The sequence below is a fragment of the Bombina bombina genome, chromosome 6, assembly GCF_027579735.1.
Source record: "Bombina bombina isolate aBomBom1 chromosome 6, aBomBom1.pri, whole genome shotgun sequence".
Lineage (NCBI taxonomy): Eukaryota > Metazoa > Chordata > Amphibia > Anura > Bombinatoridae > Bombina > Bombina bombina.
In genome coordinates, this window is record NC_069504.1 from 1,057,684,957 (window position 1) to 1,057,757,045 (window position 72,089).

Below are 72,089 nucleotides of genomic sequence, written 5' to 3' on the forward strand. Positions count from 1 at the left end.
CCAAAACTCGTGAGATGCTTTTAGTGGGGCCCAAAATAAATTCTTGCACCGGGACCCTGTAGACATCAGGGGCCCGATCCGATATGCAGCGTCGCCCACAAAAGCCAGCGACGCTAAATTTTGCGCTTGTTTGGTATCCTATATACGACGTAACCTAGAAGTTACGCTCGTATATTTCTGCCTTCGCCCATAGTTTTTTTGGCCATAGGCAGGTATACCAAACCAGCGCAGTTTGGTATCCAATATACAGCGTAAGGAGTTACACGGCGAAAATGGAGAAATCTTACTCCATTTTCACCTCGCCACAAAATGCAGCCGTTGTAAGCCTTACGCTGTCTATTGGAGCCCCGTAACTCCCTAAACTACCTGCTTAATAAAACCTAACACCTAATGCATGCGCAATGTCTATCTACCTGTCAACCGCGATCTGCTAAATAAAACCTAACACCTAACACATGCGCAATGTCTATCTACCTGTCAACTGCGATCCCCCGCCGCAATCCCTAATAAAGTGTTTAACCCCTAAACCCCCGCTCCCGGACCCCGCCGCCACCTACAATAAAAGTATAACCCCCTAATGTGATACCCCTACACCATCGCCAGCTACATTACCTACCCCCTAATGTGAGCTCCTACCCCGCCGCCAGCTACATTAAACTACCCCCTAATGTGAGCCCCTTACACCGCCGCCAGCTACATTAAACTACCCCCTAAAGTGAGCTCCTTACACCACCGCCATCTACCTTACCAACCCCCTAAAGTGAGCTCCTACCCCGCCGCCATCTATTTTAAAAATATTAACCCCTAATTTAATCCCCCTACACCGCCGCCACCTATATTAAACACATTGACCCCTAATCTAATCCCCCTACACCGCCGCCACCTATATTTAACACATTAACCCCTAATCTAATCCCCCTACACCGCCGCCAGCTATATTAACTATATTAACCCTAATGTTGGTGGGTTTTAATGTTGGGGGGTGGTATTGTGTTTTTTTACAGGCAAAAGAGCTGTTTTCTTTGGGGCATGCCCCGCAAAAGGCCCTTTTAAGGGCTGGTAAGGTAAAAGAGCTGTTAACTTTTTTTTAATTTAGAATAGGGTAGGGACATTTTTTTATTTTGGGGGGCTTTATTATTTTATTAGGGGGCTTAGAAAAGGTGTAATTAGCTTAAAAATCTTGTAATCTTTTTTTATTTTTTGTAATTTAGTGGGGGGGGGGGTTTGTAATTTAGTTTAGTTTATTTAATTGTATTTTAGTTTAGATATTTGTAATTTATTTAATTTATTGATAGTGTAGGTGTATTTGTAACTTAGGTTAGGATTTATTTTACAGGTAAATTGGTAATTATTTTAATTAGGTAGCTATTAAATAGTTATTAACTATTTAATAGCTATTGTACCTAGTTAAAATAAATACCAAGTTACCTGTAAAATAAATATAAACCCTAAAATAGCTACAATGTAATTATTAATTACATTGTAGCTATCTTAGGGTTTATTTTATAGGTAAGTATTTAGATTTAAATAGGAATATTTTAATTAATAATATTAATATTAATTAGAATTTAGTTAGGGATGTTAGAGTTAGATAGGGTTATTATACTTAATATATATATAATATAATAACGATATTAACTATATTAACCCTAATATAATTAGGGTTAATATAGTTAATATAGCTGGCGGCGGTGTAGGGGGATTAGATTAGGGGTTAATGTGTTTAATATAGGTGGCGGCGGTGTAGGGGGATTAAATTAGGGGTTAATATTTTTAAAATAGATGGCGGCGGGTGAGGAGCTCACGTTAGGGGGTAGGTAAGGTAGATGGCGGCGGTGTAAGGGGCTCACTTTAGGGGGTAGGTAAGGTAGATGGCAGCGGGGTAGGGGCTCACTTTAGGGGGTAGCGGAATCTGTTGGCACTCTACAAATAAGGGGGTAGGTAAGGTAGATGGCGGCGGTGTAAGGGGCTCACTTTAGGGGATAGGTAACGTAGATAGCGGCGGTGTAAGGGGCTCACTTTAGGGGGTAGGTAAGGTCGATGGCGGCGGGGTAGGGGCTCACATTAGGGGGTTATATATTTAATATACAGTGGGGCAAAAAAGTATTTAGTCAGTCACCAATTGAGCAAGTTCCCCCACTTAAGAAGATGAGAGAGACCTGTAATTTTCATCATAGTTATACCTCAACTAAGAGAGACAAAATGTGGAAACAAATCCAGACAATCACATTGTCTGATTTGAAAAGAATTTATTTGCAAATTATGGTGGAAAATAAGTATTTGGTCAATATCAAAAGTTAATCTCAATACTTTTTTTATATATCCTTTGTTGGCAATGACAGAGGTCAAACATTTTCTGTAAGTCTTCACAAGGTTGTCACACACTGTTGCTGGTATGTTGGCCCATTCCTGCATGCAGATCTCCTCTAGAGCAGTGATGTTTTGGGGCTGTCACTGGGCAACACGGACTTTCAACTCCCTCCAAGGGTTTTCTATGGGGTTGAGACCTGGAGACTGGCTAGGCCACCTTTAAATGTTTCTTATGAAGCCACTCCTTCATTGCCCGGGTGGTGTGTTTGGGATCATTGTCATGCTGAAAGACCCAGCCACGTTTCATCTTCAATGCCCTTGCTGATGGAAGGAGGTTTGCATTCAAAATCTCACGATACATGGCCCCATTAATTTTTTTATGTACAGGGATCAGTCGTCCTGATCCCTTTGTGGAGAAACAGCCCTAAAGCATGATATTGCCACCCCCATGCTTCACAGTAGGTATGGTGTTCTTTGGTTGCAACTCAGCATTCTCTATCCTCCAAACACGATGAGTTGTGTTTCTACCAAACAGTTCTACTTTGGTTTCATCTGACCATATGACATTCTCCCAATTCCCTTCTGGATCATCCAAATGCTCTCTAGCATACTTCAGACGGGCCCGGACATGTACTGGCTTAAGCAGGGCACACATCTGGCACTGCAGGATCTGAGTCCCTGGCGGCGTAGTGTGTTACTGATGGTAGCCTTTGTTACGTTGGTTCCAGCTCTCTGCAGGTCATTCACTAGGTCCCCCCGTGTGGTTCTGGGATGTTTGCTTACCGTTCTTGTGATCATTTTGACCCCACAGGGTGAGATCTTACGTGGAGCCCCAGATCGAAGGAGATTATTAGTGGTCTTATATGTCTTCCATTTTCTAATTATGTCTCCCACAGTTGATTTCTTCACACCAAGCTGCTTGCCTATTGCAGATTTAGTCTTCACAGTCTGGTGCAGGTCTACGATTTTGTTTCTGGTGTCCTTCGACAGCTCTTTGGTCTTCACCATAGTAAAGTTTGGAGTGTGACTGTTTGAGGTTGTGGACAGGTGTCTTTTATACTGATAACAAGTTCAAACAGGTGCCATTATTACAGGTAATGATTGGAGGACAGATGAGCCTCTTAAAGAAGAAGATACAGGTCTGTGAGAGCCAAAAATCTTGCTTGTTTGTAAGTGACCAAATACTTATTTTCCACCATAATATGCAAATAAATTATTTCCAAATCAGACAATGTGATTGTCTGAATTTGTTTCCACATTTTGTCTCTCATAGTTGAGGTATAGCTATGATGAAAATTATAGGCCTCTCTCATCTTCTTAAGTGGGAGAACTTGCGCAATTGGTGGCTGACTAAATACTTTTTTGCCCCACTGTAGCTGGAGACGGGGTCCGGGAGCGGCGGTTTAGGGGTTAATAACCTTATTAGGTGGCGGCGGGGTCCAGGAGCGGCGGTTTAGGGGTTAATACATTTTTTTATTGTTAGGATAGTGAGGGGGGATAGCGGATTGAGGGTTAGACGTGTCGGGCTATGTTTGGGAGGCTTGTTAGACAGTATGGGAGATTTAATAATTTAGTCAGGTTTTGTAGGCGCCGGCAGTTTCTAAAGTGCCGTAAGTCACTGGCGACTCCAGAAATTTGTACTTACGCAGATTTCTGGACATCGCTAGTTTTTCAGACTTACGGCACTTTAGCCTCTGACGGCGCCGTATATAGGATAGCTCGAGTTGTGAGCTGAAACTACGGGCGGCGGGGGTTCCCTCGCTTGCGCCGCAAACTACGATCTATATCGGATCGCGCCCCAGGTCCGCAACTGATTTTTACCATGCGATGCCGTGCATTGCATTAAATTTTATGTACTTAAAAAAATATATACTGTATAATATATAAATAAATTAAAAACCAACATTTAATTAATTAGTAAATAAATATATTAAATTAAACCACAGTGGAGGAATTTATATATTTATTTACGTATTAGTACTGCTTAGGTCCAGTTTCACATATTGCAATTTATTTAATTATTTTTTTTTTTTAAATGATGATCCACTGCTGGGCTAATCATTAAAAAAAATATATAACATAAATTGATTTAGTTGTTTTTTGGGATGTTGGGGATGAGAGTAAAATTGCATGGGGGGGGAGAAGAAAATGTTTGCCCAGGGTCCAGTCAATATTAAAGACGGCCCTGTCTGCAACCCTTTCATAATGGGGAATCTTGCTGTGTTTATAGTTAAAAAATCACATTCTAAATCATTCCTGTAGGTAAATAGCAGACACCTGTTATTAATGAAAGTGATTCTTATTAAACGCAGATTAAAGTCAGCTGTTGCGGGGGGCGGAGCAAGTCAGGCACCTGAGCGGTCGCAAGCTAAGAGAGCTCTGTTGCTATAAGATATTAAATTCCTAATAAGATCGCTCAGGATTGCCCTAGACCGTGCCAAATTCTAACTGATAATCGGAAGATTAGTGCTGAGGGGTTCAGTAGCTGCGAGAGGACCTGGAGTGATAAATTTGAAGAGCTTAAGTCTGCCTAAGGAACAGCCATATTGCTGACCACGTGGAGATAGGAGCAAGACCTGACTCAGGCATCGCTGTGACTTTCCATAAGCTGTGATCATGTCTCTAACACTGCTATCCACATACAGCACCTTGGGTACTGATATACTATTGCCCAATTCGGAGAACACCATGAGCCAGGGCCCCACTATAATAGCCACCATAGAGCAATGGGAAGGGAGGACACTGCTCTCCTTGGATCAGCACTATCAAGATCTCAGGCTACATTTTGATCGCCTCTTCTCTGCGCTACTAGTGAATCTATCTAACCCAGAGGAGGACTCTTGTGCACAACATGACAAGCGCTGGGACCCTGGTATGCAAGTAATTACAGAATGGGTCACGCAGAGGAACACTAATGAGGACTTTTTTCAGAATACCGATGGCGTCTTTGTAGCTTCTGAGAATAGCGCTCATTTGAACAGGCTGCCATCTCTGACTCTGAGGAACACAGGCCGAGATCAGAGCACTTTACGATCTAACTTTCACACATTACCTGCCTCAAGTAGTATGGTCATGCCTCTGAGAAATGTAAGTGACTATGTAAGCAAACCCGTAGCCCTCAAACAAGAGATTAGTGACAGCTGTCTAAAGAAACAGTTACCGGAGTATTTCTCTGTACCTAAGGAAAAAGAGAGACCGCTTAGCTTCCACCCGGCACAGCAGATAACCAGGCAGTATACCGGACTTGTGAACATTACCCCTCTCCTTACTCTAGAGTTATATAAGTCCGGCATAGGTTAAATATGCAGCTGGAGGACAGCTCTCATAGGAGTTCAGAACAGATCGGCTTGAGATAAGAATTATGAGAGATAGGCTTCTTTGGTTTATGGCTCAGGTTGTCTCAGGACACTCTGTTTTTGGAACAAAATGATGATGTCTGCATACCAAATGATTTGTATTATAGTTCATGTTTTCATTATTATGTTTGTCTAAGGCAGACAGGCCCCTAGCAGATACCTATAAGCTCCGGAAGATACTTATGAAGACTGTAATATCAGAGGATACATTAGTCTCCCTAGTTAGATTGGGACTCTTATATTGACTTAAACGGTTCATCTGTTTGTTTGTTTTTTCCTTTTTCTTTGCTGGTCACCTGTATCACTTGTGATATTGGCTATATGGTACCTCTAAATATAGCAAAAAGCTCAGATTTTAAGATGTACATATCGCAAATGAATACTATACAGTTTAAACCTCCCTATAACTAATATCAGGGTCTAGCAAATACTTATCCATATTTTCTGTAGTGAAAGGGTCTTTGTACTAATATTATAGTTAAATGGGTATTCATTTATGTGACTTATACTTTAACAACTCACTTTGCCATTATACCTGGCGCCTTAGCCTTGTAAAGACCTGAAGACCAGACCTCCCAATTAGTATTCTTAGCAGGTTACATGTTTGTCTCATTACTGTTATTATTAGGTTTGTATTCTGGGGTAAAATGTTCTAATGATGTACAAGATATATGTTGTTTGCAACTACTCACTGGTGAGAGGGGTTCAGTAATAAGCTACAGTTGCTTCCACAGTTAACCCTACTAACATAGGAAATACTATTGCTATTATCATACATTTTCACAGCCATAGTCACTACTGTGTACTAGGGTTTAGTAACTCTGCTCCAGGTAGGTCTCTTTTTGAGTATGAGGTCCACAGCATATATATACACTTTGGTATACTGTAGGACAAGAAAGTAGTACAAGTCACCTTTATGATAGTATAGATTGTATATATTTTATTCTTCTCTAGAGCAGGTCCGGTTATGTTCATCAGTTCTGTTATCAGAACCATAGCTGTATACATTACACATAGAGAGACACATTAAGCCCAAACCCTGCTTTGACTAAGTATCACGACATAGCAATACATAATGCAGCACTGAACTGAATAATAATTAGTTTTCCCACCTTTATATAAATACCTACTACTGAAAACCCTCATTTCCTTATTCATTATATCTATCCTCCACCCGTTTACATGCCTAACCTATTAGCCTATTGCAACTAGCCTGTTGCATAAAGTTCTAACTCTTCTACCTCCGCCCCCCCTTCCTCTTTCTTTTCCCCCTATACACCGATCGGCTCTTGCCCGCTGTTTTCTTTCTATCTTACCCTTATTACTATAACCCAAATCACATAAGCTTACTCCTTATATCTTCCTAGCCCTAGAACTGACAGTTACAAAATATTCACAAATGGATGTAAGGAGACCATTTAAACTCATATAATATAAAATGAAGTTCCATTTACCGCAACCCATACCTTTCACTCTAGCCACATTAAAACATGAAGACTGATCCCTTTTTTGCATATTCATCACACTTTGGTGATCCCTTCTCTTTTTCACATGACATTATCATAACCTGACACCCTATCATATCACACCTGTATGCTGGTTTTTCTATTATTTCTCATATTACTTTATTGGGGTGTCCGAAATTAGAACATAAACCTGATGAAGTAACGCTGTAATTCTTTACTAATCTTGTTGGATAGTTTTCATGTAACAGCATTGTATGTCATACTGTGATGTAATTTTGCTCTATGGGTGAAACATGTTTGTTAGTTCTCATTGAAACTTCAATAAAAAATTGTTTAAAAAAAAAAAAAAAAAGTCAGCTGTTGCTGTAGGATTTGCTTGAATGTTTGGGGTTGTAGACTTTTTTGTCCACTGTATTGTATGCTTGATGTTGCATTAGGAATAATACACAATCTGGTGTTAGAAGCGGTTGGTTCAAAATTTTAACCAAAGCATCTTAACGTGGTAGACATTTTTTAGCGCACCCTATACTTTTAATACAAGTGGTGAGGTAACTGTTGCACTTTAGCGCAGTCTCATACCACTGCAAAATGTTGAGCTTTTTGAGACCCGAAGTAAACCATTATTATTAATAATGTAGCACATAAATACATGAAGAACCTAACTGCTTGTGCATCATTTGTTTAGCGCATCCTCTTCTTAGTGCACCATCAGCTAAGTGCCCTAGACTATGGGGCCAATTTATTAATGTGCGGACAGACATGATCCGCTGTAGTGCATCATTTCCATCCCACATCAATACTTACAGACAGCATACGTTGTCGGCATTTATCATTGCACAAGCATTTCGTGTGAAATGCTTGTGCAATGCCACCCCCTGCGCATTCGCGGCCAATCGGCCGCTAGCAGAGTGTGTCAATTATCCCAATCGTATCCGATTGGGATGATTGCTGTCTGCTACCCCAGAGGTGGCAGACGAGTTAGGGAGCAGTGGTCTTAAGACTGCTGCTTCTTAACTTAGGTTTCCGGCAAGCCAGAAAGGCTCTCGCGGAAACAGCAGCATATGCTGCTTTTTAAATCGGCCCAAAACTTTGGGCTTGTAATATAAGCACAAAAATAGTTTGTGCTCAACACTAGCAGACCTACTGAACAGAGGGCCCTTGTGCAATTTTTTTTGTTCGGCCCCCAAAGGTAATTCAGTAGTAAGTAATAGTAATAATATACATGCTGCTCTGCGTAATCATTTTGAGGATATGTAGAGATAGAATGAACCTGCACTAATATAAGGCTGCCTTGCATTAGGATTGTACACATTCTGCACATGCCTATGTATAGACTGACTCCTATGCACCCCCCAGCATTTGGGCCTTGGTGCCACTGCACCTGCTGCACCAATGGTAGTCCCCCTCTGGTGGTCAAGCAATGTTAATGCACAATAGTGCTAATATTTGTTTGCAATCCACTTAATCTAGGCCTATGTTGGCAAGGGTTTTCAAGTTTTTTGCTCCTTTAGAATTGGATGTTCATACACTTAAAATATCAACTTATTTTTGTCTCTACAGACATATCTCAGTCTCCCAATATTGCTTTGGGAATTGGTCTTTTCAGTGAATGAGTAACTGATCCTTGAGTATCAGTTCTGCACAAACGTATGTTAGATTAAATAAAGGATTAAACTACATTAGTTTAATTTTTTATTTTAAGAGCTTTATTCAAACTTATAACGGTACATTAACAAAGAGGGCAATACACTTCTTGGACATTGTAAAAACGATTGTTAAACTGATCAATGATGATAAAATCCATATTTAGAAATATTCAGTAAACGCAGACACCTCCTCTATAAAGGGAGCATCCAAGATATCCAAATAGAGGATTAGAGGAACTCTGAAAAGTACATTTTTGAAAAGCTCAATGTTTTTGTTTTAGAAAGAGATAAACAACAATCGACATGAAATAAATAGTGATATAGATAAGAGGTATTAACTATTACAACTTATCATTTATAACAATCTAGAATAAACTATAACCAAGGTGCAGGAGACACTCAGTAATGAGGGAGAGGGCAAAAGAGCAAGGGGGTAGGGGGTAAACCATAGAGATTTCTGGGGGGAAATTACTCATTGTGCAGGCTTACTCCAGAGAGGGAGGAACTGAGACCTTGCTGTATGTCTGACTGTATAGCTGACAGAAACAAGAGACTGTATTATTTCATATGGACAGGAGACATGTATGATGATGTACAGCGGCATCTCCAGGAAAAAGGAGTTTTAACTGTTAACTCCTTCCTCTACCATTAAGGACTTTGTGAACGACACCTGGGAAAAACAGGTCGACTTTACATTGGGCATTGGATATTAGCCCTCTCTTGGTGACTATATCATCAAATACCTTTTTATCAATATTTATATATATGTTACGATATCCATTGTGATACAATTGTTTGAAGTGTTGGTGCTATTAGTTATTTCTCTTGTATTGTATCTTTGTAAAATTATCACTTCCTTTATATAAGGGCCAAAGGGGAATATGGTGTACTGATCAGTTGAAATTCTTTGAGGTCTTCTTGGAATATTGACTGGGCTATGTATGATTCCACAGATCCAGCATTAGCTCATGGACTTCCAATTCGCTTAATTTAAGACAGGAGAACCTTTTTAACTGCAAGATAGTTTCCACTTGTGTTTTCCATTTTCTGAGAGTTGGCAACAGTGGGGCTTTCCACTTCAACATTATACGAGCCTTCACTTAATTCAGCATTATTTATAGTAGGGATTGCTTCTTCATATTTCAGCTTTAGTAGAGAATGGAAAAGAAGACTATTATGTTAGTCAAGGGCAGCTCCACCATACATAGAGATAGAGGATGGATGGTAGCTTCCTCTCCATACCACCCACAACATGTATCCCCAGCATTTTGAAATATACATTTGATTCCTGCAGGAGTCAAGTACCAACGTGACAAAAATTTGTAATTCAGTTCCTGAACTTTAGCAGAAAGGGAGGATCTCTTGTGAATGCTAAATATTTGTTCCCAGAATTTAGAATCTATTTGTGTATCTAGGTCATATTGCCATTTGTGTGTATATAAGGGGAGGGAATTTGCACCCTCAATAAGAAGTTTATAAATTCTGAGCCGGTGTGCCTGGGCAAAAAATGCATCAGCATAATTTTTCAAAGGGCTTGGTTGTGCAACTTAAAGATTTTTTCCCAGGATGAGCTTTAAAAAAATGTGAAAGTTGGGCGTATACAAACCAAGACATCAAGGCCGGTCTTCATCAAAGGTCTTCTGTTTGCTGGTAACTAAGCTAACGTACAAACATTGACTAAAGAGAGAATGTCCCCATCTAAGTCTTCCTTCAAGGTCTGTGATCTTGATCACCAGATAGTTGTAATAGGATCTGAGCTCTTTCTGTTGCTTTGTTTTGTATTTAATAAATTCACCTCGAATAACGCACTTATGCACTTCGTATATTGTTGTTCTGGGTAAAGATTCAATGGGGTTCTGCGTAAAGTATCCCTTCTAAGGACCTATCAATATTTTTTCTAATAAGAGCGTCATCCAGCGTAAGCTCATCTAGTTTCTATTGAAAAGGAGTAATCAGTGCCTCCAGCCAGGTCAAAGTACAAGATATTAGGGGGTGGTCCAACCATGTGTTAGGTAGTATTTTTACTGATTCCAAAGATAGACCTAATCAGTCCAGGTAAATGTAGTCATTGCAGGAGTACAGCTGGTGGGGATGCAAATAAAAAGTAAAATCCCTTAAAGTAGGGGGGTGGGGGGAATGTCTCACTTGTCATGCACGCATAAGTCCTGGAGTTGAGATTGAGAACAGATGCTTTTAAGGACTTTTTTAGGAACATGGGTAATTCATTAAAGTCCCCTCCTACAACTAAGAGTCCTTTCAGGTACTGAAGAATGTTACTAATTACCTTCCTGAGGAAAGTATGTTGTGATGAGTTAGGGGAATAAATGTTAGCCAATGTCACTAGGCGACCATACATAAGACCTAATGTAATGATAAACCTGCCATAAGGATCCTTCTCCAGTAATCCATTGAGGTGGAGGCTAATCTGCCTCCAAGAAAGCCTTATGGAACAGAAGTCTCAACCAAGAAGACAAAGAAATAGCAAAAGCTTACTGCCCTTTTCTGAAACCAGAAAAATACAGAGACAAACTAGAAGTTTGTCTGAAAACTATAGTAGTGTCAATATAATATTAAAAGTAAACTCCACACCCGAAGCCTGGTTAGCGCTCAGCTGAGTAAGAGGGCAAGCATGAAACTATACTGAATATAAGGAAATTAGCGTTCCAAAGCCCAATGTGAATATACTAAAGGGCATACATGCGCTAACCTACCTGAAAGCCCAAGTGAGGAAAAAATTAATTCCCCTGTGTGTGCAAAAAAACCCGACATGCGAAATCCAGAAGGCTTACGTGCACTATCCTAATGCTTGCAGACCCGAAGGCCGACACGCAGTAAAAGATTTCAAACTAAACCCTGCGTTCCAAAAATCGGACGCACGCATATATTTTACTGGGTATAATGATAATTATAAAGATTCTTTCCAAAGGTTATATAAATTATAAAAACCCAAAATGTGAAATGTGAGTCGGTGGTGGAGCCATAGCCTCCTGACGTTACAAAGAGGAGTTGCACACAATCTGGTAACAGAACGCTCAGTGACGGTAGCTTAAGCTATACACAAGAAGCTACTTTGAGTTAATACATAGTAGCTGATTTGTATGTTTGCTACTTGGAGCATGTAAATGTACAAGGGACAGTGCATTCAAACATACCCCAGATTGACTATATGAGGACCAGTTAATATGCTTAACATGCTATGACCATATTTTTTTATTTTTTTAATTCTCTTTATTAAACATATCAAAGCATAACGTAATTTACATCTGACACATCATTTCAGTTTTACATAGTATAAGGATTGTATATTGATACATGATAAAAGAATTATCGCAAACATCAAATGTAGGATTAAATCACATTACTGGTCATAGATAATATCACAAAATAACTTGTCAAATTAGTGTATCTATAAAAGCATTAATTTCAAGAAAATATGACATAAGATATATGTTTGTTCATTTCCTGTAAACAATAAACCATAATCATTATCAACAATATATCAACAATATAGGGGATGAAACAAGCTAATTTATGTGTTGTGGTTACAATATTTTTCCCATATAAAATTCATAGCAAGAATATCTTCCAATTTTGGATTATTATTATATTGGTATTTCTCAAATACCAAAGTGCTAGTAACTAATGATTTCCATTCATTAAGAGAAGGGACATTAAAGGGACACTGAACCCAGATTTTTTTCTTTCGTGATTCAGATAGAGCATGCAATTTTAAGCAACTTTCTAATTTACTCCTATTATCAATTTTTCTTCGTTCTCTTGCTATCTTTATTTGAAAAAGAAGGCATCTAAGCTTTTTTTTGGTTCAGGGCTCTGGACAGCACGTTTTTATTGGTGGATGAATTTATCCACCAATCAGCAAGGACAACCCAGGTTGTTCACTAAAACATCTAAACTTACATTCTTGCATTTCAAATAAAGATACCAAGAGAATAAAGAACATTTGATAATAGGAGTAAATTAGAAAGTTGCTTAAAATTTCATGCTCTATCTGAATCATGAAAGAAAAAATTTGGGTTCAGTGTCCCTTTAACTGATTTCCAATATCTGGGTATCAACCTTCTTGTGCAATTGAGCATAAATATAAGCAGCCTAGATCTTAGTTTTTTTATTTTTGGGATATTATTCATTAAAAATTTCAGCCGCTTTTTTTATCTCTTGCCAATATTGCTTAAGATTGGGGCATGTCCACCAAACATGTTAAAAATTTGCCCACTCCTCTGCATGTTCTCCAACATGTGGCATTTGCATTTTTGAATATAACTGCCAGTCTGGAAGGTGTGTAATACCATTGGTATAAAAGTTTAAGGTTTGTCTCTAGCTGTATTTGTAGATCATCTGACCATTTGGAAGTATAGTTAGGTAAGGTTATGGAATGGTGGTCAAGGAGTATTTTATAAATAAGGGACAATGATCCTTTAGATCGAGTATTTGAGTTGCATATTGTCTCAAACAACATTAGAGATTTTATTTATTTTTATATGTAAAGCTTAGCTGTTTTTTTAAAAAAAAATTATTAATACATTTTGGAAACCCCTGTGAACAACAGAGTTGGATCCCTTTTGTACTGGGCTTTTGTCACGCCGCGCAGCACTAGCCATTGCTAGGGACGCGTCCCCTCCTTCCCTGCTCGTTGTCAAAGGCTTTGTCGGCTCCTGTTGCGTGCGGCACTGACGTCATCACCGCACGCTCTCCTATCTGATGCTGGTTGGGATCCCCTGTGGCGCGAATCCTGCGCCTATGTAAGTTGCCATTCAGCAATCTATCACTGCCCAAGTATAGGTGTTACTTTGTGTGCTCCTCGGTGTGATAGATTGCTGATTTCTGGATTGATATACTGCTGCTGAACTCTGCTTGTCTGACCACTCTGCCTGTTAACCCCTAAACTACTGGCTTGATATACTGCTGCTGAATTCTGCTTTTCTGACCACTCTGCCTGTGAACCCCTAAATTGCTAGATTGATATACTGCTGCTGAACTCTGCTTGTCTGACAACTCTGCTTGATTAACCCCTATTGTTCTGGATTGCCTCTCTGTTGCCAAACCCTGCTTGCCTGACCATTCTAGTGGTTAAGCTTTGGACTGCTTTACCGTTGCCAAACCCTGCCTGCCTGACCATTCTAGTGGTTTACCTTTGGACTACTTTACCGTTGCCAAACCCTGCCTGCCTGTCTGACCATTCTAGTGGTTTACCTTTGGACTGCCTTACTGTTGCCAAACCTTGCCTGCGTGACTCTTCTTGTGGTTTACCACTGAACTGCCTTTCTCTGATTCCCTACCTGTTGCCACCGAAGACTATCCTGCCTGTGGTGAGTGCTCTGGGATATTCCCTATCATTCCGGCTCGACGCCGGGGTAAGAAGACTACTGTCCGAGTTCGGTCTGATAGTGGAATATCCCACAAGCATTACAGCTTTAATCTGGGATTTAATTCTCTTTGAGGTCACATTGAGGAATTACATGGACATTCATCAATCATAAAAATGCACAGTGCACGGTGTTGTATTCTTTTATTTTTATTTATTTTATTATTTTTATTTTGAAAACGTCTTTTTAATTTTTTTAGTAAATGATATATAACAACATCTACAGTTCATGGTGATTATAAAATGGAATGACAAGGAATACAGTTGCAGCTAATGATCACCAATATTATAAGCATGATTCTGATAATTGGTTTACAGAGTACAAGACTGCTGAAATGTTAACAAGTTTATATGTGTCCAGCAGTTGTCACTAGCAGAAAATACTTGTGAATTTAAGTGGATCATGAAAAGCTCTGGTAAGATAAAAGCAGGTATCATAAAAAATTTAAACTTCCTAAAATTAAAAAACATCATAGAAACAAACTTCTGTACAAGATGATGGCACAGTGAAGAGCAGACTTTTAGCAAAACCACCAATATTGTTATGGAATTTTTTTTTTTCATCTAGTTGTATCTCTCAGAAATCCTAATGATTTTTAGTATTATCCTATATAAATTAGTATCTGCAACTCAGTAGCTAACCAGACATTTGTTTTACAGTTGGTTAATAATCTAAACTATTTAATTTTTTCTATGATTGCTCTAGATGGATGACACTGCAGGCCCAAATGAGGTACATTCTCTAATGACAAGCTTTTCATTTGGTGAAACACATGCCGGTTTACTGCAGAATTCCAGAATCCACTGACGTCTGTTTCTTCGTAGTCTTTGGAGATGGAGAAGGTGGTGTTTTACTTGGCAAGGGAGGTGGCAGATGCCGCTGTGGTGGGGCTGGAGGTGTAGCAGGATGAATAAATTCTTGATAGTCCATGACATTGCCATAGTCTGCCATACTGCCTTTGACTGGCAGTGGAGGGGGAGTATCAATAGATTCAGCAGCAGTAATGCCATTCAGTTACATGTTTAATAACAGGCTAAATGTCAGCTTAGCTTTTGGGGTAATTGGTGGAGGTTGCTGTGTGAAGTAGCTTGACTCGGAGATACTGAAAATCTTCTTTCTCCAACAACACTGAGAACTTGACTTTTTGGCCTCTGTGGTCTTAATGGGCTTATTGTTTCTGATAGAATAACTGCTTCAGACTGTGGCAATGAAATCTCAGTAGCTTTAAATTCTTTATCAAAAATCTCTTGGTACTTGTTATTCCTCTTCTCTTTCTTCTTTTATTTTTTCTCCTTATCCAGATAATCTCTGTCCAATTTATCTTGAGACCTAGAATGCATCTTCTTTGGCAAAAGTGGTTCAAGAACAAACCCATCTGAACCAGGTCTTGACTGTGTATTGTCAGATGATACAGAGGACACAGACACTACAGACAAAGGTCTGAATGATGATGGCATCGTAACAGATTTAACCATTGATCTATGTCGAGTTCCACGTCTTTCATCAATGCTGGAAGAGAGAGTCCTCAGGTCGTACTGCTTTTCTACTTTTTCCTTCAGCTGTTTAAAACACGCCTCCATTCTCTCATGAAAAGGCCATAATGCCTCTGTTACCTTTTCACCACAAATTCTTATTCCTTCAGTTAAAAGGGAACCTGACACGCAATTAGGTCCTTTACTACATCCTCTTGGTGTTCTTGCATGTATTTCTCAGTGAAGAAAGCCTTCTCATAATTAGCAAATCCTCCCTCAAACTATCTCAATATTCCAGGTAGCTTGTAAGTTATTGAAAATGTAGTTCTTTCAATCCACATGTTGAAAAATTCATTTTCAGGATCTTTTTCTCTCTTTTGCATTGGTCTTGAGTACTGGAACCGCAAGACCTCATTCACTCTGTAGAAACTTAAAATCTGTTCGCATACAGATTTATTTTGAAACTTTGGAGGCAATTCAAGCAATGGTTTTACAGTAAAGCACTGAATGCACTGTCCTGTAGAATTATTTATGTCTTATCCTGGTGGAGATTTCTCTGCATTTGGAAACTGAGTTAATAACCTGGCTTCAAAATCTTGACAACGCTCATATTCTTTCCCTTTATAAATAAATACTTTGTTCCTAATTAATTTAAGAGGTCCTTGTCCATAAAAACAACTGCAAATTAATCAGGTTTGGGTCGAATAACTTTCATGATCTTTTTGAAATACTGTGCTTGGTCTTTTAGTAAATTACAAGTTGCTCATAATCAAACATTTCATTTTCATACTGTTCTGTCAGTTCTTTGCCAAGAGTTATAGCTTCTTCCCACATCTTGCCTTTGTCAAAGTAATGGATAATTTCTTGGTACAATTGGTCTTTCAACTGCCCTTGAGTAGTTGCCTGGTAACCATCACGCTGAGTGAGATGTGCTGCACATGGTTCTTCTGACCACTTGAGAAGCTTGGCATGCAGGAGGGTATATGCTGCTTCATTGTAGTTATCACACTCCTTATGAAGATTGCATAATTTGTACAGATACCTTATGTACATTTCTTCTCTTTCAAACTCTTTGTAGAAATTCAGGACATTAACAGTATAGCTCATTCGGTTTTCCTTATTTTCACCATGCATGATTGTTCTTTAGTCCAGTAGCCTCTCCATTAACAAGTGTAACAAAGTTTTCGCTACTTTTGGACAAATATTTGTGTTTTCTGCATTGATCCAGAAGTATTTTCTCAAATAAAACATTGTACTGTTCATCTCCTCTCCCACTTCATGGTCCAACTTGGTGATGATCTCGTTATCAAACATTTGGAAACTTCTAGTGGAATGAAATTCACACTGCATCATGTCGAAGAATATTGGTATAGTTGCTCTACGAAGTTCCGTTTATGGGATTAATGTCATCTCCAACATGGGCCCAACCATTTCAGGATTCGGAATACATTTTATTTTGTGTTGGCCAAGATTATACCACATGTCCTTGATTTCAAAGTCAATTTGTCTTCTCATGTTGCAATATTTGTTAAGTATTTTGGTTCTCATGGCGCCTTGAAAAATTATCCAGCTGTAATGATGCTTGGGCAAGAAATGAAACAGCCAAATGAAAGTAGTTGTTCCAGAGCTGTAGCTCAAAGTTGGCTTGATCCAGAAATTTCTTGTTCAGCATGTCTGCATACTGATTAATTGCTCTTAGGAAGACTTTATTTTGCATCATATTCATTACAACCCAATCAGAGGGATAAACATTCTTCCCAATGAGATTCTTAAACATAATAAGATTTACATCAGAAAGTCCACTACATCAGTCCTCATTTTTCCAAAAGCCTTGATTAGATGCACATAGTGACAGTCATTGAAGCAACTAAATTCCCTATGAGCTCTGAATCTCGCCCCATGGAAATAACAGTCCGGTTTACAACCCTCAATAACTTTTCCATGATTATCTGAACATGCCTCTGTGTCTATCCCACATCTTTCCTGTAAACATTTCAAGGATGTTACTAAGAAGTTGTCAGCAAGCATCTTCTTGCCTTTCCAAGTGATTATTTAACTGATCTGTCATCGTTGGAAGTAGAATGTCTCTGTATTCCAGCTGACTAAAGAGATCACTGTGAACTATTTCAATGAGACAATAGAGCTTCTGTCGCACAAGTCTTTCTTTTGGTACATTTAGAATGAACTCTGTAAACAACTTGCTTAATTATTTTGGATCAAATACAAAGTTTCACATAATTTACAATTGTTGGCAAATATTTCAGTGAAGCCCCCTTAACTATAACAGTTTGATCTGTGATGCTGCTTGTCATTTCATTGATTGATTTGAACAGCTGCATTAAAGATACCATAAATTAACCTTGACCTTTATTTTCATATAGTTGAATAAATAATATCCTGGATCTCACAATAAATTTAAAGATGTACTCCAAAGCCTTCATTGCATTATTATTGTCAGGTATTTGTAGAGCGCCAACAGGTTCCGCAGCGCTAGATAACTGGTCAGTGAAAACTGGCTTATCAGCGTTCTCCACATAGTTTTTTAATACCTTAGTTAATTTTGTGTATGCCAATGTTGCACTGCAATGCTTCTTAAGTCTTCAAAACTGGATTAAAGGGCTCAAACTTTCTGTCTGCAATGAGACCAATAATCAATACCAATGCATCAAATACCAAAATATCAGAGGTTTTACTCTCAGAATTTTCCTTTATGATGTTGAAAACTGTATCCAATGGAGCATACAAATTAAATAAATTATTCCTATTTAAAACTAAATACTTACCTATAAAATAAACCCTAAGATAGCTACAATATAACTATTAATTACATTATAGCTATTTTAGGGTTTATTTTTATTTTACAGGCAACTTTGTATTTATTTTAACTAGGTACAATAGCTATTAAATAGTTATTAACTATTTAATAGCTACCTTGCTAAAATAACTACAAAATTACCTGTAAAATAAATCCTAACCTAAGTTACAAATACACCTAAGACTACACTATCAATAAATTAATTAAATAAATTAACTACAATTATCTATAATAAAATACAATTAAATAAACTAAACTATATTACAAAAAAAAACAAACACTAAATTACAAAAAATAAGAAGTTTAAAGGGACACTGAACCCAATTTTTTCTTTTGTAATTCAGAAAGAGCATGCAATTTTAAGCAACTTTCAAATTTACTCCTATTATCAACTTCTCTTCGTTCTCTTGCTATCATTATTTGAAAAAGAAGGCATCTAAGCTTTTTTTTTTGGTTCCAGTACTCTGGACAGCACTTTTTTTATTGGTGGATGAATTTATCCACCAATCAGCAAGGACAGCCCAGGTTGTTCACCAAAAATGGGCCGGCATCTAAACTTACATTCTTGCATTTCAAATAAAGATACCAAGAGAATGAAGAAAATTTGATAATAGGAGTAAATTAGAAAGTTGCTTACAATTTCATGCTCAATCTGAATCACGAAATAAAAATTTTGGGTAAAGTGTCCCTTTAATCTAATTACACCTAATCTAAGCCCCCTAATAAAATAAAAAGCCCCCCAAAATAATAAAATTCCCTATCCTAAACTAAATTACAAATAGTAGTAATCAGCTCTTTTACCAGCCCTTAAAAGGGCTTTTTGCGGGGCATTGCCCCAAAGTAATCAGCTCTTTTACCTGTAAAAAAGAAAGCAATACAATACCCCCCCAACATTACAACCCACCACCCACACACCCCTACTCTAAAACCCACCCGATCCCCCCTTAAAAAAACCTAACACTACCCCATTGAAGATCACCCTACCTTGAGCCGTGTTCACCCAGCCGGGCACCACTGGTCATCCGATGCGGCATAAGAGGACATCCGGACCGGCAGAAGTCTTCATCCGATCGGGGCAGAAGAGGTCCTCCACCCGGCAGAAATCTTTATCCAAGCGGCATCTTCTATCTTCATCCTTGCGGCGATGAGCGACTCCATCCTGAAGACCTCCGGCACGGAACATCCTCCTTGGCCGATGACTACCCGACGAATGACTGGTCCTTTAAATGACGTCATCTAAGATGGTGTCCCTCAAATTCCGATTGGCTGATAGGATTCTATCAGCCAATGGGAATTAAAGTAGGAAAAATCCGATTGGCTGATGTAATCAGATTTTTCCTACCTTAATTCCCATTGGCTGATAGAATCCTATCAGCCAATCGGAATTTGAGGGACGCCATCTTGGATGACGTCATTTAAAGGACCAGTCATTCGTCAGACTCCCATTGATTCCTATGGCATCCGCCACCTCCAGGGCGGCGGATTGAAAACCAGGTACGCTGGCCCGGAATAGTGGTGAGCATACCTGGTAGGTATTTGATAACTATCAAAAGTAGTCAGATTGTGCCGAACTTGCATTCGGAACATCTGTAGTGACGTAACCATCGATCTGTGTCGGACTGAGTCCGGCGGATTGTATGTTACGTCACTAAATTCTACTTTTGCCGGGCTGTAGGGCTTGATAACTATGGCGAATCAGCCTCGCCACAAATACTCAGCGGAATTCCAGCGTATTTGCGGTTGACGGCTTGATAACGAGAGGCCAGTGTCTCTATGTTGGATTTTTTTGCATATTGACATAAAGCACTGCAAGAATCCATTAGCTATACAAATAAAAAGTTAAAAGAGTGCTTGATTCCCTGTCTTTCACTATCATACACCTAGATTACGAGTTTTGCGTTAGAGGCTGTGAGGTGCTAACGAGCAGTTATTAACCCCTAATCTGCCGCCCCCGACATCGCCTCAACCTACATTATATTATTAACCCCTAATCTGCTGCTCCGGACACCGCCGCCACCTACATTATACTTATGAACCCCTAATCTGCTGCCCCCAACATCGCCGACACCTACATTATATTTATTAACCCCTAATCTGCCGCCCCCAACGTCGCCGCCACCTACCTACATTTATTAACCCCTAATCTGCTGCCCCCAACGTCGCCGCCACTATAATAAACATATTAACTCCTAAACCGCCGCACTCCCGCCTTCTCAAACAGTTAAATATTATTAACCCCTAATCTGCCGGCCCTAACATCGACACCACCTACCTACATTTATTAACCCCTAATCTGCCACCCCCAACGTTGCCGCCACTATATTAAAGTTATTAACCCCTAAACCTAAGTTTAACCCTAAACCTAACACCCCCTAACTTAAATATAATTAAAAGAAATCTAAATAAAATTACTATAATTAACTAAATTATTCCTATTTAAAACTAAATACTTACCTGTAAAATAAACCCTAAGCTAGCTACAATATAACTAATAGTTACATTGTATCTAGCTTAGGGTTTTTATTTTTATTTTACAGGCAAGTTTGTATTTATTTTAACTAGGTATAATAGTTATTAAACAGTTATTAACTATTTAATAACCACCTAGCTAAAATAAATACAAAAGTACCTGTAAAATAAAACCTAACCTAAGTTACAATTACACCTAACACTACACTACAATTAAATTATTTCCCTAAATTAAATACAATTAAATTAAATTATCTAAAGCACAAAAAAACCCTTTAAATTACAGAAAATAATAAACAAATTACAAGATTTTTAAAGTAATTACACCTAATCTAATCCCCCTAAAAAAGCCCCCCAAAATAAAAAAAGCCCTTCCCTACACTAAATTACAAATAGCCCTTAAAAGGGCCTTTTGCAGGGCATTGCCCCACAGTATTCAGCTCTTTTACCTGTAAAAAAAAAATACAATTCCTCCCCTAACATTAAAACCCACAACCCACACAACCAACCCTACTCTAAAACCTACCCAATACCCCCTTAAAAAAACCTAACACTAACCCCTTGAAGATCACCTTACCGGGAGAAGTATTCATCCAACTGGGCCGAAGTCCTCAACGAAGCCGGGAGAAGTCTTCATCCAAGCCAGGCGAAGTGGTCCTCCAGTTGGGCAGAAGTCTTCATCCAGACGGCATCTTCTATCTTCATCCATCCAGTGCGGAGCGGATCCATCTTCAAGACATCCGACGCGGAGCATCCGCTTCTGAAGACGACTAACACAAAATTAAGGTACCTTTAAGTGACATCATCCAAGATTGCGTCCCTTCAATTCCGGGCTGAATTCTATCAGCCAATCGGAATTAAGGTAGAAAAAATCCTATTGGCTGATGCAATCAGCCAATAGGATTGAACTTCAATCCTATTGGCTGATCCAATCAGCCAATAGGATTGAGCTCGCATTCTATTGGCTGTTCCAATCAGCCAATAGAATGCGAGCGCAATCCTATTGGCTGATTGCATCAGCCAATAGGATTTTTTCTACCTTAATTCCGATTGGCTATCTTGTAATTTGTTTATTATTTTCTGTAATTTAGTGTTTGTTTGTTTTTGTACTTTAGATAATTTAATTTAATTTTATTTAATTGTATTTAATTTAGGGAAATCATTTAATTGTAGTGTAGTGTTAGGTGTAATTGTAATTTAGGTTAGGTTTTATTTTACAGGTACTTTTGTATTTATTTTAACTAGGTAGTTATTAAATAGTTAATAACTATTTAATAACTATTGTACCTAGTTAAAATAAATACAAACTTGCCTGTAAAATAAAAATAAACCCTAAGCTAGATACAATGTAACTTTTAGTTATATTGTAGCTAGCTTGGGGTTTATTTTATAGGTAAGTATTTAGTTTTAAATAGGAATAAGTGAGTTAATTATAGTAATTTTAGTAATTTTATTTATATTTAAGTTAGGGGGTGTTAGGGTTAGGGTTAGACTTAGGTTTAGGGGTTAATAACTTTAATATAGTGGCAGCGACGTTGGGGCGGCAGATTAGGAGTTAATAAATGTAGGTAGGTGGAGTCGATGTTAGGGATGGCAGATTAGGGGTTAATAATATTTAACTAATGTTTGCTATGTGGGAGTGCGGCGGTTTAGGGGTTAATATATTTATTATAGTGGGGGCGATGTCCGGTTCGGCAGATTAGGGGTTAAAATTTTATTTTAGTGTTTGCGATGTGGGGGGGCCTCGGATTAGGGGTTAATAGGTAGTTTATGGGTGTTAGTGTACTTTTTAGCACTTTAGTTAAGAGTTTTATGCTACGGCGTTGTAGTGTAAAACTCTTAACTACTGACTTTAAAATGCGGTACCAGTCTTGACAGGAGAGGGTGTACCGCTCACTTTTTGTCAGACTCGTAATACCGGTGCTATGCAAGTCCCATTGAAAAAATAGGATACGCAATTTACCTAAGTGGATTTGCGGTATTTCCAAGTATGGCCAAAAAAGTGAGCGTTACACCTGTACCTTCAAGACTCGTAATACCAGCGGGCGTTAAAAAGCAGCGTTGGGACCGGCCAACGCTGCTTTTTATGCCTAACGCACAACTCGTAATCTAGCCGATAGTCTTCCATACATATAGTTTTTGTATGGATCTGCACCACTTCCTTTAAAGAGGACGTTATAATATATAGCTTAAACACAGTGACATTCATTGTAACTCCTCGCATATTTGCATATAGGTTACATAGTATATATGTTTGACCAGCTAGAAGCAAAGTGGCCACAATGTGTCTACCTCTTGAGTCAATTTTAATGGGAGTGATTTGAACCGCAAGCCCTTTCCTTATCAGTATAGCCACCCTCTCTTGTGTCCCTCTGTGGGGGTATAGAATATCTGGCCCACCCACCTAATCTTCAGTTTTTCATGTTCCTTATCTGTGAGGTGTGTCTCCTGTAGGAGGGCTATGTCTGCATGCATGCACATTAGATGTTGTAGTATTATGCTTCGTTTAGCCGGTAAAGTAACACCCCCCCCCCAAATTCCAGGAAACTATCTTAAGGGGTTTTGTCATCGGTACTGAGAGAAGGAGGCAAGTGTGTGGAGTCACACTGCGTGTTTATGATGTAGGTACTGTTAAGTCCCTGCAAGCTGCAGCAGTAAGTTGTGTTAAATGGATCTATTGTCCTGTGGTGTGTCAGATAGATTGCTTGGGAACTGTTCAGAATTTGAGTGTTTGTGATTAATAGCTCACAGTCAGTAGTAACCTTAGTTAGAGCAGTCTTCTGGGTTAAGGAAGTCAGCAGCTTAGGTGGGTACCGGGTGTTCCTCTCGCGACCTGAGAATAGAAAAATACAAAAACATAAGTGTACTGGTATACCTTGTGGGGGGGGACCTGGTGCAACCAACATTAGTTAAAGCTAGTGGATGAGGATAACGCTCACAAACTAAAGAAGAAAGTAACAATGGGCTCAGGAGTAATGTCGGCTTAAACTTCATGGAAACCATAATAATAAAACTAAGCAGAATAATACCAACAATAACAACAACAGCAAAGTAAAGAAACGTATACTCAGTTCTTGACTTTCGCTGTAGTCTCTTAAACATAGTATTCATAGGGTGGGTAGTGCCCTGTGTAGGAGATATCAAGAATGTTGTCTTCTCTTCAGCCATCTCCATTTTGCCTTCGGCATCTAGGAAAAAACTTTGGACCGCTGGGTGTTGCAAGTCTCGGCTTGGCAGTATAAAGAAGTGAGGCTTGACGTCCCTTGGAGTGCAGCTTAGAACAAAGAGGGGCAAAGTCCTTTCTCCTTCTGGTGACCTCTACAGAGAAGTAATGGAAAATGAGAAGTTTATGTCCTTCGTAAAAAGCAGTTGTCTTGGATCTATATGCTTTTAAGACTGCTAATTTCTCTTGGTATCTGAGTAGCTTGAAAATGACTTGTTTCGGTCTCTGGTTTGGCTTGGCTGGCAGCGATTCTATGCCTATTCTGTGTGCTCTCTCCACGTCCAGTGGCATTGTGTCTTGATCCTTTTGCAGGAGTTTGGGTAAGGTGTAGGCTGTGAACTCCAGTAGATCCTTGTTTCTGACCATTTCTGGGACTCCCACAACCCGTAGGTTATTGCGGCATGAGCGGTGTCAGGGATTTTTCCCTGCTTTGTTTGCCATGTGCTGCTGGCAGCAATTTTACTCACCTCTCTTGCTGAGTCTGGTGCAGAGTGTGTGATGCTGCTCATTTCCTGCACGCCCTCTTATGGTCAGACTGGTGTACATCATCCGTGTGAAACAGGTTGTAGTCTCAGAATTGTGATGTCATCACTTATTATTAAAGGGCCTCTGTTCAGTATGCTTTGCCCTTGCGTTGTCTCAGACCTGTTTGTGGGTTCCAGTTCCTGTGTATTACCTGGCTGCCTGGTTCCTGATTCCTGGCTTGTTCCTGACTCTGCTGTTTTCCTTGTTCCTGATTCCGGCTCGTCTGACTACTCGCTTTGGTTCCTGACTCGGCTAGTCTGACTATTCGATTTGGCTCCTGACTACCAGCTCTGGCTTTAACTCCTGGCTTGTTATTTGACTTGTGGACTTTTTATTATTTTTTTTGTTATTAATAAAGGTGTGATTATTTTTGCACTTCTCATCTCAGTCTGATTCCTGGCACCCTGACAAGCGGTTTTCAAGATCATCAAACTTTTCTTGAAGTGCCTTGTTTTGGCGGTCCAGCCGTTGTAAGGCTATAGTAGAGGTATGTTGCGTGTCCTCCACATCAGAGATCCTCTGCTCTGCATGCTGTAGTCTTGTAGAAAACTGGCGGATCTCAGTAGTGAGAGTGTCCATATCCACCTGGAGGGTTTCCATTTTTGGAAGGAAAAAGGCTTTCAATTCCTGTATGAGGCCTTGCGCTGAATCAGAGCCTGGTTCTCTTACGTCTGGAGAGGCAGGGTCCGAATGGATTTCCGCATCTGTAACATACTCTGTTCCTTTAACAGCTGTTCCTCCTAGCCTCCTTTTCACTCACCTTCCCCCTTATAAGGCACACCCACATAACCTTCATTGCTTGGTATTGAAGGTAATACTGCTCTGTCAAGCCTCTCTGAATCTAAGCAGAATCTTGTTTAAGCATATCCAGTATCTTCACGAAGACGCTGCTCAGCTCTCACTCCCAGCTGATCGGCGGTGACGTCACCTCAGCTGCTGTCTAACACTTCCGTGTTCGCCAGACACATGCAACCAGCCTCAGATCCTCAGCTGCTGCCTGACACTTCCGTGTATGCCAGATACACGCTACCTGCCACAGATCTATCAGCTGCTTTGTCAAGGTACCATCCAAACTTGCCTTATTAATCTTACCTGTCATGAACACTTGCACTCATATCCTTTGCCAATGCTTGGTAAGGTTTATAATTCAAAATTCAGACAATCTTATAATTTTTTCATTTATTATGCGCAATGTATTTTTTCTCTTGCTAGCAATCTTGAGAGTCATATTCATTCTTACTGTTCTAATATGTTTTTTTTTTTTTTGTTTTTTTTTTATTTTACATTTTTACACACAACCAAGAAACAATTAAGACATATACAAAAATTTCTTAACAATGCTTATACTCTTCTATATAATATCTTATCGAGCCCACCGGCTCTAACTATACAAAAGGAAAACAGAAAAATAAGAACATAAGAAGTTAAGAAACCCCTTTTTCTTGTTGATGTCTAACTACATTCAACAAACAACAGTAATATATTTAACCACATCCATCCTCAGCCATACAATCCAAAAGAAAAAAAAAAAAAAAAAGGAGAAAAATTAACACCCTCCTCCATGACATTGGACCATCCGTTCTCTAGGTACTCTCCAGCCTAAGCTAGATTAATTTTAAGTTCCTCCCAATGAAAGCGTATTTCTTGAAAGACCTCTTCTCTATTGGATCTTAAATATGAGTATTCCTCCAATATTAGTAATTCGTTAATTCTGGTAAACAACGTTTCCTTATCCGGGACCATAGTTTTTATCCAGTTTCTAGCCAATAAAGATTTTGTTCCATTTAAAACGTACATTATAAGCTTAGCTTTTGTTTTACCAATATTCTTAATGGGTTTATTTAACAGAGCAGTATATATGTCTAGTTGAAAATCTTCCTTCCCGCTTATCTTTCTTATGCAATTTAAAATTATTTCCCACACCTCTTTCAGTCTGGGGCACTCCCACCATATGTGTTGCATATTTCCTATATCCCCACAACCCCTCCAACAGTATTTGGAGGCATTAGGGTATATGCTATGGAGTCTGACTGGCGTTAGATACCATCTAGTGAAAATGTTATAATTTAACTCTTGAATATCAGAGGAAGAAGAAGATTTAGCTATATTGACACACATAGACCTCCAGACTGAATTATCTACATAAGTCCCTGTCTCGGCCTCCCATTTTTGCATAAACCTATGTTTTGTAAAATCCTCCGATGTATTAAGAAGCTTATAACTAAATGATACCAAGCTTCTAAATGAAGATTCCTTGAAACAAATTTTCTCAAATGTGGTTAGTTGCCTAGTTAAATTTGCTTTTCCTGGGTGTGATGACAAAAAATTCTGAATCTGTAAGTACTTTAGCCAGTTACGATATATACCTCCTACCGAATCTACCAGCTCCTGTTGTGGTTTGAGCTTTCCGTTGTTTAAAAAAAGATATAATGGCGTGGATTGATGTGATTTTGATTGGTTAACCCAACTAGGTATATGTCCCCCCTGGAACTCTACATTGTTTGCAATTGGAAGTAGAGGTGATGGGACTGATGATATTGAGGGGCATTCTATTGTAATTTGTTCCCAGTTCATAAATATGTGCTTCAGCATTGGGAACTTCATAATATTTTCTGGTCTGCCTTCTCTTGGGGTCCAAATTAATTTATACATTGGTTGAGATGATATTAATTTATTTTCTAACTGTACCCAAGCTTTGTTCTTTTGATTGGTATGCCAATCTAAGGCCTAGATTTAGAGTTCGGCGGTAAAAGGGCTGTTAACGCTCCGCGGGCTTTTTTCTGGCCGCACCATAAATTTAACTCTGGTATTGAGAGTTAAAACAAATGCTGCGTTAGGCTCCAAAAAAGGAGCGTAGGGCATTTTTACCGCAAATGCAACTCTCGATACAAGAGTTGCTTACGGACGCGGCCGGCATCAAAAACGTGCTCGTGCACGATTCTCCCATAGGAAACAATGGGACTGTTTGAACTGAAAAAAAACCTAACACCTGCAAAAAAGCAGCGTTCAGCTCCTAACGCAGCCCCATTGTTTCCTATGGGGAAACACTTCCTACGTCTGCACCTAACACTCTAACATGTACCCCGAGTCTAAACACCCCTAACCTTACACTTATTAACCCCTAATCTGCCGCCCCCGCTATCGCTGACCCCTGCATTAGTTTTAACCCCTAATCTTCCGCTCCGTAAACCGCCGCAACCTACGTTATCCCTATGTACCCCTAATCTGCTGCCCTAACATCGCCGACCCCTATGTTATATTTATTAACCCCTAATCTGCCCCCCTCAACGTCGCCGACACCTGCCTACACTTATTAACCCCTAATCTGCCGAGCGGACCTGAGCGCTACTATAATAAAGTTATTAACCCCTAATCCGTCTCACTAACCCTATCATAAATAGTATTAACCCCTAATCTGCCCTCCCTAACATCGCCGACACCTACCTTCAATTATTAACCCCTAATCTTCCGATCGGAGCTCACCGCTATTCTAATAAATGTATTAACCCCTAAAGCTAAGTCTAACCCTAACACTAACACCCCCCTAACTTAAATATAATTTACATCTAACAAAATAAATTAACTCTTATTAAATAAATTATTCCTATTTAAAGCTAAATACTTACCTGTAAAATAAACCCTAATATAGCTACAACATAAATTATAATTATATTATAGCTATTTTAGGATTTATATTTATTTTACAGGCAACTTGGTATTTATTTTAACTAGGTACAATAGCTATTAAATAGTTAATAACTATTTAATAGTTAGCTAGTTAAAATAATTACAAAATTACCTGTAAAATAAATCCTAACCTAAGATATAATTAAACCTAACACTACCCTATCAATAAAATAATTAAATAAACTACCTACAATTACCTACAATTAACCTAACACTACACTATCAATAAATTAAATAAACACAATTGCTACAAATAAATACAATTAAATAAACTAGCTAAAGTACAAAAAATAAAAAAGAACTAAGTTACAGAAAATAAAAAAATATTTACAAACATAAGAAAAATATTACAACAATTTTAAACTAATTACACCTACTCTAAGCCCCCTAATAAAATAACAAAGCCCCCCAAAATAAAAAATTCCCTACCCTATTCTAAATTAAAAAAGTTACAAGCTCTTTTACCTTACCAGCCCTGAACAGGGCCCTTTGCGGGGCATGCCCCAAGAAGTTCAGCTCTTTTGCCTGTAAAAGAAAACATACAATACCCCCCCCCAACATTACAACCCACCACCCACATACCCCTAATCTAACCCAAACCCCCCTTAAATAAACCTAACACTAAGCCCCTGAAGATCTTCCTACCTTGTCTTCACCATACCAGGTTCACCGATCCGTCCTGGCGCCGATATCTTCATCCAACCCAAGCGGGGGCTAGACATCCACTGAAGAAGTCCAGAAGAGGGTCCAAAGTCTTCCTCCTATCCGGCAAGAAGAGGACATCCGGACCGGCAAACATCTTCTCCAAGCGGCATCTTCGATCTTCTTCCATCCGGTGCGGAGCGGGTCCATCTTGAAGCAGGCGACGCGGATCCATCCTCTTCTTCCGATGTCTCCCGACGAATGACGGTTCCTTTAAGGGACGTCATCCAAGATGGCGTCCCTCGAATTCCGATTGGCTGATAGGATTCTATCAGCCAATCGGAATTAAGGTAGGAATTTTCTGATTGGCTGATGGAATCAGCCAATCAGAATCAAGTTCAATCCGATTGGCTGATCCAATCAGCCAATCAGATTGAGCTCGCATTCTATTGGCTGTTCCGATCAGCCAATAGAATGCGAGCTCAATCTGATTGGCTGATTGGATTGGCCAATCGGATTGAACTAGATTCTGATTGGCTGATTCCATCAGCCAATCAGAAAATTCCTACCTTAATTCCGATTGGCTGATAGAATCCTATCAGCCAATCGGAATTCGAGGGACGCCATCTTGGATGACGTCCCTTAAAGGAACCGTCATTCGTCGGGAGACATCGGAAGAAGAGGATGGATCCGCGTCGCCTGCTTCAAGATGGACCCGCTCCGCACCGGATGGAAGAAGATCGAAGATGCCGCTTGGAGAAGATGTTTGCCGGTCCGGATGTCCTCTTCTTGCCGGATAGGAGGAAGACTTTGGACCCTCTTCTGGACTTCTTCAGTGGATGTCTAGCCCCCGCTTGGGTTGGATGAAGATATCGGAGCCAGGACGGATCGGTGAACCTGGTATGGTGAAGACAAGGTAGGAAGATCTTCAGGGGCTTAGTGTTAGGTTTATTTAAGGGGGGTTTGGGTTAGATTAGGGGTATGTGGGTGGTGGGTTGTAATGTTGGGGGGGGGGTATTGTATGTTTTCTTTTACAGGCAAAAGAGCTGAACTTCTTGGGGCATGCCCCGCAAAGGGCCCTGTTCAGGGCTGGTAAGGTAAAAGAGCTTGTAACTTTTTTAATTTAGAATAGGGTAGGGAATTTTTTATTTTGGGGGGCTTTGTTATTTTATTAGGGGGCTTAGAGTAGGTGTAATTAGTTTAAAATTGTTGTAATATTTTTCTTATGTTTGTAAATATTTTTTTATTTTCTGTAACTTAGTTCTTTTTTATTTTTTGTACTTTAGCTAGTTTATTTAATTGTATTTATTTGTAGCAATTGTGTTTAATTTATTTATTGATAGTGTAGTGTTAGGTTAATTGTAGGTAATTGTAGGTAGTTTATTTAATTATTTTATTGATAGGGTAGTGTTAGGTTTAATTATATCTTAGGTTAGGATTTATTTTACAGGTAATTTTGTAATTATTTTAACTAGGTAACTATTAAATAGTTCTTAACTATTTAATAGCTATTGTACCTGGTCAAAATAATTACAAAGTTGCCTGTAAAATAAATATTAATCCTAAAATAGCTATAATATAATTATAATTTATGTTGTAGCTATATTAGGGTTTATTTTACAGGTAAGTATTTAGCTTTAAATAGGAATAATTTATTTAATAAGAGTTAATTTATTTCGTTAGATGTAAATTATATTTAAGTTAGGGGGGTGTTAGTGTTAGGGTTAGACTTAGCTTTAGGGGTTAATACATTTATTAGAATAGCGGTGAGCTCCAGTCGGCAGATTAGGGGTTAATAATTGAAGGTAGGTGTCGGCGATGTTAGGGAGGGCAGATTAGGGGTTAATACTATTTATGATAGGGTTAGTGAGACGGATTAGGGGTTAATAACTTTATTATAGTAGCGCTCAGGTCCGCTCGGCAGATTAGGGGTTAATAAGTGTAGGCAGGTGTCGGCGACGTTGTGGGGGGCAGATTAGGGGTTAATAAATATAATATAGGGGTCGGCGGTGTTAGGGGCAGCAGATTAGGGGTACATAGGGATAACGTAGGTGGCGGCGCTTTGCGGTCGGAATATTAGGGGTTAATTATTTTAAGTAGCTGGCGGCGATGTTGTGGGGGGCAGGTTAGGGGTTAATAAATGTAATACAGGGGTCGGCGGTGTTAGGGGCAGCAGATTAGGGGTACATAAGTATAACGTAGGTGGCGGTCGGCAGATTAGGGGTTAAAATTTTTAATCGAGTGGCGGCGATGTGGGGGGAGCTCGGTTTAGGGGTACATAGGTAGTTTATGGGTGTTAGTGTACTTTAGGGTACAGTAGTTAAGAGCTTTATAAACCGGCGTTAGCCAGAAAGCTCTTAACTCCTGCTATTTTCAGGCGGCTGGAATCTTGTCGTTAGAGCTCTAACGCTCACTGCAGAAACGACTCTAAATACCGGCGTTAGAAAGATCCCATTGAAAAGATAGGCTACGCAAATGGCGTAAGGGGATCTGCGGTATGGAAAAGTCGCGGCTGAAAAGTGAGCGTTAGACCCTTTAATCACTGACTCCAAATACCAGCGGGCGGCCAAAACCAGGGTTAGGAGCCTCTAACGCTGGTTTTGACGGCTACCGCCGAACTCTAAATCTAGGCCTAAGATCCTCTGGAGGATAATTGCTCTATGGTAGTTTCTGATGTTTGGGACACCCAGTCCACCTTCATTCCTTGACCTATATAGGATAGAAGCTTTGATTCTTGGCTTGATTTTGTTCCAAATAAAGGAATTAATTATTTTCTGAAGTTTAATACAATAGAAGCACGGGATATCGATAGGGACGGTCTGAAAGATATATAAAATGCGAGGGAGCACATTCATTTTTACTATGTGTATTCTCCCTAGCCATGAAATCATTTTCAACCTCCAAGAGTCCAAATCCATTTGAAGTCTGGATATTAGATTGGCATAATTTTCTGTATACAACCGTGCATCATCCAGTGATAATTGTACCCCCAAATATTTTAAGGAGGTTTCTTTCCACCTATATGAGCTGAATGCTTTACAGTTAGTATAGTCACTTGAGGGAATTGCATACTTAAGGGCCTCTGATTTATTTTTATTAATAAGAAAATTTGAGTGAGTCCCAAATTCCTGCAATGTCAGCCCCAGCTTTTTAATAGACCTTACTGGATCCGTTATTGTTAAAAGCACATCATCGGCGTACAATGAGATCTTATATTCCTGGTCCCCTATTTTAATTCCTTTAATTTCTGCCTCTGCACAAATTTTGGCTGCTAATATTTCCATTGAGATAATGAATAACAGGGGAGACAGGGGGCAACCCTGCCTAGTACCATTTGTGATCATAAATGAGTCTGAAATTACTCCATTTATTTTAACTCTGGCTGCTGGTAATGTATATAAATGAAAAATACGCTGAATTATGCTTTTCTCAAAACCAAATTTTTTAAGTGATAATTGTAGGAAAGACCAGTCTAGCCGGTCAAAGGCCTTTTCTGCGTCTAACGATAGTGCGGTCATAGGTATCTTGTTAATTTTTGCGTACTTTATTAGATATAAAGCCTTAATGGTATTGTCCCTTGCTTCTCTATTCGGGACAAAACCCACTTGATCTAAATTTATAATGTCCGGCAATATTCTATTTATTCTATTTGCTAATAATTTAGCATATATTTTAACATCGTTATTCAGCAATGAAATAGGCCTATAACTTGCTGGAAGTACTGGGTCTTTACCTGGTTTATGTAAAACAATTATCTTTGCTTCTAACATCTCTTTTGCAAATAGAGGTTCTGTACTTGAAGAGTTAAAGAAAAGTAAAAGTTTTGGGGCTAAGTTCTCTATAAATGTTTTATAATAGTTTGAACTGAAACCATCTATTCCTGGGCTTTTTCCCGGGACCAATTTTTTAATAGTCTGTTTAATTTCCTGGAGCGAAAAAGGTTCTTCTAACATTTTTTTTTGAGGCTCGGTGTGGTATACCTTTAACACTAACCCCTCCTATTTGGTCTCCACCCTATTTAAGGAATACCTGTAACACTCATTTACTGCCTGATTATTGAAGTCATAGCTACTCTGTTGTAGCTTTCCTTATTTCAGGTCTCCTATTGTTTGTATCCTGTGCAAGGTGGTTTACTTTGTTTACTATTGCTGCGTCTTGAATCTCTTACGATCTAATCGTTACTTTGTCATTACCGACTCTGGATCATTCAACGGCCGGATCTACTTTTTCACCGCTACCCGGAAGTAAGCCGCATTCACACACGCTGCCTGTCCCAGACACGGATCTTCCAATGCGGTAACAGAATAATCGGTCCTCAAGGTGGTAACGTACACTAACAAAGCTAAAGCCTTTAAACTTCTTACCTGCTTGTTTTTTGTTACCATACTGAATTATTGGGCATATCCTATTACCTGCAACATCCAATATGAACAAACATTGTATGTCTGTGGAATGTCTGAACTTGTAAATATTTTAGGCTGTGTGTGATTGCGTGAAGTAAAAAGGATCAATTGTTTCTACCATTTCAGATTCTGAGCTTGTCAGTATTTCTTTTTCATCTGTGGCCTCCGGTTATATATATATATATATCTCAAACATAAGATATATATTATATTAGTAAATCCTTATGTTTATTAACACTTAAGTCAGTAGTTAATATATAAATTCATCATATATTAAATGTCTCATATTGTTTAATCAGGCTACATAGAAGTTGTTTTCTGATTACTACAAAAAAGAGCAACAAGCTCTAATTTTAGAGCTAACCTTTATAACAAATGTGCAAATACTTGTTTACTGAAATACAAAGCTCAGAATACCACATAATAATCAGGCCCAAAACCGAATTTTAAAATAATTAACATTATGGATCCTAATGAAATAAAAAAGGAGTTTAATAATGTCTATCTTAAACTTGATTACTTAGCAAGAGCTGTGACTGAAGTGCAGACTGAAAATGCTGCACTTAAAACTATAGTTAAAGATTTTGTTACACAAAAGCCTCATGACCCACCTGAACCTCATATTAATTATCCACAACCTTTTTCAGGGAAACGTTCTGAGTTCAGGGAATTTAAGAATGCCTGTAATTTATTATTTTCTCTTAGACCTAAGACTTATCATACTGAGCGGATTAAAGTTTGTACCACAATATCTTTCCTACAAGGTGAACCCAGGACTTGGGCTAATAGGTTTTTTGAAAACAATAACAATATCCTGGATTCATTACAAGATTTTTTTTCTGCTTTAACTAGTCTATATCAAGACTCAAATTCTCAAATAAATGCTGAAATGAGATTGAGGTCTTTAAAACAAGGTAAGAGAAATGTGGAAGATTATACCACTGAGTTTCAGATGTGGGCAGAGGACTCTCAGTGGAATGAAATCAGTTTGAAGAATCAATATCGTTTAGGTTTATCTGAAACACTCAAAGATGAACTTTCACGTCTTGAGATCCCAGATACCCTTGAGGGTCTTATTAAATTAAGTACATCTTTAGATCGTCGTTTGAGAGAAAGGAGGGCAGAGAAGGCCTCTAATGATACCTCATACAGAAAACCTTACCAAGTCACAACAAGTCATGACAGAGCTCATGGCAGTGCTACCCCTATGGAGATTGGTGTTCTTAGAGGACCTCTGCCACCAGAGGAAAAAATTAGAAGGAGGTTGGAAAATCTCTGTTTATATTGTGCTCAAAAAGAACATGTAGTATCTACTTGTCCTTTGTTGAAAAAACAAAAGAATGGTAAGACAATAACCAGTGACTTTATTTACAGCATAGCTAATGATACACACATGACTTTGTCCATTTCTTTACAGTGGGACCAGAAAAATATCCAAACCAAGGCATTAATTGATTCAGGAGCATCCGGAAATTACATTGATTCCACTTATGTAAATAAAAATCGAATACCTATTATTTGTAAACAAAATCCTGTATCTATTAAGCTGATAGATGGTTCATTAATAGAACAAGGACCTATTACACATCATACTATTCCCCTGCTTGTAACATCATTGCAGGGACACACTGAATATTTATCTTTTGATCTCATATCCATACATCAGCATACTCTCATCCTAGGCTATCCTTGGTTGAAGAAACACAACCCACACATAAATTGGGTTTCAAATAAGGTAACATTAGATTCTGCTTTTTGTTTAAACACTTGTTACCCACATCAAATCATAGCGTCACTTGATATTGGTTTACCCTCGTGTTATCAGGATTTGGCAGATGTATTTAATTTAAAAGAGGCAGAAAACCTTCCACCTCATAGGGATTTTGACTGTCCTATCGATATAATACCTGGTTCCAAAATCCCTCATGGTAAGATCTATCCCCTCTCTCAAGAGGAACTCCAGTATATAAGAAACTACCTAGACGAAAATTTACGTAAGGGATTTATTTCACACTCCACATCCCCTGCAGCTGCAGGAATGTTTCTAGTAAGAAACAAGGATGGTACCATAAGACCTATTATTGATTATAGAGCATTAAATAACATCACAATAAAAAACAGATACCCTTTACCTTTAATACCTGAACTTTTGGAACGTCTAACTGGTGCTACTATTTACACCAAATTAGATTTAAAGGGAGCTTATAATTTGATTAGAATTAAAGAAGGTCACGAATGGAAAACGGCATTCAGGACCAGATATGGCCTTTTCCAATATAATGTAATGCCTTTTGGTCTGAGTAATGCTCCGGCAACTTTTCAGTTTTTTATAAATGAGATCTTTCGTGACCTGATAGACGTTTTTGTCATAATATACCTTGACGACATATTAATTTATTCTAGAACACCTCAAGAACATGAAAAACATGTACGCTGGGTATTAACTCGTTTAAAAGAACACAAACTATATGCTAAACTGGAAAAATGTTCCTTTCATGTCACAGAAATAAAATTCTTGGGTTACATCATCAGTCCCAACAAAATTCAAATGGATCCGGAGAAGGTATCAGCAATTCTAAATTGGCCTACTCCTACTTCCACAAAATCTGTACAACGATTCATTGGTTTTGCGAATTTTTATAGGAAGTTTATAAAAAATTTATCTTCAATCGTTAAACCATTAACAACACTCACTAGTGAAAAACAAAGATTTAAGTGGACAGAATCCGCTAGTCTTGCCTTTAATAAATTGAAAGAATATTTTACTACAGCACCCATTCTAGCTATGCCAGATTTTGATTTAGAATTTATCCTTGAAGTAGATGCATCCGACTCAGGTATCGGTGCAGTTTTATCACAACAAGATAAGAACAAGACTGAGATTCATCCTATTGCTTTCTATTCAAAAATGTTAACTAGCGCTGAGAAAAACTATAGCATAGGAGATAAAGAACTTCTAGCTATAAAACGTGCTCTAGATCACTGGAGACATTTATTAGAAGGTTCTAAACTACCTTTTAAGATTTATACTGACCATAAAAATCTTGAATTTCTAAAAACAAGTAAGACCTTGTCTGCAAGACAAGCAAGATGGTCTATTTTCTTTGATCGTTTCAATTTTCTTTTAACCTACAGACCAGGACACTTGAATACCAAAGCCGATGCTCTCTCTAGATTACATGAACTAGACACTCATAATCAAATTAACCAAATCATTCCAAAAGAAAAAATTATAGGTTTACTAACACCTTTAGAAGAGGAGATATTAAAAGAATTAAAACATGAACCACCACATGGAATAGACTGTCAAAAAGATTCCAATACTGGTCTTTTTTATCATAATTCTAAACTATATATCCCCAAACAAATTAGATCTTCTATTCTTAAACAAACCCATGACGGGACACTAGCGGGTCATCCAGGTATTTCTAAAACTATAGACCTAACCAGGAGAAATTATTGGTGGCCACTCATGGATACCTATATTACAAATTATGTAAAACATTGTGATACCTGTGCCAGAAATAAGTTAACACACAAAAGACCATCAGGTCTTTTATCTCCTCTGCCTATTCCTGACAAACCCTGGAGTACCATATCAATGGACTTTATTGTCGAGTTACCTGAATCCCACCATTACAATACTATTTTAGTTGTCATTGATCATTTAACAAGACTGGCTCATTACATTCCCCTAAAAGGTCTCCCTACAGCTTTCACTACAGCTCACGTTTTCCTAGACAACATAGTTCGATTACATGGACTGCCCAAGGTTATTATAACTGATCGTGGTACACAGTTTACCTCTAACTTTTGGAGATCCTTATGTAAGTTAATCAAAATTGATTCTAGATACTCAACTGCTTTTCACCCTCAGACAAATGGCCTTACAGAACGACTCAATCAAACCCTTGAGCAATATCTTCGTTGTTATATATCTCATCTGCAGGATGACTGGTCATCCTATTTACCTTTGGCTGAATTCTGTTATAACAATACTACTTCTACATCAACTAAACTATCCCCATTCTTCGTTACTTATGGATATCATCCTACTACCATTTCATTGTCCTCTCAACAAGTGAACTCTCCCTCAGCATTGGATTTCGCAACTACCCTACAAGAAAGACTTAACATCCTGAAAAAACATCTTTCGGAAGCTAAAGATTATCAAAAAAGGTTATATGATACCCATCACACTGCTAGCCCGGCTTATCAGATTGGAGATTTAGTACTACTCTCGACAAAGAATCTCAAACTGTCAGTTCCTAGCAAAAAGTTAGCAAATCAATACTTGGGTCCTTTTAAGATTTCTAAAATAATCAACCTCAATGCTGTGAGGTTAGAGCTTCCCCAGGATTTTAAGATTCACCCCTCTTTTCATGTCTCTTTGTTAAAGCCATATCTTCCTTCACCTCAGTCTCTCTCCTTGACTCGACCACCTCCAATACTCGTTGATGATCGAGAGGAATATGAAGTTGAAGCTGTGTTGGATTCTAGGATCCATAGGAGGAGGTTAGAGTACCTTGTGAAATGGAAAGGTTATGGTTCGGAGGATAACTCTTGGCAGCTTCATTCTGATCTTCGCACTCCCCGTCTTCTACGAAATTTTCATCGCCGCTATCCTGAGAAACCTAGTTTGGAAACCCCTGGGGTGCTTCCTTGAAAGGGGGGAGATGTGGTATACCTTTAACACTAACCCCTCCTATTTGGTCTCCACCCTATTTAAGGAATACCTGTAACACTCATTTACTGCCTGATTATTGAAGTCATAGCTACTCTGTTGTAGCTTTCCTTATTTCAGGTCTCCTATTGTTTGTATCCTGTGCAAGGTGGTTTACTTTGTTTACTATTGCTGCGTCTTGAATCTCTTACGATCTAATTGTTACTTTGTCATTACCGACTCTGGATCATTCAACGGCCGGATCTACTTTTTCACCGCTACCCGGAAGTAAGCCGCATTCACACACGCTGCCTGTCCCAGACACGGATCTTCCAATGCGGTAACAGAATAATCGGTCCTCAAGGTGGTAACGTACACTAACAAAGCTAAAGCCTTTAAACTTCTTACCTGCTTGTTTTTTGTTACCATACTGAATTATTGGGCATATCCTATTACCTGCAACATCCAATATGAACAAACATTGTATGTCTGTGGAATGTCTGAACTTGTAAATATTTTAGGCTGTGTGTGATTGCGTGAAGTAAAAAGGATCAATTGTTTCTACCATTTCAGATTCTGAGCTTGTCAGTATTTCTTTTTCATCTGTGGCCTCCGGTTATATATATATATATATCTCAAACATAAGATATATATTATATTAGTAAATCCTTATGTTTATTAACACTTAAGTCAGTAGTTAATATATAAATTCATCATATATTAAATGTCTCATATTGTTTAATCAGGCTACATAGAAGTTGTTTTCTGATTACTACAAAAAAGAGCAACAAGCTCTAATTTTAGAGCTAACCTTTATAACAAATGTGCAAATACTTGTTTACTGAAATACAAAGCTCAGAATACCACACTCGGTTATCGTGGGGACTTTTGTCTCCTTTATATATTGGGCTTTATCAGTTTGAGAGTTTTTTTGGTTGTTATGTATGTCTAGGTTATATAGATGTTGATAATAGTCCTGAAATACCTTAGCTATGTCCTGACTCCCTGTTTTATCTTTGCCTAGCCTATCTATTATTTTAGGTATATAAGTTTGTAGCGTTCTTTTTTTTAATGCTCGGGCTAGCAATCTCCCAGCCTTATTTCCGCCATTAAAAAACACTTTTTTAAGTTGTAAAGCTCTGCGTTGTACCCCCTTATTTAAGTAAATATTGAGATTTTCTCGCTCTCTTCTAAGGATGTCTGCCAATTGTTTGTTATATGGATCTTTCTTATGTTTGTGTTCTGCCTTGTTCAGTAGATCCATCAAATGTATGAATTGTTCTCTAGCTTGTCTATTTACCCTAGATTTATGTTTTATAAATTCCCCCCTTATTACAGCTTTATGTGCCGCCCACCACATACTTGGTGAGGTTTCCTCTATAGCATTGATATCAAAATAAGATTCAATGGATTTTAGTATAGACTGTCTTATTAAGGGGTCCTTTAACAAATTGTCATCTAGCCGCCATTCATATGGTATTATTGGTTTTTGAGGCCACTTCAGACTTAAAGAGATGAGAGAATGGTCTGACCAAGTAATATTATGTATTTTAACTTCTTGAACTAGTGAGTAACTATTTTGATCTATCCAAAAATAGTCTATGCGTGAGTAAGACTTTTGGGGTGATGAATAAAAGGTAAAATCTCTAATGGTTGGGTGGAGTGTCCTCCATGTGTCTAACAGGGAAAGAGACAGAAGACTTGTCTTAACTGCTTTAATTGTATTTTTTGAGATATTGCTTCTAGATTTAGAACAGTCCATTACCGGTTCCATTGGGACATTAAAATCCCCACCAACCACCAGGGTACCTTCTGTATGTCTAATATCCGGTTACATACTTTCTTGAAGAATAGATTCTGGCCACTATTTGGTGCGTATATGTTTACTAAAGTGACTGACCTGTTATATAACAGACCTACTAGACATAAAAATCTACCCTCTTCGTCTTTATCCTGTTGGATAAGTTGAAATGGTATATCTCTATGAACCAGAATACAAACCCCGTTTGTTTTTTAATTTATTCGAACTCTGGTATACAGTTGGATAATTTTTATTAGTAAAATTTGGTTCTTTGTCTTTAATAAAGTGGGATTCTTGTATAAAAACAATATCGCCCTTATCTTTATAAAAGCTGTGTAAAGCCTTGTTACGTTTTTGTGGATTATTAGGGCCCTTGGCGTTTTGGGATAATAAGTGTACTTCTCTTTTATCTGCTTTCATTTTTTTAAAAGACTACCTGGAGCTCTGGTAGCATAAGTAACCATGGAAAAGGTCCCGAGGGAGGGGGGAGGAGAAAGGGAAGAGAGAAAGAGAGAGAAAAAAAAAAAAAAGGGAACACACCCACAACATACACCATACATATCCCATCCATAACCCTAAATTAGGGAAAATTGAACCTACTGATGTAATTTTTTCCCTCCTGTGCCGTTAATATAACAATTTAAAGCAGCAAAATATTCTTATTACCCATCCCTATGCTAACCTGACGGAGGTACAGATACCTAATTTAAAAGAGAGACATACCCTCCATCCATGAAGGGAAAGATAACCTCTTAAAAACCCGGTGCTTAAGGACCTTTCTTTCTCCCCTTGTGCCACAACAACACAGGGAAGAAAAGAATACAGAATACTTAATGCATAACAAAAATACATACTAACTAAACATAGTGCGCACAGTATCTGATAACCTCTAAAAAGAGGAAGGAAAGAATAAAGTAAAATGGAGAAAAAAAAAAAAAACCCACCCCACTAAACACCCCGTTGTGCAAGTGCTTTAAACCAACATGCAATATGTGAACAAATATATAAAACTGTGAAAGAAAAAAAAAAAAAAAAAAAGTTAAAAAATTAAAAATTAATTAACCCTTTGAGAACCCTGTGCTTATAGACCTATCTTTAACCCTTTGTGCCTCAACTACACAGGGAAGAAAGGAAAACATAATACTTATAAATACCTAACTAATATACATACTGTCTAGGTATAGTGCACCCAATAAGATAACACCTTAGAAAGAAAAAAAAAACCCTTGAAGACCCTGTGCATATGGACCTTTCTTTGACCCCTTGTGTCTGAACAACACAGGGAAGAAAGGAATACAAGACACTTATAAATGCGTATATAACAAAAATACATGCTATCTAAGCATAGTGCACATAATATGTGGTGACTCCTTTAAAAAAAAAAAAAAAAAAAAGGGGAAAAAAAAAAAACCCTACTATCCACCCTTAGTGCATACAATATATGATCCTTCTCCTTTTCTCTTTTCCCTTTAAAACATTTTTTTTAACCCCTTAGAGACCCTGTGCATAAGGACCTTTCTTTAACTCCTTGTCTAAACAACACAGAGAAGAAAGGAATAAAAAATACTTATAAGTGCTTACATAACAAAAATACATACTATCTAAGGATAGTGCACATAATATATGATGACCCTTACAAAAAAAAAAAACAACCCATGTGAGCATACATTTTAAGACCTTTCTTTAACCCCTGTAAAAAAAAAAAAAAAACTCAGGGAAAAAAGGAATACCTATGGAAACATAGCATAGTTACATGCTATCCATAATACATATAACTTGTGAAACACAATTAATAATAAAAAAAAAAAAAACACAATCTTCCTCCTTGCTTAACAAATTTCTTGAATCTCCAATTATTTTATCTTAATCTTATGCTAGCTCTATAATGATGCTGTCTAACCCGTTAACCCTTAGCTAATAGGATTTGGGCTATAGTCTGTGCTGCTTTTAGGAATTGTCTCTGGGCCCTTATTGTACATCCCTTGCTGTTTATTCCTCTTCGGGACTTTTGTCCATTGTGACCCCCATGCCCCCTTTTGATTAGATGGGTGGTCGTTCTTCCCTCTCCCTTGGTTATTTGATAGGTCCTGTGTCGGGGTACTGATACCCAGATTGGCACAGAAAGTTCCTAGCTCTTGTAAGGAGTGTAGGGTTGCAGTCTTTCCCTCCGCTGTAGCTCTTAATCCGAAGGGAAATTCCCATCTGTATGGGATATTTAAATTATTAAGATGCAGGGTGAGGAATTTAACTTCTCTTCTTTTTTGTAATGTTCTTGGGCATATATCGGTGTAAATTTGAATGTGCTGGCCTTCATGCATAATGTTTTGTTGTTGTCTTGCTGCTTGTGTAATGGCCTCCTTATCTTTGAAGTGTGCAAATTTAATTATGACATCTCTGGGGGGGTCACCTTTTTTGGCCTAGGTTTTAAGGCTCTATGGCATCTTTGCAAAGTGTTCGATGTATATGATTTATCTTTTGTTAATGTATTAAAGAATTGTAAAAGGAATTTTTCCAGATCTGTAGATAGTATGTCCTCTGTAATCCCCTTTATTCGTAAGTTAGACCTCCTCTGCCTGTTCTCTAAATCCTCTAACTGATTTTGTAGTGACAGTATGATATCTCCTTGCTGACACAACTGCTGTTCCATGTTGTCTGTATGTATGACCCATGTGTCCCTTTCTTCTTCCAGTTGGGCCACTCTATTTCCAATCTCTCCAATATCTTTTTTAATTTCAGAAAACTCATTTTTAATACAGAGTTTCACCTGTTAGAGGAGATGTTTTAGGATCAGGAGTATTTTATTAGGTGAGGTGGGTTCTGGGGATTGATTTAATAAAGAGGATTCTGTGGTTTTAAAGTAAGAGTCTACTTTTGGTGCTTGTGAAAAATTAGATTTACCACTTTTATCTTGTTTGGTCTGTTTTTTAGTAGCCATTTTTAAACCTCCTCTGCCCTAGGCACAGATACAGCTTGTAACTGAGGTTTTTATTCCTCTTACGAATATAAGTAGTTTAAGTAGGATCCTCTTTAAATTAGCAGAGAGGTTTCTGGACCGCTTATTGTTATTTTTCCCCCTTTCTCTGTTTTCCTTTCCTTTTTGATCTTATCAAAGGGGGTCAAAGTCCTTTTTTTTTCCTTTTTCTTCCCCTCTCCTCCTCTCTCCTTGCCTACCTCCTCCCCTCACTCTTTATAATTTTAAACAACAACCCTTATTTACTGTCTTTTTTTCCTGTGGCCCGTTATTAACATATCCTTGTGTTAGAAGAAATAGGAAATGTTACCTTTTGCAGGTCCCACAGTCCTTCTGGGTTGATTTGCCACTTTGCAGCGCTGTAGTTCTGAGGCCGTAGGGTGCCCTCTTCGTGCTTTAGTGAAGGCAGTTACAGTCCACTCTAAGCCTGGGGGGAAAAAGAGAGTCCACCACTTATCCTGGGGTTCCAGCTCTTGCTGTGGTCTGGTGAGTTTTATCCCAGCACTTCGATTATCTATCTGGCCGGAGCGCAACTGAAGGCACACCTAATATCAGAAAGACAAGCTGTGGTCTATGCTCCAGCACCGTACTTAGCTCTGTTCCCGTATTCCTTCTACGGCTTGTTTAACCCAGCAGGTAACTGGACTCTGACACGTCCAGTCTATCTTCCACGGGTGCTGGTGCTGTCAGGAAACTTAATCTTTTCTTGCTAGGTGTGCCGCACAATGCTTTCACTGTACACGATGATTCTCTCCTCCTCCGTGTCCGCTGAGACTGGGCTAAGCTGTGGATCCAGCCTGAACAATCCGCCCCACAGCATAAGCCTCTGTGTTAGATTACTTGCGCTCCAACCTCCTTCATCTGCTGTCTGTAGCGTCTCACACAGAATAGGAAGCTTGAGCCCGCTTACACAGGTGCACGATGACTCTCTCCTCCTCCGTGTCCGCTGAGACTGGGCTAAGCTGTGGATCCAGCCTGAACAATCCGCCCCACAGCATAAGCCTCTGTGTTAGATTACTTGCGCTCCAACCTCCTTCATCTGCTGTCTGTAGCGTCTCACACAGAATAGGAAGCTTGAACCCGCTTACACAGGTGCACGATGACTCTCTCCTCCTCCGTGTCCGCTGAGACTGGGCTAAGCTGTGGATCCAGCCTGAACAAACCGCCCCTCAGCATAAGCCTCTGTGTTAGATTACTTGCGCTCCAACCGCCTTCATCTGCTGTCTGTAGCGTCTCACACAGAATAGGAAGCTTGAGCCCGCTTACACAGGTGCATGTTTTTACCTGAACACAGGTGTATTTCAATTAGATGTTATGTTCAGTATATAGAGCATATTTCTTATGAAGCATTGCAGACAGTTCTTTTACAAGCATGTATTATTTGAAAAGTCCTTTAAGCATTGTTTTGTATATGGGGTATTATAAACCATAAAGCTACATTATCGCCACATTAGGAACGGTTCAGCAGGAGCTCTGCATGCGTGAGGCCATTCTACACCACGGCCGGCTCCACCCCTCCCCTCTAATATGTTTATGTGTGGACAACATTAGCAACAAGACAATGTTAATGTGTTTGCATAGAACTATAATATATTTTCCCAACATTCAAGCAGTATAGAGTTAAATCTGCCTCTAGACTGCTAGAAATTGGAAACACACCTATTTTTAATTACTAGCAACCTAGTTGCTAGTCAATGAGCAGAAAAGTAACATCTTTATTTTTGTGGAATTATTACAGAATACCAAGCCTGAAAAAATTTAAGGGGTATAATGGATCCTGTGGAACTCTCTAATTATGTTGCCACACTTGGACAAAAGGTGGATCAGCTGAATCTGGGCTTAAGAGAACTATAGGTGGAAAACCAAACTTTAAGGAACATAATTAAAGAAGGGATTAGTTCCAATCCACCTCACAGTGACTCACACCCAGAACCACCTGTATGCCCCCCAGATAAGTTTAGCGGTGATAGGAAACATTTTAGGTAGTTTATTAATGCTTGTACTTTATTTATCACCCTAAAACCAAAAACATTCCCCACAAATAAAATTAAAGTTTTAACTATAATATCCTATTTGAGGGGAGAACCCAGAGCATGGGCAGATTCACTATATGAACAAAACAATCCTATATTAAATTCATTAGATAACTTCATCACTGCCCTGTCATCTCTTTACGAAGACCCCCACAGACAACACACAGCAGAAAATAAACTCAGAAATTTAAAACAAAACAAAAAACCTGTTGAGGATTACATATCTGAGTTCAAGATCTGGCAAATGGATTCAGGTTGGAATCAAGTCTCACTTAGGAGCCAATTTAGGCTAGGCTTATCAGAAGCCATTAAAGATGAATTTGCCAGACTTGACCTGCCAGATGAACTAGATGCTCTAATGCAGCTTAGTATCAAAATTGATCATAGAATAAGAGAAAGAAAACAGGAGAAGTATTCCCATGACACAAATACCAGATACTCAGATATGAAAACAACATCACAGCACGTAAAAGTCACAGATGAACCCATGGATATAGCAACTATCAGGGGACCATTGACCTCCGAAGAAAAAAACAGACGTAAAGCAAATCACCTTTGCATGTATGCCTCCAATGAACATGAGGTTTCCACTTGTCCACTACTTAAAAGAACAAAGAGGGGTAAGATAAAAAACATTGAGGTTACCATATCACTATCTAACTCACAAGTAACCAACTGTTTAATTCCCATTTCTCTGCAGTGGGACCACCACCGCCACCGCTGTGAAGCTGTGATCGATTCTGGGGCATACTCCTCTTATATTGATTTAGCACTTGTAAAATTAAATAAAATTCCACTGATTAAAAAAATTAAACCTGTCATGGTGCGTCTTATTGATGGACAACAATTGGTCTCCGGTCCCAACACACACCAAACAGTACCACTATTAATGACCAAGAGAACCATAAAAAATAGGTATCCCCTCCCCCTCATCCCAGAGCTTATTGAAAGGTTAAAAGGCGCTACCATCTTTACTAAACTGGACTTGAGGGGAGCATACAATCTCATACGCATAAGACCTGGTGATGAATGGCTCACCGCGTTCAGAACCCGCTATGGATTGTATGAATATACGGTCATGCCGTTTGGGCTATGTAATGCCCCCGCAACCTTTCAAAGGTTCATAAACGACATATTCAGAGATTTACTAGACACTTCAATGGTTATTTATTTGGATGATATTCTTATTTATTCATCTAATATTCAAGAACACATAAAACAAGTCAGAGACGTCCTCTCCAGGCTACAGGCTCACCACTTATATGTCAAACTGGAAAAATGTATTTTCCACACACAAGATATCAAATTTTTGGGATATCACATAACTCCTAATGGCGTGTCCATGGAAACTGACAAAGTCTTATCCATATTGAATTGGCCCATACCTAAAACAAAAAGAGATGTACAGAAATTCCTTGGTTTTTCAAATTTTTATCGAAAATTTATAAAGAATTTCGCTAATATTGCTAAACCCCTCACAGAATTAACAAAAAGCAAAAAAACATTTCTCTTGAGTAATGAGACTAATCTAGTCTTCCAATTTCTTAAGAAATGTTTTACAACAGCTCCTATACTCATTTATCCAAACCCAGAACTTCCATTTGTATTGGAGGTGGATGCCTCTCATTATGCAATAGGTGCAATCCTCTCTCAGCGACTTGTACTTGTACTTGTACTTCTACTCTCCCCTCAAAATTAGATTAAAGAAAATCCTAGTGGGGAACAACTTCCCCATTAAGGTCAAGGATCATTATTCTTACCTAGCTAAGACATCCTGACTTCAGAAGCTAATCAGGCCCCGCTGCATATCTGTGTGGGTCTAATCTTGCTTCATAGCAAATTCTATACTAGAATAAAATTATACTTATTACTTGTATATTTACTCTTAGTAAATTGTTCTTATGTTTTTCTACTGTCGTTGTTCCTGACCCTGTCTGATCTCGGTACTTTAACAGGGGCCACTAAAAGTATAAAAGTATATGGGCTTACTCCACTGCCTTCCTCACCATATTCAGTAACTTCAGCAATTGTGCCCCCTCAACCTTAGTTCTTTCTTTGTAGATGAGGCTCCCCTTAATTACTTCATATTGATTGTCTAATTCATGTAGGCATCAAATCTTAATCTCTGGGTCCCTGCAACTCTCTTGGACTTTGAACCCTTGGCTGGTCTTAGTGCACCCCTTGACCACAACCCCCTTTTTTTATTAGCACTCCTCACTTCCCCACCTCCCTCCCCCACTATTCCCCCCCCCCCTTTTTTTCCCTTTCGCTCCTTCGCCACCATTCACTCCTTCACCCAATCATTTCTGGCACTCACCCAACTTTTTTACGTGTTTTTTTTTTTTCCGTCTTTTCACGCACTCCACGTATGGATACATTTTTAAACTCACTAACTCACCATAAGAACACTCCTCCAGTCATGGCTTCCAGACCTAGAGATAGGAAGAACAAAACTTCATCTGAGACCCTGGCTGAATTGCACCCTGAGCCAGTAATTAACACAAGGTATAATGACATGACTAATTCCCAAGTCTTAGTCAACAGTATTCTAGAAGCTTTAAATCCTAAATTTGAGTCATTGAAGGTAGAAATTAACCAAGATTTGCTTAGCCTTTCTAATGAGATCAAGCAGTTCCACAAGAATTCAGGAAGTGGAACAAAGGGTGTCTGACTTAGAGGACCTTGCAGATACACAGAATGCTAGGATACAGACAAACTCCCTCTCCCTGACTAAGCTCCAGAATTATCTTGTAGATTTAGAAAATCGCTCAAGGAGAAATAATGTAAGAATTATTAGAGTTCCAGAATCTAAACAATATGCAGATTTAATAAAATTCACTGCTGAGGCTCTTCCTCAACTACTTAATTTCTCTCAGGAACTCCTACCTCTCTCCGTGGAAAGAGCGCACAGACTGGGGAGACCTTCTTCACTAGATGGTACTAATTTGAGACCAAGACCCATAATAGTGAAATACCTAAAGTTCCAGGACAAAGTTAAGATTAAGCAGTTATTTCGCAAGAATGCGCCTATCTTTTTAAATGGATCTAAAATTCTGTTATTCCAAGATTTTGCATATGAAACATCTATGAAAAGGAAGAAGCTCTCCCCAGTCTGCAGCAAATTGATTAAAGAGGGCCTATCTGCCACAGTTATTTACCCTGCTAAACTCAAAGTAGAGTTGAATGGGCAATTGTATTTCTTTGATTCTCCCTCTGAAGCTGAAAAAATTTGTAAGGAAAATTGCATTAAGTAGAAGGCTATGAGAGTTATAAGTCTGCACATAGCGCACAATCGTATACTTAATCGTATACTTAATGCAGACCACTCTTGGGTCTTCCATGTATATATAAACATATAGGTAGGGATTATATAGAAATAAAACAAGCAAAAAAGGACGAAAAAACGTAGTTATACGATTCAATTATGATGAGATATGCCTGTTAAAGACCACAACTAGATTGTGCAGAGTAATAATATTAATACAGTTAGATTGCATCATGCTCTGTCCTGCATCCCTCTGAGATTTAAAAGACATATCTACTGGTTAAGTGTTGTATAGTTGGGTCATCTAATGAGTTGAGACTATAAATGAGTGTTCTAAGAAATAGAATAGTTTCACTAGATGAATGGACACCAGTGCAGGAATAATTGTAAACAAGAGCAGTGCCATATTATGATCTTCTACTTGCAGGGACTTCAGCGAATATGTGTTGTGCTCATATCCTGCAGCTCCGGCCGCTAGCCACAGAATATGGTACTTGTATTTCCTTAGTCCTGCATTTGAGAGTGTTATAAATGTGGTAGTAACCATGTTTGTTGTACAATCATTCTGGTGTGGGTGACTATATAAAGTGTTGCCAGGTCTAAGACTTCAAAGTAGTGGTTAGAGCTAAGGCAGATCAATACATTTTTCTAATTGATAAGAACTTAAGAGATAATAATATTTAACATTTAAATATCAAACTGTGATAAAGAAAAAATAAGTCATATTCATTACATTAATTACACCGAATAACTTAAATGTCCATTTGTTGTGTGCCTGTCAGGGTGCCAGGAATCAGACTGAGACGAGAAGTGCAAAAATAATCACACCTTTATTAATAGCAAAAAATAAAAAAAAGTCCACAAGTCAAATAACAAGCCAGGAGTCAAAACCAGAGCTGGTAGTCAGACGAGCCGAGTCAGGAGCCAAAGCGAATAGTCAGACGAGCCGGAATCAGCAACAAGGAAAACAGCAGAGTCAGGAACAAGCCAGGGATCAGGAACCAGGAAGGACGTCAGGCAGCCAGGTAATACACAGGAACTCTCACAAACAGGTCTGAGACAACGCAAAGGCAAAGCATACTGAACAGAGGCCCTTTAAATAATAAGTGATGACATCACAATTCTGAGACTGCATCCTGTCTCACATGGATGATGCATACCAGTCTGGCAATAAAAGGAAGTGCAGGAATTGAGCAGCATTCCCCACAATGCACCATAGTCAGGAAGAGAGGTGAGTAAAATGGCTGCCAGCAGCACATGGCAAACAAAACAGGGAAAAAACCCTGACAGTACCCTCCCCTCAACGACCCCTCCCCGCAGGAGGACAAAAGGCTTATTGGGGAAATGGGCATGGAAGGAACGGAGGAGGGCGGGAGCATGAACATCAGAGGAGGGAACCCAAGAACGTTCCTCTGGACCGTAGCCCCTCCAGTGAACCAAATACTGTACACGGCCCCTGGACATACGAGAGTCAATAATGCTGCTGACCTCATACTCCTCATGGTTGTCAACAAAGATAGGACGGGGACGAGGCAACACAGTTCAGACCAATTATTGTGGTGATCTGAGACATAGCAATGGAGGAACTGTTGATTAGACCATTCCTTAGCCCCTTTGGATTGAGGGTGATATGCCGAGGAGAAGGAAAGCTGGATCCCCATTTGAGCACAAAAGGAACACCAAAATCTGGAGACAAACTGGTTACCCCGCTGCGACACTATCTCCTTGGGTAACCCATGTAAACGGAAGACCTCCCGGGCAAAAATTGAAGCAAGCTCCTGAGCGGTAGGCAGCTTCATCAAGGGAATGCAATGTGACATTTTAGAAAAATGGTCAACCACCATAAGGATAACAGTATTGCCATTGGAAACAAGGAGCTCGACAATGAAGTCCATGGAAAGATGTGTCCAAGAACGCTCACCATTAGCAATAGGTTGAAGAAGACCCACAGGAAGACGTTGAGGAGTCTTATTCTGTGCACAAACTGAGCAGGAGGCAACATACGCAGCAATATCAGAACGAAGACCAAGCCACCAGAATTGTCGAGTGACAGACCAAATCATTTGGTTCTGCCTGGGTGACCTGCGGCTTTAGGATAGAGGTAAGTGTGCAAAAGTTTAGTTCAAAGATTCTCAGGAACAAAACACTTACCACTAGGTTTCTCAGGAGGTGCATTGGTGTCAGGTTATTAGCCTTTTGTACTGTGCCTTTAAGAGAACTTAACTAGCAGGCAGTTATAAGGGCCTTCACATCCCTTACCAAACTGCCTGATATAGCCTGGTGAATACCGATATCGCTACTGGCTCCTGATTACCTACCTTTGCTGCCGGATCCTCTCTTCACCTCTTCCACAGCAGCCAGCACATCGCTCAGCTGTTCCTTCCAACCGGATCTACTTGCGGTGACGTCACACGCCATCGATACCGCCTCACAGCTGTTCACTGTTCCATGTCTGACACGCAGGCTGCTCTCTTGCTACTCGGTTTGCAAACCACTTCCAAACTTTTCACAGGTACCGCTTTGTGCATTTCAGACTGTTTTATTTTTCTCTCTCTACATATTTGGGCTAGCATATTTTATTACCTGCCATAAGTTTTTCCTTAATTTATGCGAAACTGTGTTAACACCCTTCTATCTGGCTAAACACGTTCTGGTTGTACTGCTGCATGATTTCAGTGACAAGTTCACAGGTGGCAGCCATAGTACAACATAACGTTTCACCCAGCTATTAACTGCTTGTTCATTTTTGGTTTGAGTTACTTTTTAAATCAAGTCATATTTTCTAAAGTTAACTCTTACTGCTTGCTACACACCATTACTTTTTATGGTCTATTGCTATACAGTTTCACAGTACTATTTTTTTATGAGTGTCTCAGTAGCTGTGGTTCATGTGTTACATAAATGCACTCTTTTACAGAGTAAACTGCTTCATCACAATAGGTTTGTGCAGCCAGGATCTCCTCCCCCAAGGGAGAAGTCAAATTAGTACGTATGGTAGCCAAAATATGATCAGGAGGTATAACAGGAGTAGGTACAGACTCCTCCTTTGAAAGAGGCGAAAATTGTTGAGAGAGGTCATCAGCCCTAACATTCTTACTACCAGGCAGGTAGGAGACCACATAATTAAACCAAGACAAAAATAACGCCCATCTGGCCTGTCGGGGCAACAAACATTTTGCTTCAGATAGATAAGTTAAATTCTTGTGGTCAGTAAGAATGAGCACTGGCACGCTATTACCCTCGAGAAGATGCCTCCATTCCTTGAGTGCCAAAATTATGGCCAGTAATTCCCTGTCGCCAATTTCATAATTGCACTCCACTGGAGACAACCACATGGATGCAAGGAACCTTCAGGCGTAGGACGTTGAAACAAGAGGGCACCTACTCCAGTCGACCTCAAGAACGAAAGTCAGGACAGGTTTAGGATGAGCCAGAACTGGAGCGGCTGCAAAGGCAGTCTTAAGACTATCAAAGGCCTTAATGACAGTAGGTGACCAATTGAGTGGATCATTCTCTTTACGGGTCATGTCTGTGATAGGTTTGACCAAGGAAGAAAAGTTTTTAATAAACTTTCTATAGTAATTGGCGAACCCCAAAAAACATTGAATAGACCGAAGACCAACTGGGCGAGGCCACTGCAGAACTGCAGACAACTTGAAAGGATCCATGGAGAACCCTGCAACAGATATAACATAACCTAGGAAGGTTACTTGAGTCTGATGGAACTCACATTTCTTGAGTTTACAAAACAGGCCATTCTCACGTAGTCTCTGAAGAACCCGTGTAACATCAGAACAATGAGCCTCAAGTGTGGGTGAGTGTATGAGGATGTCGTCTAAGTACACCACAACACACTGTTGCAACATATCTCATAGGACATCATTAATAAATTCCTGGAAAACAGCAGGAGCATTACATAGGCCAAAGGGCATTACAAGATACTCATAATGCCCACTCCTGGTGTTAAATGCTGTTTTCCATTCGTGGCCCTCCTTAATCCTAACGAGATTGTACGCTCCTCTCAAATCAAGTTTAGTAAAGACCGTAGCTCCCTTGAGGCGGTCAAAGAGTTCCGTAATGAGCGGAATAGGGTAAGCATTCTTAATGGTAAGACGATTAAGACCTCTATAATCGATGCATGGTCTTAACTCGCCACCCTTTTTCTTCACAAAGAAGAAGCCAGCGCCTGCAGGAGAGCAGGATTTGCAGATGATCCCCCGCAACAGAGCATCGGCAACATACTCCTCCATAGCACAATTCTCTGCAACAGACAGAGGGTACACCCGGTCCCGAGCAGGAATGACTCCGGGTTGCAGGTCTATGGCACAATCGTAAGACCGGTGAGTAGGTGCACAAGACTTTAACTTGTTTTCTGAAGAAAAGTGGAAATACATTGTGGGGACCACGACAAAATTTCGGACCTGCGCCAGTCGAGACTGGGATTGTGCTTTTGGAGCCAGGGATAACCCAGAACAACTGGAAAATACGGAGAGTTTATCACCTGGAACTGGAGGGTTTCAAAATGGAGAGCCCCAACAGCCATGGACAACGGAGCAGTTTGGTGAGTAACGAGTGTGGGCTGAAGGGGCCTGCCATCAATGGCCTCAATAGCAAGCGGAACGGACCGAGGCAAAACAGGAATGGAGTGCTTTGATACAAAAGCACTGTCAATGAAATAGCCCGCAGCACCGGAGTCAACAAGAGCCTGAGTGACTATAGAGGAGTCCATCCAGGAAAGGACAACCGTGACCAAAGGTTTCTCCTTAAGCGGTTCCGGGAACGAGGATAAACCACCCAAGTTCTGCCCTGGACAGGACCTTAGGTGTGAGCTTTCCGGCCGTGTAGGACAAGACTTCAAAAGGTGGCCCTGTAACCCACAATAGAGCCAGAGCCCCTCCCTCCTCCTAAAGGCCCTCTCCGCCGCGGAGAGACGCCTGAATCCCAAATGCATCGGCTCAGCAGTACCTGGTGACTCGGGACCAGGAGGCATGGGAGGAAAGGGAGGCATGGGTGGGAACAAACACGTAGGAGACAACAGAACAGGAGGCTTCTGCAAGCGCTCCTTGAAAGAGGGCCTCTCTCTGAGTCTGATGTCAATTAGAATAAAAAAAGACACCAATGCCTCGAGATCCTCTGGTAAATCTCTGGCAACAACTTCGTCTTTAATCGCATCAGAGAGCCCATGAAAGAAGGCAGCAGCAAGGGCTTCATTGTTCCAACCTACCTCTGTGGCAAGCGTACGGAACTCAATAGCATACTGAGCAACAGATCTTGTACCTTGCTGAATGGACATGAGTCGTTTAGCAGCAGAGGAGGAGCGAGCCGGAACATCAAATACCCTTCGAAAGGAGGCCACAAATTCAGGGTTAATTGAAATTACAGGTTTATTTGTCTCCCACAAGGGATTAGCCCAGGCAAGAGCTGTGTCAGAGAGTAACGAGATGAGAAATCCCACCTTATCTCTGTCAGAGGGAAATGCCTGAGGTAACATCTCAAAGTAAATGCCCACCTGGTTCAAAAACCCTCTGCACTGAATAGGATTGCCTCCATATCGCTGAGGTAGAGGTGCAGGACCGGACATGCTCCTGGTAGGCATAGGTGCAGCAGCGGAAACAGGAGCAGCCATAATTTGCGGGACACTTTGGTCCAAATGTGCAGTGCGAGTCAGCATGGTTTGCAGGGCTAGTGCAAATTGATCCAAGCAGTGATCCTCTACATCCATCCTGGAAATGATGGCAGGTAAAGGTGGATTATTAGCACCATCAGGATTCATGGCCTTTGCGTAATGTCAGGGTGCCAGGAATCAGACTGAGAGGAGAAGTGCAAAAGTAATCACACCTTTATTAATAGCAAAAAATAATAAAAAGTCCACAAGTTAAATAACAAGCCAGGAGTCAAAACCAGAGCTGGTAGTCAGACGAGCCGAGTCAGGAGCCAAAGCTAATAGTCAGACGAGCCGGAATCAGCAACAAGGAAAACAGCAGAGTCAGGAACAAGCCAGGGATCAGAAACCAGGAAGGACGTCAGGCAGCCAGGTAATACACAGGAACCGCACAGTCATTTTAATATGAGTGGTAGTGTAAGGCGTTGCAAGTTGTATAGCTTCCAGATGGCAATTAATGAACTCGTCAAATATATACAAACATAATAGGAGATAACATTCAAATATTAAACTGTGAAGAAACAAACTAGTTATTCTTGATACCATTAAATGTCCTGCTGTTATGGAACAAGACCTCCTAAAGTAGTAGTAGGATATTTCAAGACACTGTTGTGTTAATGTCCCCAGGATTCAATGCGTAAATGGAAGTTAGAAAATTTCCTTGAATTAATGTGTTACGATAGTCCGGAGGTAAATAGTATCCTGAGCTATCCTCATGTGGTGCTCCTTTCGGAGCATTCATCGAGTGCTAGTTACCGGTCAATTGAAATATCGTCGATCGATAACAGACCCAGGGTATTTCAATTTAGTGGCTGTAGTCTCCCAGGAGCACCCCTCAAACTCCCGCGATCCCACGTCCACCAATATCTGGCCTCCTATCTGAGGTGTTGTTTCAGGAGTCCCCATTACTTTTGTCGTCACTGCTTTACTCGGTGCCAACTCCAGCTTAGATGATGCCGCGTGAGGGCTGCATGATACCTCCTGAGGTTCTGTGCCACGCCGCGGACCACACGGTAAGGAAGAAGTTGCGTCTATGCAGCTGAGCCTTCTATCACTTACAGGATAATTAGCTGTCAGCGGCCCACTTACGGGAATGGTTGGTGCATTCTCTGGGTCCTGTTGGGTTTTCAGGACGTCCGGTTGTGCACCAACGTTAATTTTCTGACTCATCGCCTCAAGTGTGTTGCGTGTCTGTCGCCTGGTTTCTGGAGATTCAGTAGGCGGTATTATAGAAGCTTGTTTATGGCAGAGAAGCTGTATCATATGTTCCGATGGTGCTTTATCCATCAATTTCTGCATTAGGGTCTCAAGTTTATGGAAGTGCGCATCATGTCGCTGCCACATGGTCTCAGCCACCATATTTGCCATCAAATATGTATCTATAGTGAGCAGAATCTTAGATGTGAGTTGATTCTAGGTCTTGGATGTTATGATGTGATATGTAGAGATGCCTTGTCCGTTGTGGTCAGTTACCTCGGTGTGCCAAGGGGTAACATTGCCTGTTTCAAGCCGCCGCTTCAGACCTATCTAATCTAATCCTGGGCTCTAGTTTCACAAATACAGCCGGAAGACAATGGTATGCTCACTTTAGGGCGATATAATATCGTTATGGTCAAAGTTGTACTTCAGCTGTAAAATAAAGACAATAATCAGCAGATTATTGGTCAATCTACCAGAGCTCATGGAGAGTGCGACCATTCAGGTTTCCTGCTAGGACACGCCCCCCAGGTTCTTGTTTTTAATAATTAAAATTGCAAATTACACATTCACACTATGTAATATTTATGCTTCCAATAATCTTGAGGTACACTTTTGGGAGTCCCTACAAGCCCAAATTTTACAATTCGGTGAAGGGATATAATTATGGCAGGTGATTTTAACATGGCATCTCAGGTCCCCCTTGATAGACTCAGGAACTCCCGGACCTCCTTCCCCTCTAAAAGAGATAAGTCAGAAGCTAAGATGTTTAAAACTCTATTTAGAAATCTGGCACTTAAAGATATTTGGAGAATACAGCACCCAACTCAAAGAGATTTTACTTGTAGAGCTAGAAATGTCAATTCTTTATCTAGAATTGATTTATTCCTAGTCAATGACAAGTTGCTAAAAAAAGGGGCTAAAGCCAGAATTATGCAAATTGCTATTTCAGATCATGCTCCGATCATCTTAAATATCCCCTTATATAAAAAATTATCTAGCCTACGCCGTTTTTTCTTTCCAAAATTTCTAATTAAAAATTCAAAGTTCAAAAACTGGTTGAATTCTAAAATGACCAAATGTATCTCTATGAGTTTAGGTACAGTAGAAAACCCAAATCTATTTTGGGAAGCCGGGAAAGCAGTCTTAAGAGGAGACATCATTGCCTACATGACTGAGTTCAAGAAGAAGGCCACTGTCAAAGAAAACGAAGTTCTGAGAGCCCTTACTAATGCTTACAATAGATACCCCAGTCAACCCACATTAGTGAACTGGAAAAGATATACCTCTTCTATGAAAGAGAGAGATACTTACCTAATGCAGTCAGCTGCGCAGGCTGACCTAAATACAAAAGCTAAATTTTTTCGTCATGGTAACAAGGTAGGTAAATTGTTAGCCAGCTTAGTTAAAAATATACGGACTCTATGATTGAATCAATTCAGGAGCACGTTACGGTTCCAAATTCAGAAAGAAATCATTGAGGTCTTTTTCAACTATTATAGGGATATACAGTGGGGCAAAAAAGTATTTAGTCAGCTACTAATTGTGCAAGTTCTCCCACTTAAGAAGATGAAAGAGGCCTGTAATTTTCATCATAGGTATACCTCAACTATGAGAGACAAAATGTGGAAACAAATCCAGACAATCACATTGTCTGATTTGGAAAGAATTTATTTGCATATTATGGTGGAAAATAGGTATTTGGTCAATATCAAAAGTTCATCTCAATACTTTGTTATATATCCTTTGTTAGCAATGACAGAGGTCAAATGTTTTCTGTAAGTCTTGACAAGGTTGTCACACACTGTTGCTGGTATGTTGGCCCATTCCTGCATGCAGATCTCCTCTAGGGCAGTGATGTTTTGGGGCTGTCGCTGGGCAACACAGACTTTCAACTCCCTCCAAAGGTTTTCTATGGGGTTGAGATCTGGAGACTGGCTAGGCCACTCCAGGACCTTGAAATGCTTCTTACGAAGCCACTCCTTAGTTGCCCGGGTGGTGTGTTTGGGATCATTGTCATGCTAAAAGCCCCAGCCACGTTTCATCGTCAATGCCCTTGCTGATGGAAGGAGGTTTGCACTCAAAATCTCACGATACATGGCCCCATTTATTATTTCATGTACACGGATCAGTCGTCCTGTTCCCTTTGCAGAGAAATAGCCCCAAAGCATGATGTTGCCACCCCCATGCTTCACAGTAGGTATGGTGTTCTTTGGTTGCAACTCAGCATTCTCTCTCCTCCAAACATGACGAGTTGTGTTTCTACCAAACAGTTCTACTTTGGTTTCATCTGACCATATGACATTCTCCCAATCCGCTTCTGGATCATCCAAATGCTCTCTAGCATACTTCAGATGGGCCCGAACATGTACTGGCTTAAGCAGGGGGACACGTCTGGCACTGCAAGGATCTGAGTCCCTGGCGGCGTAGTGTGTTACTGATGGTAGCCTTTGTTACATTGGTCCCAGATCTCTGCAGGTCATTTACTAGGTCCCCCCGTGTGGTTCTGAGATGTTTGCTCACCGTTCTTGTGATCATTTTGACCCCACGGGGTGAGATCTTGCGTGGAGCCCCAGATCGAGGGAGATTATCAGTGGTCTTGTATGTCTTCTATTTTGTAATTATTGCTCCCACAGTTGATTTCTTCACACCAAGCTGCTTGCCTATTGCAGATTCAGTCTGGTGCAGGTCTACAATTTTGTTTCTGGTGTCCTTCGACAGCTCTTTGGTCTTCACCATAGTGGAGTTTGGAGTGTGACTGTTTGAGGTTGTGGACAGGTGTCTTTTATACTGATAACAAGTTCAAACAGGTGATACAATACAGGTAATGAGTGGAGGACAGAGGAGCCTCTTAAAGAAGAAGATACAGGTCTGTGAGAGTCAGAAATCTTGCTTGTTTGTAGGTGACCAAATACTTATTTACACCATAATATGCAAATAAATTCTTTCCAAATCAGACAATGTGATTGTTAGTGATGTCGCGAATTGTTCGCCAGCGAATAGTTCCCGGCGAACATAGCTTGTTCGCGTTCGCCGTGGCGGCCGAACATATGCGATGTTCGATCCGCCCCCTATTCTTCATCATTGAGTAAACTTTGACCCTGTATCTCACAGTCTGCAGACACATTTCAGCCAATCAGCAGCAGACACTCCCTCCCAGACCCTCCCAGCTCCTGGGCAGCAGCCATTTTAGATTCATTCTGATCCTGCATTCTTAGTGAGAGGAGGGATAGTGCTACTGCTGCTGATTTTATAGGGAAATTGATAGCTAGGCTAGTTTATTCAGTGTCCACTACAGTCCTGAAGGACTCATCTGATCTCTGCTGTAAGGACAGCACCCCAAAAAGCCCTTTTAGGGCTAGAACATCAGTCGTTTTTTGTTTTTTTTTGCCTGTGTAATTTTGACTTTTTTTGCCTGTGTAATTTTGACTGTGAAACATCAGTCTGCTAGTGTAATCGTATTGCAGTTGCCTGCCTGCAGTGCCACCACTCATATCTGTTGTAAAAGTAGTGTAAATTTTGTAAAAAAAAAACTTTTTTGACTGTGAAACATAAGTCTTCTAGTGTAATCTAATTGCAGTTGCCTGCCTGCCAGCGTGTGTGCCAGGCCCACTTGCTAAGTGCCACCAATCATATTTGTTATAACAGTAGTGTAAATATTTTTAAAAAAAATTTGACTGTGAAACATCAGTCTGCTAGAGTAATCTAATTTCAGTTGCTGCCTGCCTGCCAGCGTGTGTGCCAGGCCCACTTGCTAAGTGCCACCAATCATATTTGTTATAACAGTAGTGTAAATATTTAAAAAAAAACTTTTTTGACTGTGAAACATCAGTCTGCTAGTGTAATCTAATTGCAGTTGCCTGCCAGCGTGTGTGCCAGGCCCACTTGCCAACTAGTGCCTCCAATCATATTTGTTATAACAGTAGTGTAAATATTTTAAAAAAAAACTTTTTTGCCTGTGAAACATCAGTCTGCTAGTGTAATCTAATTGCAGTTGCCTGCCAGCGTGTGTGCCAGGCCCACTTGCCAAGTTAGTGCCACCACTCATATTTGTTGTAACAGTAGTGTAAATATTTGAAAAAAAATTTTTTTGACTGTGAAACATCAGTCTGCTAGAGTAATATAATTGCAGTTGCCTGCCTGCTAGCGTGGTGTGCCAGGCCCACTTGCCAACTAGTGCCACCAATCATATTTGTTATAACAGTAGTGTAAATATTTAAAAAAAAAACTTTTTTGCCTGTGAAACATCAGTCTGCTAGTGTAATCTAATTGCAGTTGCCTGCCTGCCAGCGTGTGTGCCAGGCTCACTTGCCAACTAGTGCCACCAATCATATTTGTTATAACAGTAGTGTAAATATTTAAAAAAAAAACTTTTTTGCCTGTGAAACATCAGTCTGCTAGTGTAATCTAATTGCAGTTGCCTGCCTGCCAGCGTGTGTGCCAGGCCCACTTGCCAACTAGTGCCACCAATCATATTTGTTATAACAGTAGTGTAAATATTTTTTAAAAAAACTTTTTTGGCTGTGAAACATCAGTCTGCTAGTGTAATCTAATTGCAGTTGCCTGCCTGCCAGAGTGTGTGCCATGCCCACTTGCCAAGTTAGTGGCACCACTCAATATTTGTTGTAACAGTAGTGTAAATATTTAAAAAAAAAACTTTTTTGACTGTGAAACATCAGTCTGCTAGTGTAATCTAATTGCAGTTGCCTGCCTGCCAGCGTGTGTGCCAGGCCCACTTGCCAACTAGTGCCACCAATCATATTTGTTATAACAGTAGGGTAAATATTTTTTAAAAAAAACTTTTTTGACTGTGAAACATCAGTCTGCTAGTGTAATCTAATTGCAGTTGCCTGCCTGCCAGCGTGTGTGCCAGGCCCACTTGCCAACTAGTGCCACCAATCATATTTGTTATAACAGTAGTGTAAATATTTTCAAAAAAACTTTTTTGACTGTGAAACATCAGTCTGCTAGTGTAATCTAATTGCAGTTGCCTGCCTGCCAGCGTGTGTGCCAGGCCCACTTGCCAACTAGTGCCACCAATCATATTTGTTATAACAGTAGTGTAAATATTTAAAAAAAAAATTTGACTGTGAAACATCAGTCTGCTAGTGTAATCTAATTGCAGTTGCCTGCCTGCCAGCGTGTGTGCCAGGCCCACTTGCTAAGTGCCACCAATCATATTTGTTATAACAGTAGTGTAAATACTTAAAAAAAAACTTTTTTGACTGTGAAACATCAGTCTAGTAGTGTAATCTAATTGCAGTTGCCTGCCTGCCAGCATGTGTGCCAGGCCCCCTTGCCAACTAGTGCCACCAATCATATTTGTTATAACAGTAGTGTAAATATTTAAAAAAAAAACTTTTTTGACTGTGAAACATCAGTCTGCTAGTGTAATCTAATTGCAGTTGCCTGCCAGCGTGTGTGCCAGGCCCACTTGCCAAGTTAGTGCCACCACTCATATTTGCTGTAACAGTAGTGTAAATATTTGAAAAAAAAATTTTTTGACTGTGAAACATCAGTCTGCTAGTGTAATATAATTGCAGTTGCCTGCCTGCTAGCGTGGTGTGCCAGGCCCACTTGCCAACTAGTGCCACCAATCATATTTGTTATAACAGTAGTGTAAATATTTAAAAAAAAAAACTTTTTTGCCTGTGAAACATCAGTCTGCTAGTGTAATCTAATTGCAGTTGCCTGCCTGCCAGCGTGTGTGCCAGGCCCACTTGCCAACTAGTGCCACCAATCATATTTGTTATAACAGTAGTGTAAATATTTTTTAAAAAAACTTTTTTGGCTGTGAAACATCAGTCTGCTAGTGTAATCTAATTGCAGTTGCCTGCCTGCCAGAGTGTGTGCCATGCCCACTTGCCAAGTTAGTGGCACCACTCAATATTTGTTGTAACAGTAGTGTAAATATTTAAAAAAAAAACTTTTTTGACTGTGAAACATCAGTCTGCTAGTGTAATCTAATTGCAGTTGCCTGCCTGCCAGCGTGTGTGCCAGGCCCACTTGCCAACTAGTGCCACCAATCATATTTGTTATAACAGTAGGGTAAATATTTTTTTTAAAAAACTTTTTTGACTGTGAAACATCAGTCTGCTAGTGTAATCTAATTGCAGTTGCCTGCCTGCCAGCGTGTGTGCCAGGCCCACTTGCCAACTAGTGCCACCAATCATATTTGTTATAACAGTAGTGTAAATATTTTAAAAAAAACTTTTTTGACTGTGAAACATCAGTCTGCTAGTGTAATCTAATTGCAGTTGCCTGCCTGCCAGTGTGTGTGCCAGGCCCACTTGCCAACTAGTGCCACCAATCATATTTGTTATAACAGTAGTGTAAATATTTAAAAAAAAAATTTGACTGTGAAACATCAGTCTGCTAGAGTAATCTAATTGCAGTTGCCTGCCTGCCAGCGTGTGTGCCAGGCCCACTTGCTAAGTGCCACCAATCATATTTGTTATAACAGTAGTGTAAATACTTAAAAAAAAACTTTTTTGACTGTGAAACATCAGTCTAGTAGTGTAATCTAATTGCAGTTGCCTGCCTGCCAGCATGTGTGCCAGGCCCTCTTGCCAACTAGTGCCACCAATCATATTTGTTATAACAGTAGTGTAAATATTTAAAAAAAAAACTTTTTTGACTGTGAAACATCAGTCTGCTAGTGTAATCTAATTGCAGTTGCCTGCCTGCCAGGTGTGTGCCAGGCCCACTTGCCAACTAGTGCCACCAATCATATTTGTTATAACAGTAGTGTAAATATTTTAAAAAAAATTTGACTGTGAAACATCAGTCTGCTAGTGTAATCTAATTGCAGTTGCCTGCCTGCCAGCATGTGTGCCAGGCCCATTTGCTAAGTGCCACCAATCAAATTTGTTATAACAGTAGTGTAAATATTTTAAAAAAACTTTTTTGACTGTGAAACATCAGTCTGCTAGTGTAATCTAATTGCAGTTGCCTGCCTGCCAGCGTATGTGCCAGGCCCACTTGCCAACTAGTGCCACCAATCATATTTGTTATAACAGTAGTGTAAATATTAAAAAAAAAAACTTTTTTGACTGTGAAACATCAGTCTGCTAGTGTAATCTAATTGCAGTTGCCTGCCTGCCAGTGTGTGTGCCAGGCCCACTTGCCAACTTGGTGCCACCACTCAATGCCATATTTGTTGGAACAGTAGTGTAAATATTTAAAAAAAAAACTTTTTCGACTGTGAAACATCAGTCTGCTAGTGTAATCTAATTGCAGTTGCCTGCCTGCCAGCGTGTGTGCCAGGCCCACTTGCCAACTAGTGCCTCCAATCATATTTGTTATAACAGTAGTGTAAATATTTAAAAAAAAAAACTTTTTTGCCTGTGAAACATCAGTCTGCTAGTGTAATCTAATTGCAGTTGCCTGCCAGCGTGTGTGCCAGGCCCACTTGCCAAGTTAGTGCCACCACTCATATTTGTTGTAACAGTAGTGTAAATATTTTTAAAAAATTTTTTTTTTGACTGTGAAACATCAGTCTGCTAGTGTAATCTAATTGCAGTTGCCTGCCTGCTAGCGTGGTGTGCCAGGCCCACTTGCCAACTAGTGCCACCAATCATATTTGTTATAACAGTAGTGTAAATATTTAAAAAAAAAACTTTTTGACTGTGAAACATCAGTCTGCTAGTGTAATCTAATTGCAGTTGCCTGCCTGCCTGCCAGCGTGTGTGCCAGGCTCACTTGCCAACTAGTGCCACCAATCATATTTGTTATAACAGTAGTGTAAATATTTAAAAAAAAACTTTTTTGCCTGTGAAACATCAGTCTGCTAGTGTAATCTAATTGCAGTTGCCTGCCTGCCAGCGTGTGTGCCAGGCCCACTTGCCAACTAGTGCCACCAATCATATTTGTTATAACAGTAGTGTAAATATTTTTTTAAAAAACTTTTTTGGCTGTGAAACATCAGTCTGCTAGTGTAATCTAATTGCAGTTGCCTGCCTGCCAGCGTGTCTGCCAGGCCCACTTGCTAAGTGCCACCGCTCATATCTGTTGAACAGTAGTGTAAATATTTTAAAAAAAAATTTGACTGTGAAACATCAGTCTTCTAGAGTAATCTAATTGCAGTTGCCTGCCTGCCTGCCAGCGTGTGTGCCAGGCCCACTTGCTAAGTGCCACCAATCATATTTGGTATAACAGTAGTGTAAATATTTAAAAAAAAAACCTTTTTGACTGTGAAACATCAGTCTGCTAGTGTAATCTAATTGCAGTTGCCTGCCTGCCAGCGTGTGTGCCAGGCCCACTTGCCAACTAGTGCCACCAATCATATTTGTTATAACAGTAGGGTAAATATTTTTTAAAAAAAACTTTTTTGACTGTGAAACATCAGTCTGCTAGTGTAATCTAATTGCAGTTGCCTGCCTGCCAGCGTGTGTGCCAGGCCCACTTGCCAACTAGTGCCACCAATCATATTTGTTATAACAGTAGTGTAAATATTTAAAAAAAAAACTTTTTTGACTGTGAAACATCAGTCTGCTAGTGTAATCTAATTGCAGTTGCCTGCCTGCCAGCGTGTGTGCCAGGCCCACTTGCCAACTAGTGCCACCAATCATATTTGTTATAACAGTAGTGTAAATATTTAAAAAAAAAATTTGACTGTGAAACATCAGTCTGCTAGTGTAATCTAATTGCAGTTGCCTGCCTGCCAGCGTGTGTGCCAGGCCCACTTGCTAAGTGCCACCAATCATATTTGTTATAACAGTAGTGTAAATACTTAAAAAAAAAACTTTTTTGACTGTGAAACATCAGTCTAGTAGTGTAATCTAATTGCAGTTGCCTGCCTGCCAGCGTGTGTGCCAGGCCACTTGCCAACTAGTGCCACCAATCATATTTGTTATAACAGTAGTGTAAATATTTAAAAAAAAACTTTTTTGACTGTGAAACATCAGTCTGCTAGTGTAATCTAATTGCAGTTGCCTGCCTGCCAGTGTGTGTGCCAGGCCCACTTGCCAACTTGGTGCCACGACTCAATGCCATATTTGTTGTAACAGTAGTGTAAATATTTTAAAAAAAAACTTTTTCGACTGTGAAACATCAGTCTGCTAGTGTAATCTAATTGCAGTTGCCTGCCTGCCTGCCAGCGTGTGTGCCAGGCCCACTTGCCAACTAGTGCCTCCAATCATATTTGTTATAACAGTAGTGTAAATATTTAAAAAAAAAAACTTTTTTGCCTGTGAAACATCAGTCTGCTAGTGTAATCTAATTGCAGTTGCCTGCCAGTGTGTGTGCCAGGCCCACTTGCCAAGTTAGTGCCACCACTCATATTTGTTGTAACAGTAGTGTAAATATTTTTTTTTAAAAAAAATTTTTGACTGTGAAACATCAGTCTGCTAGTGTAATCTAATTGCAGTTGCCTGCCTGCTAGCGTGGTGTGCCAGGCCCACTTGCCAACTAGTGCCACCAATCATATTTGTTATAACAGTAGTGTAAATATTTTAAAAAAAAAACTTTTGGACTGTGAAACATCAGTCTGCAAGTGTAATCTAATTGCAGTTGCCTGCCTGCCAGCGTGTGTGCCAGGCTCACTTGCCAACTAGTGCCACCAATCATATTTGTTATAACAGTAGTGTAAATATTTTAAAAAAAAACTTTTTTGACTGTGAAACATCAGTCTGCTAGTGTAATCTAATTGCAGTTGCCTGCCTGCCAGCGTGTGTGCCAGGCCCACTTGCCAACTAGTGCCACCAATCATATTTGTTATAACAGTAGTGTAAATATTTTTTTTAAAAAACTTTTTTGGCTGTGAAACATCAGTCTGCTAGTGTAATCTAATTGCAGTTGCCTGCCTGCCAGAGTGTGTGCCAGGCCCACTTGCCAAGTTAGTGGCACCACTCAATATTTGTTGTAACAGTAGTGTAAATATTTAAAAAAAAAACTTTTTTGACTGTGAAACATCAGTCTGCTAGTGTAATCTAATTGCAGTTGCCTGCCTGCCAGCGTGTGTGCCAGGCCCACTTGCCAACTAGTGCCACCAATCATATTTGTTATAACAGTAGTGTAAATATTTTAAAAAAAAACTTTTTTGACTGTGAAACATCAGTCTGCTAGTGTAATCTAATTGCAGTTGCCTGCCTGCCAGCGTGTCTGCCAGGCCCACTTGCTAAGTGCCACCGCTCATATCTGTTGTAACAGTAGTATAAATATTTTAAAAAAAAATTTGACTGTGAAACATCAGTCTTCTAGAGTAATCTAATTTCAGTTGCCTGCCTGCCTGCCAGCGTGTGTGCCAGGCCCACTTGCTAAGTGCCACCAATCATATTTGGTATAACAGTAGTGTAAATATTTAAAAAAAAACTTTTTTGACTGTGAAACATCAGTCTGCTAGTGTAATCTAATTGCAGTTGCCTGCCTGCCAGCGTGTGTGCCAGGCCCACTTGCCAACTAGTGCCACCAATCATATTTGTTATAACAGTAGTGTAAATATTTTTAAAAAAAACTTTTTTGACTGTGAAACATCAGTCTGCTAGTGTAATCTAATTGCAGTTGCCTGCCTGCCTGCCAGCGTGTCTGCCAGGCCCACTTGCTAAGTGCCACCGCTCATATCTGTGGTAACAGTAGTGTAAATATTTAAAAAAAAAATTTGACTGTGAAACATCAGTCTTCTAGAGTAATCTAATTTCAGTTGCCTGCCTGCCTGCCAGCGTGTGTGCCAGGCCCACTTGCCAACTAGTGCTACCAATCATATTTGTTATAACAGTAGGGTAAATATTTTTTTTTAAAAACTTTTTGACTGTGAAACATCAGTCTGCTAGTGTAATCTAATTGCAGTTGCCTGCCTGCCAGCGTGTGTGCCAGGCCCACTTGCCAACTAGTGCCACCAATCATATTTGTTATAACAGTAGTGTAAATATTTAAAAAAAAACTTTTTTGACTGTGAAACATCAGTCTGCTAGTGTAATCTAATTGCAGTTGCCTGCCTGCCAGCGCGTGTGCCAGGCCCACTTGCCAACTAGTGCCACCAATCATATTTGTTATAACAGTAGTGTAAATATTTTTTTAAAAAATTTGACTGTGAAACATCAGTCTGCTAGTGTAATCTAATTGCAGTTGCCTGCCTGCCAGCGTGTGTGCCAGGCCCACTTGCTAAGTTCCACCAATCATATTTGTTATAACAGTAGTGTAAATACTTAAAAAAAAAACTTTTTTGACTGTGAAACATCAGTCTAGTAGTGTAATCTAATTGCAGTTGCCTGCCTGCCAGCGTGTGTGCCAGGCCCACTTGCCAACTAGTGCCACCAATCATATTTGTTATAACAGTAGTGTAAATATTTAAAAAAATAAAACTTTTTTGACTGTGAAACATCAGTCTGCTAGTGTAATCTAATTGCAGTTGCCTGCCTGCCAGCGTGTGTGCCAGGCCCATTTGCTAAGTGCCACCAATCATATTTGTTATAACAGTAGTGTAAATATTTTAAAAAAACTTTTTTGACTGTGAAACATCAGTCTGCTAGTGTAATCTAATTGCAGTTGCCTGCCTGCCAGCGTATGTGCCAGGCCCACTTGCCAACTAGTGCCACCAATCATATTTGTTATAACAGTAGTGTAAATATTTAAAAAAAAAACTTTTTTGCCTGTGAAACATCAGTCTGCTAGTGTAATCTAATTGCAGTTGCCTGCCTGCCAGTGTGTGTGCCAGGCCCACTTGCCAACTTGGTGCCACCACTCAATGCCATATTTGTTGTAACAGTAGTGTAAATATTTTTAAAAAAAACTTTTTTGACTGTGAAACATCAGTCTGCTAGTGTAATCTAATTGCAGTTGCCTGCCTGCCAGCGTGTGTGCCAGGCCCACTTGCCAACTAGTGCCACCAATCATATTTGTTATAACAGTAGGGTAAATATTTTTTAAAAAAAACTTTTTTGACTGTGAAACATCAGTCTGCTAGTGTAATCTAATTGCAGTTGCCTGCCTGCCAGCGTGTGTGCCAGGCCCACTTGCCAACTAGTGCCACCAATCATATTTGTTATAACAGTAGTGTAAATATTAAAAAAAAAACTTTTTTGACTGTGAAACATCAGTCTGCTAGTGTAATCTTATTGCAGTTGCCTGCCTGCCAGCGTGTGTGCCAGGCCCACTTGCCAAGTTAGTGGCACCACTCATATTTGTTGTAACAGTAGTGTAAATATTTTTTAAAAAAATTTTTTGACTGTGAAACATCAGTCTGCTAGTGTAATCTAATTGCAGTTGCCTGCCTGCTAGCGTGGTGTGCCAGGCCCACTTGCCAACTAGTGCCACCAATCATATTAGTTATAACAGTAGTGTAAATATTTAAAAAAAAAAACTTTTTTGACTGTGAAACATCAGTCTGCTAGTGTAATCTAATTGCAGTTGCCTGCCTGCCAGCGTGTGTGCCAGGCCCACTTGCCAACTAGTGCCACCAATCATATTTGTTATAACAGTAGTGTAAATATTTTTTAAAAAACTTTTTTGACTGTGAAACATCAGTCTGCTAGTGTAATCTTATTGCAGTTGCCTGCCTGCCAGCGTGTGTGCCAGGCCCACTTGCCAAGTTAGTGGCACCACTCATATTTGTTGTAACAGTAGTGTAAATATTTAAAAAATAAACATTTTTGACTGTGAAACATCAGTCTGCTTTTTTGTGTCAGGCTCACAGCGTATACTGTGCCCACTTGCCCAGTGCCACCACTCATATCTTGTTTAATAGTAGTGTAAGTGTACATTTAAAAAAAAATAAACTTTTTGGATTGTGAAACATCAGTCTGCTTTTTTGTGTCAGGCTCACAGCGTATACTGTGCCCACTTGCCCAGTGGCACCACTCATATTTTGTTTAATAGTAGTGTAAGTGTACATTTTGAAAAAAAATGACAGGCAGAGGAAGGCCACCCCGCAGGTGCCATCATGGTCGTGGTGCTGTGATTCCCTTTGACCCTACAATAATGCCCAGTGTTCAGAGGCCACGTACCATGAACGCAAAAAGTTCTGAGGAGGACCTAGTTGACTGGCTAACACAGGACACCCAATCTTCTACAGCTTCCGCTCGGAACCTTGACGCACCATCCACCTCCAGCTTAGCTTCGGGCACCTCTCAAGTGACCAGTGCCACTCGCCCGCCTGCCGCCACAACCAACACTAGCACCACAGCCACTTCACTTGATCTGTCAGAGGAGTTATTGACACATCAGTTGGAAGAAATGAGTGATGCGCAACCATCATTGACAGAGGATGTACATTACAGTGATATGTCTCAGTCAGGCAGCATTACAGACATGGACGTACGGTGTGATGATGATGATGATGTTGTACCCGCTGCTGCTTCCTTTGTTGATTTGTCAGATACAAGTGAAGCTTTTGATGATGATGCGTCCGTGGATGTCACGTGGGTGCCCGCTAGAAGAGAAGAAGAAGAGGGGGAAAGTTCAGATGGGGAGACAGAGAGGAGGAGGAGGAGACGAGTTGGAAGCAGGGAGAGGTCATCGCAAGGAGCTAGTGGCACAGTCAGACAGCATGCATCGGCACCCGGGGTCAGCCAGACAGCACGCCAATCAATGCATGCTGTTGCCACCACTAGAATGCCATCATCGCAGAGCTCAGCAGTGTGGCATTTTTTTGTGTGTCTGCCTCTGACAACAGCGATGCCATTTGCAACCTGTGCCAAAAGAAACTGAGTCGTGGGAAGTGCAACACCCACCTAGGTACAACTGCTTTGCGACGGCACATGATCTCACATCACAAACGCCGATGGGATGAACACATGAGTAGAAGCAGCACACAAACTCAAAGCAGCCATCCTCCTCCTGGTCCAGCATCTTCAGCCACGTCAACCACTGCTGTACTCCTTGCCCCCTCTCAACCATCCGCCACTCAGTCTCTCTTCCGTAGCAGTTCCTGCTCATCTGCCCACAGTCAGATGTCTGTCAAGGACATGTTTGAGTGTAAGAAGCCAATGTCCCAAAGTCACCCCCTTGCCCGGCGTCTGACAGCTGGCTTGTCTGAACTCTTAGCCCACCAGCTTTTACCATATATGCTGGTGGAGTCTGAGGCATTAAAAAAATTTGTATCTATTGGGACACCGCAGTGGAAGGTACCCGGCCGAAATTTCTTTGCACAAAAGGCAATCCCCAACCTGTACTCGATTGTGCGAAAGGAAGTAATGGCATGTCTGGCACACAGTGTTTGGGCAAGGGTCCATCTGATCACTGATAGCTGGTCTGCAAAGCATGGTCAGGGCAGGTATTTCACCTACACTGCACATTGGGTAAACCTGCTGATGGCTGACAAGCATGGAATGCGTAGCTCTGCAGAGGAGTTGGTGACACCGCCACGACTTGCAGGCAGGCCTGCTGCTACCTCCTCTACTCCTCCTACTCCATCCTCTTCCATAACCTCTTCCTCGGCTGAGTCCTCTTCTGCTGTTGCGTCTTGCTCCACATCAACGGCACCCCCCCAGTTCCTCAGGTACTATTCCACATCCCGGATACGGCAGTGTCACACCGTCTTGGGGTTGACTTGTCTGAAAGCAGAGAGTCACACCGCAGCAGCACTCCTGTCCACCCTGAACGCACAGGTGGATCAGTGGCTGATTCCGCACCAACTGGAGATCGGCAAAGTAGTTTCTGACAACGGAAGTAATTTGCTGGCGGCATTGAAATTGGGCAAGTTGACACATGTGCCGTGCATGGCACATGTGTGTAATCTGATTGTACAACGCTTTGTGCATAAGTACCCAGGCTTACAGGACGTCCTGAAGCAGGCCAGGAAGGTGAGTGGCCATTTCAGGCGTTCCTACACGGCCATGGCGCACTTGTCAGATATACAGCGGCGAAACAACCTGCCAGTGAGGTGCTTGATTTGCGACAGCCCGACACGTTGGAATTCAACACTCCTAATGTTCGACCGCCTGCTCCAACAAGAAAAAGCCGTTAACAAGTATTTTTATGACCGGGGTGCTAGGACAGCCTCTGGGGAGCTGGGAATTTTTTTGCCACGTTACTGGATGCTCATGCGCAATGCCTGTAGGCTCATGCGTCCTTTTGAGGAGGTGACAAACCTAGTCAGTCGCACCTAAGGCACCATCAGCGACATCATACCATTTGTTTTCTTCCTGGAGCATGCCCTGTGAAGAGTGCTGGATCAGGCCGTAGATGAGCGTGAAGAGGAAAAGTTGTGGTCACCATCACCACCAGAAACAGCCTTATCAGCATCGCTTGCTGGACCAGCGGCAACGCAGGAAGAGGATTGTGAGGAAGTGGAGTCAGAGGAGGAATGTGGCTTTGAGGAGGAGGAGGAAGACCAAGCACAACAGGCATCCCAGGGTGCTCGTTGTCACCTATCTGGTACCCGTGGTGTTGTACGTGGCTGGGGGGAAGAAGATACCTTCAGTGAGATCAGTGAGAACGAGGAACGGGACATCAGTAGCTCTGCATCCAACCTTGTGCAAATGGGGTCTTTCATGCTGTCGTGCCTGTTGAGGGACACTCGTATAAAAAAGCTGAAGGAGAACGAACTGTACTGGCTGTCCACGCTACTAGACTCCCGGTATAAGCATAAAGTGACTGAAATGTTACCAAATTCCCGCAAGTCGGAAAGGATGGAGTAGTTCAAAAATAAATTAAAAAGTATGCTTTACACAGCGTATAAGGGTGATGTCACAGCACAACGGGAATCTAACAGGGGAAGAGGTGAAAGTAATCCTCCTCCTCCCACGACCACACCGGCAAGGACAGGACGCTTTCCAGATGTGTTGTTGATGGAGGACATGCGGACCTTTTTAACTCCTATGCATCGCCACAGCCCTTCGGGATCCAGCCTCAGAGAATGACTCAACCGACAGGTAGCAGACTACCTCGCCTTAACTGCAGATCTCGACACTCTGAGGAGCAATGAACCCCTTGACTACTGGGTGTGCAGGCTTGACCTGTGGCCTGAGCTATCCCAATTTACAATCGAACTTCTGGCCTGCCCCGCTTCAAGTTTCCTGTCAGAAAGGACCTTCAGTACAGCAGGAGGTATTGTCACTGATAAGAGAAGTCGCTTAGGTCAAAAAAGTCTTGATTACCTCACCTTTATTAAAATGAATGAGGGATGGATCCCGAAGGGACTGACATTGGGCGATACATTCGAGTAAAAAAGGCCTGATGAGATGAGCTGCCTTGGGCTAAAAATGGTCCACACGCTGCTGTATTTTATCTTCGAATGCCGGATGACTTGCGTGACTTATCCGCCAACATCTAGGGTTCAAGCCGCAATGTTTTAGGGCACTTTCTAACTGTCAAACAAACATCAATTTTCTGGCCGCTGCTACAGCAGCGGCTGCAACAATACCTAATTTTTCAGGCATGTGTACATGCCTAATTTTTCTGGCCTCTGGTGCTGCACTGTGGCTTCAAAACCCAAACCAAAAAAAAGGCACATAACAGGGATTAAACTGCTAGGAATAGTACTACTTAACACACCACTCATATCTGGTGGCACAGTAGATTGCACGCGCAGTGCCCCAAATTTGAAGTAGGAGGACTGACCAAGCATCTTTTTCCATCTCCCAATTCCTAAAATCATCTCCGGGTTCCTAAAATCGATGCCATACCTGTACTCGATTGTGCAGAAGGAAGTCATGGCATATGGGGTCTTTCAAACTGTCTGGCCTATTGAGGGTCGGGGACCCTCGTATAAAAAGGCTGAAGGAGAGCGACCTGTACTGGGTGTCCAAGCATCTTTTTCCATCTCCCGGTTCCTAAAAATTATCTCCGGGTTCCTAAAACCGATGCCATACCTGTACTCGATTGTGCAAAAGGAAGTCATGGCATATGGGGTCTTTCATGCTGTCGTGCATGTTGAGGGTTGGGGACCCTCATATAAAAAGGCTTAATGAGAACGACCTGTACTGGGTGTCCAAGCATCTTTTTCCATCTCCCGGTTCCTAAAAATTATCTCCGGGTTCCTAAAATCGATTCCATACCTGTACTTGATTGTGCAAAAGGAAGTCATGGCATATGGGGTGTTTCATTGTAATACTCAACCTCTGCAGTTTGGCTGAATAAGATTAAAAGTACAAGTACTAACAAACCCACTTTTAATGTAAACTTGTGGTGTGACACAGAATATTTAGATAACAAATATACTT

General features: G+C 40.2%; 1 pseudogene; it reads right to left on the reverse strand.

Annotated features, from left to right (window-relative positions):
• Window positions 1-14,889: 14,889 nt before the first annotated feature.
• Window positions 14,890-18,376, reverse strand: LOC128664881 (dedicator of cytokinesis protein 1-like; annotated as a pseudogene).
• Between the last annotated feature and the right edge of the window lie 53,713 nt (window positions 18,377-72,089).